This window comes from Ursus americanus, chromosome 10 (genome assembly GCF_024610735.1).
Source record: "Ursus americanus isolate L20-20 chromosome 10, mUrsAme1.1.p, whole genome shotgun sequence".
NCBI classification, from domain to species: domain Eukaryota; kingdom Metazoa; phylum Chordata; class Mammalia; order Carnivora; family Ursidae; genus Ursus; species Ursus americanus.
Window position 1 is genome coordinate 49,723,558 of NC_142136.1, and position 63,610 is coordinate 49,787,167.

The following is a 63,610-nucleotide window of genomic DNA, read 5'->3' on the forward strand; positions in this document are numbered from 1 at the left end:
GGTCTGCCGGGGGCCGGGGCGAACTCAGTTGTGAGGCAGGAACGCGGGTGGGGGCGCCGACCCACGTAGCTCTCTGCTGAGACAGCGGACAGGCCGGCTGAGCTCCCAGCTCGGGCCCGCCGAGAATGGTCGCCGGACAGAAGGGAGTCAGCAGGGCTTGTTTGCAGAGGTGCTGGGCTGGCCACGACAGCCTAGAACAACCACCTTCCTTCCCGCCGTGCCCAGCAAGCATGAGCAACCGAGACCCCGCTCTGGAGACCAACAGTGAATGTGAGGCAGGCAAGAACAGATGGGAGGCTGGATTCTAGAAGGAGCGGCAGTCACCAAGGTCGGGGCGAGCCAGGATGGAGGCCGGTGGGTGTGGAGCACAGGCACAGACGGAGAGCAGCTGCAGAGCCCGCAAGGAGAACGAGGGCAGGGGCAGGGGTGAGTGTGGAAGGGCCTGGGCGTGCCTGCCTGAGGTGAGGAAGGGCTGCGGTGAGGGGGGCGGCGCGCCTGCGTCCCTGCTGCCGCCTCTCCTCTGGTGCCATCCTGAGCGAGCTGCGCCCGACGACGCGCTGTCACAATAACACAGCTGATTTGTGAGCTCTTCCCACACGGCCCGCGGCGCCCCGAACTCTGCACACACTCCCGATCTAACCCTGCCCGAAGCCCTGGGAGGGAAGTGCTGTGATGAGCCCCATTTCCTAGGTACGAAAACCGAGGGCCTCGGGACCTTACCTGAGGACATGTACTTAGGAAATGTTGCAGCTGCGATTCAAACCCAGAAGCTCGAACCCGGAGCCTGGCGCATAATCGCGGGGCTGTGCCGCTCCCCTGAGTTTGCTGACTTGACTGGCCCTGGAAAAGGAGCCATGCAAAGGCAGGGGGTAAACTGTCAAAACCCAATTTGGCCAAATTCGCCAGTAGTGTGTGGAGGTCCGACCCGGGGAGGGGACGGTGGAGAGCAACAGGGACGACCCTGTCACCGGGGCTAGAGGCGCCCTCTGTTCACCTTCCAGAAATGACCCCGCCCACAGAGACCTGGGCTGGGGGGCGGGGGTGGCCGGCGCCGCGGTACTTCTGGGAGAAAGGAATCTTTCTTAGGTGCGAGAAGGTGCTGTTACCATGGCGACCGCAAAAATCTTGGCCCAATCCTAGGGCAGTAGCTTGACTCCTAATTCAGAGAGGCTTGGTTTCCAAGGGGGGGGGGGATGAAATCGAATTAAAAAGAATCAGAGTGTCTCTCCACCACAGCAGCCTTGCACAAAGGGACAGTGTCTTTTGAGCCGGGCTCAAAATCTAAACAGATGAACCGCAAATGCCCGGAGGCCCATGAAAAGCCCCGTGCAGAAGGTGAAGCGCCCTTTCATAGCTGACAGTGTCCCAGCTGGGGCTCAGCGCGGATTTACCAGGGAGGCTGCCAGAATAAATAAGACACCTTTGGGACAGGCTCCGCGTGCCCGTTGTGGGCTTCCTGCAGCAGCCTGCGGTTGGACCCTCACAATGCTAGCTTTTTCCCCGACCCGTCAACCCTCATTGATCGGACCAGAGTACGCCCTGGCAGCTGTGGGTGCTTTCCCACTCGGCCTCGCTCAGTTCTGCCTGCAGCTCAGCATATTGCTAAAAACCTCCAGTTTAAACAGAGGCTGGGTTTGTCATGCCTCTCCAATGATGGCGCACTCATTCTATGAGAATTCTGGGCCAACAGGAGGAATCCAGATGCCACCACCTTGTCCGTAGGGGTACTTGTTCACTGCCCCCCGCCCCCGCCAGGCACACATCCCTGTACTATATACACACCTGGCAGAAAAGCCCCAAGTCCTAGGATCAGCAAACCCACCGCAGGAGCTCCTCTTCCTCATGGGGTTGACCCACCACCAGCACTAGGCTACTCCAGGCCATGGCCTCCCCAGACATTGTATAAACCAGGTCCTGCTTTTCCGTCTTTTACCCCTGCACTGAGGAGCCAACAAAAGTACTTAACGCCTAGAATGGAAAAAACAAAAACAAACACATAAAAAACCCTGCCCAAGTCTTAACGTTTCCTGTACCTCAGAAGGGGTCAAAAATAGTAAAGCCAACTAGTTAGAACCCCAAATAGTAAAGCCAACTAGTTAGAACCCCCTGACAACAGGTTCCATATGCTTGATGTTTCCTTTTATATTTCAGTCATGCAAGAATTATTGAAGCATTAAACGGAATTCTAAATAGGTGCAAGAAAATCTTTATCTCATTTTTGGATCCCAATGCAGTAAACTACTTTCATTTGTCTGCATTCAGCCGCTGTTGTGTTTTCATCTTTCCAGAGAACGTTTATCATCATATCTCATCTGAAGTTTAAGCACACAGAAAGAAGAGAGCAGGCATTATTAACCCCCATTTTAGAAAAGAAGGCTGGATGACCTAATCAAGGTGAGGGGCTCAGCTGTTCTCTCAAGGTCAAGACCAGAGCACAATCTCAGCAAGTCTAGATCTAGGGCTCTGTCCGACTTTCGAGAATCTCATGTACCAGCAGGCTCATGCCCTGGGTTGAACCCAGCCTGAGTGGATTAGGGAGATAAGTTTTCTTTCATAATCTGTAACCGTGATTGCAACTAGGAAGGAGAACAAGGCAGCTGAAGCCACAGGTAAGGGGAAGATTTCCTTTCACTGTTTACCCTTCTGTGCCTTTGAATCATGTAACGTATACGTGACCCAACTACTCAGAAAATAATTAACATTTAATTTTAAATGTTAGTTTAGATGTAATTTAAAATTCAAATGTAATTTTAAATTTCCTTTTAGAAATCAACATTATCTTACCCCCAAATTAATGGAGTTGAAACACACGTTGTGATTATTGTGATCCTTAAGTCTTATGAGAGCCACGCCTGGATGGGCCCACAGCCAAGTTCACAGGGAACAGACTTAGACAAGAGATGCTGGCCACAATCACCCCTCTACACCCAAAGCTGCATCACTCAGTGGAAATAAAATAGCTAGCTTGCAGTTTTCTGTGTTAGTGAAGGTAAGTCATGGGGTAGGTAGGTACTTTAAAATGTGAGTAAAGATTAAAAGTTACATCTAATTTATAGTTCACATTGGAATGTGTTTGCACACTTTGGAATATGGATCTGTTTTATCCCATGAACTTACAACACTGCAAACTAAATAAACCCAAAACACTGAAATATTGGGAAACTGTCCATATTTTCTCTCTGTATCTGTTAGAATGCTTTTGGCTACAAGAAACAAAAATCCTGGCTGAAACTGACTTAGACAATATGGAAGTTTTCTGTCACAAAACTGACGGACCACAGGTCAGGGTCTCAGGGTTTGTCGATCTAGCAGCCCAGCAACGCCATCGAGGTCCCAGGTCCTTCCAATGTTCTGCGTTGCTTGTTCCCAGGACTGGCTTCATCCTCGGCAATATGGCGGCAGGGCTCCAGACATTGTCTCCAGACACGACAGATTCAAGCAAAAAAGAGAGGAACCACTTTGTTTTCATAGAACAAGGAAGCCTCTCAGAATTCTCCCACCTCTACCCCACCCCTAGACATCACTACATGCCTTACTTCATCACCTGCCGTTCTAGAACCAATCATTAGCCTGGGGGTGGGGTGGGGAAGAGGTGGGGAGTAACTGCAAGGCGCTGAGGCTAATCAGAGGGAAGGGAATGGACGTTGACCAAACACAACAGCCACTACATACACCGTCCTTCTCCCAAGAAGCCCCTCCCTGCAGTCACTTGGTGAGAGGTATCACAGGAGAATGCACGGAGGGTTTTGACTAATCGTGAGCATCTGTTTACATAAAGATGCATGACTCCCACCTCCTTCCTTCCAGGTTTACTCCTACTGAGACGTGGTGAGAATCTATGTGTTTTAGTTTCAGGTTCCTTCTACCTGTGTACTCTATGTGATAGAAATAAGTATAAACAAAGATAATACTCACATCACTAAAAGACAACTTAGACTGAGTAAGTGGGAGTTCAATAAGCCATTAAAAGCAAGATTCATCATGAGGGAACACCATAATAGTAAGCAGCCAGCCTATGTTCAAGGTGAATATGTCTATTAACATAGGTATTGCGTTCCTTATTGTCCTTCTCAGAAATCTATGTGAGCCAAAGGCATTTTTCAAGGCTAATGATCAAATGAAGTGTGTAGGGTACAGGTGTCAGGGAAGAGTCTCATTGACTCAAATGTTCCTTGTGCAGAGGTCTCACCCTTGGCTACTGCACCTGCCCCAGCAGCTCAGAAGTGGACACTCAGGGAGTGTTCTCATTAAAGGTATACGAACCCGCAGCGGAAAGGATGGATTGATGTCACTAACTTGCTGCGATAATAACCACCTCGGCTGTACAAAGCCCCAGTTGGAGGTTAAGAAGAGAAATTGCCTACAAGCAATTTACACAGAGCAGCTAAGAAATAAAACAGTGTCAGATGGGCCACTGAAAACCAGCGTGGGAATCTGTTTCTTTTCTTTCTTTTTTTTTTTTTTCTGGAAAGAAACAGAAGGTACAGCCACTGGCTACATTTATTTTTGGAGCAGGGAGAAGGGAAAAAAAGATAAGTAGATAGAAAAAGATGTAGACATATGGACTGATCTGATTCAGCGCTGGAGAAAAACATCCATCTCAGCATGTCAGGGTTACGAAGGGCCATACACTTGTGACATTGCCATCAGAAATGCACAGCTTAATAGCAGAAAGGGCAAGAATGCCAGGATGGGATCATTCTAGAATCAAAAATTGAAAAAAGCAAATGCCTAATTTATCTTACATCTTACACAGCCACACTGCGTTCTGGAGCAGTGTTGCTCAGGCTTCGTGAATCACCTGGGGACCTTGTACAAATGCAGATTCTCACACAGGAGCTCTGGAGTGAGGTCTAAGATTCTGTACTTCTATCAAGCTCCCAGATGATGCCAATACTGCCAATCTGGGGACCACACTTCGAGTAGCCAGTTTCTAAGCTTCTATGACAGAGCATAGGGTTCATTTGAGTTAATGACTGGTATGGCTTTGATGTCGTTTTAAGATGTATAAATGTTGGGTGCAGTCAGAGGACCGTGTGACTTGATCTCAAGGTCATGAATTTGAGCCCCACATTGGGAGTAGAGATTATTTAAATCAAAAGAACTTTTTTAAAAAATGCAAAAAAAGATGCATAAGTGTTACAACAAAAAGGATAACTTAAAAAGATAACAGGAATTAATATCCAGATCATATAAAGAATTCCTACAACTCAACAACAAAAAAAACCCACAATTTTAAAATGGGCAAAACATGAATAGACATTTCTCCAAAGAAGATATATAGATGGCAAATAAGCCTATGAAAAGATGTTCAACATCACTAATCATTAAGGAAATTCAATTAAAACCACAGTGAGATACCACTTCACATCTATTAGGATGGATATTATAAAAAAGAAGTAAATATCAAATGTTGACAAGAATGTGGAGAAATTACTGTGCCTTGCTGTTGGGAATGTAAAATGATACAGCCTCTCTGGAAAACGGAGTATGGCAGTTCCTCAAAAAATTAAACATAAAGAGGATTCTGGGAAGATGGCCGGGTAGGAAGGACCAGGAACTGGTCTCCCCAAGTAGACAACAATTGCACTGGCAGAATCTATCTGATACAACTATTTTGGAAACTCTGGAGTCTATTGAAGGTTTGCAACTTCAGACTTAGATAACAAATGGATGAATTTCAGTCAATTTCAGCTCTTAGGCCAGTAGCAGCTACCCATTCCTCACCCCAGGAATGCAGCAAAAAGCTTTGCGTGTGTTCCTGGAGCAACCTACACACAGCTTGCTGGAGTCAGGGTAGGTGAAAAGAACCCTGTCCTTCAAACATCAACGGCCTGTGCTCTGATTGCTGATTGCTGCTTCTGACCAGAGGGGAGGACAAAGAGGCAGGCCGCCATTGCAGGTGATCCTGCCCTCCTTGCTCCAAGCCCCTCCCCTTCCAACTAAAGTGACTTCCCAGGGATTTCAAGTGTTGACATCCTTCTCCCCCCCTTTATTTTTCTCTTTTTCCCCTCTTGGGAGTCAGACTTTAAAAAATTTAGAGAAAATTATAGAATTACCGTATGATCCAGTAATTCCACTTATGGGTATAGACCCAAAAGAATTGAAAGCAGGGTCTCAAAGAGCTCTTTGTAGACCCATGTTCATAGTGGCATTATTCACAGTGGCTAAAACATGGACGCAAACTCAACTGTCCATTGACAAATGAATGGACAAGCAAAACGTGGTATATACATACGATGAAATATTATTCGGCCTTATAAAGGAAGGGAATCCTGCAATTTGTTACAACATGGATGAACATTGAGGACATTATGCTAAGTGAAATAAGCCAGTCGCAAAAAAGACATACTGCTAATTCTACTCAAATGAAGTACTGGAATAGTCAACTTCACAGAATCAGAAAATAAGATGGTGGTTGCCAGGGACTAGAGGAGTGGTGGAACGGGGAGTTTGTGCTTTATGGGTGTGGAGTTTTAGTGTGGGAAGATGGAAAGTTCTGGAGTTGGATGACGATGATGGTCGCACAACACCGTGAACGTACTTGACACCACTGAACTGTACAGCTAGAAGTAGTTAAAATGGTAGTTCATGCTGGATGTATTGTACCTCGACAGTTTTTTAAAGTCAGCTTAATTTCACCATCTGGTTTCCTAGATGAAGAAGGTAAGACAAAGGATTACTGTGAGAGAACCAGCAGAGGGGCACAGCTGGTTGGTGATGGAGACCAGATGGGACCCCTGAAATTGAACTCCCCATTCCATGTTCCATGACCTTAGAATTCTGACACTGAGCTGATCTGGAACGAGGTACAGATGCAAAATGGTATGGAGAAAAGAGAAGAAGAAACCTAGATTCTAAGCATAATTCTGCCACTCGTGGCTGTGACGCTGTAGATGAATACTTAACTTTCCTAGGATTAGACCTCTTGTCAGTAAAATGCGGAGACTGACAACATTTTCACCAGTAAAATAAAGAAATTGACTCCCCAAATATTTCACTTGCAATACTAGTCTCAAGAGAGATCTGTGGGGGCAGGGGATACGGTTTTGTAGGCGATTATTTGGGAACTGCTGCAGACAGGATGTCCCTCTTAAGTAGTCACAAAGCGCATCAGCATAGTAAAGGCTCTGGAAAGTTCTATAGTAAAGAAATTTGTTCATTTTTTTTGTCTTTACCCAGTTATCTTACTTTGGGCTCTTGAAGCAGAAGCTGAGACAGGATTTGAGTGCAAGTAATTGATTTGGGAAATGAAGGGAAACACAGCAAGGAAATTGGGAAGCAAGACAGAGACGGGAAGGCAGCCTTGAAGAATGCATTAAGATGGCTCCCCACGGGGGCAGCTGGAATGCAGTCCCATGGGAAATTGCAGGAGCCAGTTTGAGCACACGCCTCAGTTATCCCACCTGAGGGGCCAGGCTGCTGGGAGGTTTGTATGCTGACGCTCACTAGTCAGAGATTAAGGGCTGCTTCGGGTGGGTGTCAAGTTCCTGGCACCCGTGGCCCATTATGTGAGGGCAGATCGGCCTTCCATGGTTTCAGGAAGGGCCTTAGACATACAGACAAGAGTTGTGGAGTCTTGTGCTGAAGCGGGACACCAACAGCATCTGCTACATCCAACATTTCTCAATCTTCTGTGGCCATGGAACGCCTCCTCCCTTATTTCTGAACGCCTAAAAATATCCGGCAGAACTTTGGGAAACAATCCCTTCTGGTTCTAATGTTCTAATGTGCTCTGATTTTAAGTTACTTAAAAATTACTTAGGGTGCCTCTTCAGAGCTGAATGGCCATTCTATTTCTGAGCCTTGACCTTACTCTCACAGGCTAGGCAAGGCTGGCCTCCTGCCAGGGCCGGTGGAGAGACAGACTCTGTCCAGGCCTGGCAGGTGGAAATCCCAGAGACTGTCATCCGTCAGATCCATAGGAATCTGTTTCTTAGGCTTTCTTCCCTAAAGTGATGGAGAGCTGGCAATCTCATCTTTAAACACACCCATGCCTTTGAAACACAGAATTCTGGTCTAGGTTCCCAAGTTTGCACATTTGATTTTATTTTTTCCAATAATAAACTGACCACCTAAAATATTTTCTTGGGCATCTGGGTGGCTCAGTCAGTTAAGCGTCTGCCTTTGGCTCAGGTCATGATCTCAGGGTCCTGGGATCAAGCCCGGAATCGCATTGGGCTCCTTGCTCAGCCGGGAGTCTGTTTCTCCCTCTCCTTTCTGCTCCTCCCCCTACTCATGTGCTCTCTCTCTCTCTCTCTCTAAGTAAATAAAATATTTTTTAAAATTAAAATATTTTCTTGTGTTCAAAAGGAGAAATCTGTCTGAACCTATGGAAAGTTTGAGGTCAGAGATTAATCACTCAGGTATAATATCATGACAGTTCGTAATGAAGAAAAGAAAGAAGAACAACTCTTTAACCAAGAAACTCAGCCAACCCCTCCCGACAGATGGATTGTCTTTAAAGAAGCACTCTGACGAGCAGTCCCCCCACCCCAGTACTGCTGTCAGCGTTCTCTCTCCTAGCCAGGCAGTTTGAAGGCTTGCCTTGGGTGGAAAAAATTGCCTTGGCCTTGGTTCAAGTCTCTTCACTCTCTTTCGCTGACAAGTCTTAAAAAGAAATCAAGAACCAGAAAGAATTAGAGGATTGCCTATTTTTTCCCCATTCAGAGGCTTTCCTGCTTCCAGGATTCATCTTGAAGTTCCACTTTTGATCTTTTCCCCTGCGCAAACAAATCAATAGTTGTGCGATTATACACATACCTGAACTGCATTTACAAAATGAGTATTAATACCATTAATAATTAATAATTGATTATTGGCAAATGGTATCAACAGTGTGAATAAATATGTGTAGAAATACATGTGAAAAAATATATAAATATAATTTATAACTATGAACATGTGTTCGTGTGAAACAGAAAATCAGCCTATTTCTAAATACCAAACGCCAGCATGAAATCCATTCACGTCAGTCCAGCCATGAGCCAAGCACCACGCTGAGGCCAAAGCAGACCCAACGCGGTGGATCTGCCGGTTCTGCAGGCAGAATAGGGTCAGATGCTGGCATTTGACTATGATTCAACCTCATACAGAAATGAATGACACAAACCCTGGGTTCAAGAGGTTTAGGGTTCAGGACAAGGACTTAAAAAGGTACAAGCAATGTGTTAAGGGGCTGTTGGGGGTAAGCAGAGAGATGCCCCAAGGAAGTTGAGTTCCAGCCTTTTATAAAAAATAAAATAAAATAGGGGCTCCTCAGTTGGTTAAGCGTCTGACTTGAGCTCAGATCATGATCCTGGGGTTCTGGGGTTGAGCCCCACATTGAGCTCCGTGCTCAGTAGGGAGTCTGCTTCTCCCCTGTCTCTGTCCCTCTCCCCGGGCTCGTGCTCTCTCCCTCTCTCTCTGTCTCAAATAAATAAATAAAATCGTGAAAAAAAAGAAATTAAATTAAATATTACGCAAGTATCAGAAAAATGAAAAACTCCCTCATAGTCCTACCCTCCAAAGATAATTTACATTATCAATAGTTTAGTGTATTTCTAGACTTTCCCTATATGTATGCTTTTATTTCTATTTATTTTTTAAGAAAATTTGTTCATACAACCCATATTGCTTTACAGTCTGGTTTTTTTCCCACTGAACTATGTATCTTGAACATCTTTCTGTGCTGTATCCATCTCATTCTTTTCAAACTGCAGCACGGAGTCTGTTGGGAGGCACTATAATTTATTTCACTCTCCCTCGTGAGTGGACAATCAGGTTGCTTCCACTTCTTGACATTTCGAACACGGTTGCAGTGACCATCTGTGAACTTAGATCTTTGAATCCTTAATATCAGTGTTTTCTAGCTTAAAACCCTAAAAGTGGAATCATTAAATCAAAAGCTACAAACCTTTTCCATCTTACGAACATTGTCAGATTAGAGGAAATGAATTTTATTTTATTTTTTTTTAAAGGTTTTATTTATTTATTCGACAGAGATAGAGACAGCCAGTGAGAGAGGGAACACAGCAGGGGGAGTGGCAGAGGAAGAAGCAGGCTCATAGATGAGGAGCCTGATGTGGGGCCCGATCCCATAACGCTGAGATCACGCCCTGAGCCGTAGGCAGATGCTTAACCGCTGTGCCACCCAGGAGCCCCTGGGAAATGAATTTTAAATTGGCCTTGGGGATCAGGAGGGAAAGGGGACTCTGGTTTTCAGACTGAAGTCAGTGCATGAGAAAGGATGCAGAGCTGTAGGAGTAAACAGCATGGTGATTCCTGTAACCTACAATTAAGGGCAGCGGCAGATGAGGCCAAAATGTAGTTTGGGGGCTGATGGTGTTTGGAAGGACCAGGCAGCCACAGCGCCTCATTACTTCTCAGTTTCCATTCCTGTGATTTTTTTCTCAAACTCACACCCTTCATTGCTGTAGGTGACTGAGCTGTGATTGTGCTGAGGACAATGGCTGTGGCTATGGCCCTGTGTGAAGTAGGGTTTCTCTACTTAAGGGCAAGTCAGGGGGAGGGGGAATTCCCCATCCCTTCAACCAATCCTGAGCCACCTGAGCACTGGCCCTTGGCTGCCCATCCGGACCCAGGTGGCCAGGGCGTGAATCCAGCTCCGATACTCACTCCCAGTGGGGCACCAGGCCAGCCCTCTACCTTCCCTGTGCCTCAACTGATAAGTGAAGATAATAATAGCCTTACACCCTGTCGTGTTGCCATGAGGATAACATGAGGTGGTCCCTACAAAGCCATCAGAAGAGGGCCTGGCACATACAAGAGCTCCAGGACTGTCAGTTCATGGAATGATTATTCTTCTGTGACAGGTCATCTTCAGCCCCTCTCCTCTCCAGCGACAGTGATCTGACACCTCTCATTGTGTGCAGAAGGGAAGAGCATGGGCTTCGCAACCAATGGCCTCAGATGTAAAAGGAAGGTAACACAGTCTACCTTCAGGCTTGTTGTAAGATTCCAGATGAGCAATGTGAGGAACTATGTGAGGAACCTTGCACCCAGCTGCAACTCAATAGCGATTAGGTGGTAATCTTATTACTGCTGATGTCATCAGAAGTACGAATACGCTGGTATGCGCGTGTCTCCTTCGTCGTCAAGGGGCCTTATTAATTCCCTGAGCCTCTCTAAGGTGGTAGACAGAGCCAAAGTCCATATGCGATGTCATTGATCAAGCAATAAAGTAGGAAGTGTTTAAGGTGGACAAGCGCTGTTTGGAAATCATGGAGGCAGTGATAGGAACAGAAGCGATGGGCTGTATTCCATGATGGTTAATTTTATGTGTCAGCTTGACTGGGCTAAAGGATATCCAGATAGCTGACAAACAGATAGCTGTTTCTGGGTGTATCTGTAAGGGTGTCTCCAGAAGAGATGAGCGTTTGAATTAGAACACTGAGTAAAGAGACCACCTTCTCCAACGCAGGTCGGTACCATCCAATCCCAGAGCTTGAACAGAATGAAAAGATGGAAGAAAGGTGATTTTGCTCTCTCTGCTTGAGCTGAGACATCCATCTTCTCCTGCCTTTGGCCACCGGACATTGGCACTTCTGGTTCATCAGACCTTTGGACTCAGACCGGGATTCTTGGATTTGGACTTATACCATCAGCTTTCCTGGTTCTCCAGCTCCCAGAGGGCAGATTGTGGGGACTTCTCAGCCTCCACAATTTCATGAGCCTATTCTTACAATAGATATCCTTTTATAGCTCTCTGTCTGTATATATATCTCCACCATACTGGTGTTGTTTCTCTGGAGACTCCTGACTAATACAATAGACAGTAGAAAATAATACAGTAGACAATAATGAGAGCATTAACAGAGACAGATGGAAGCTTACATTCCTTTGGCTTGGAGGTTGTATAAAGGGTCTTCCCTTAAATCTGAAGGGAGAGAAGGTGTTGAGAGAGAAGGGAATGACCTCAGAAGCACAGACTTTGAGAGACAAAGCATATGTGGAGAGCAGCAACCTTTTAACGAGAGAACCTGAGCCCTGGGGTATACACAGGTATCCAAAGGCTTTCCTGGGCACAGGTGGTTCAGAGGGAATTAAGTTCCACTAGCTCCATTTCCATGCAAAGTCTCTTCTAGAATTAATATTCCTGAGAACATGTCTGTGGCCAAATGTCCTGGAGATTTTCCTTCCCCACCTTTCCTTTAACAAACACCCATCCCCCATTTTTAGCTATTATTTTGTTGTGATTGTTGACCATTCCCTAAGTGCATAGATTTTCTATATTGGGGCATGATTTTGCCCAGAGGGGAGTCTCGTAAGATTCTTATGGGGAGAGCAAGAAAAGGATGGGCTCAGTCAATGTCAAGAAACTGGGAGAGGTGTCCTAACCTCCTGTGTGTGATGAAAGATAGCCAGATCAGAGCTCCCATTACACTCCGTCCAATCCGTGTATCAGAAGGGATCCCAACACACGACGGGCTGTATTCTGTAATCAATGGGAAATTGTCAAAAACAATTTTTTAAATGAATTGCTTAGATGACATTGTGCTTTGAGAAAAAATGGCCCTGTATTCGGGAAAAAAAAAAATCTCATTTTTTAAGAGAGGCAATTGCAGTAGCTAAATATTTGAATGTAGTTAAATATTTATAGATTCACAACGTTAAATATTCAGGTTACCTCTGTAGGCAGATGTTCCATATCATCAGTCATGGCCTCACAGATGCACGTATCTCTCATTACCTGCTTCTTTAGTTATTCTTTTAAGCCCTTTCAAGTCATCTAATTGCCCCAGCAGCCAGGACATTTTTATCAACTCCTGTTAATTAAAAGGCTTAGTTTCCAGTGCTCTGTGCCTAGAGCCAGAACTCATCAGGAATTCTTCAGCTTGGTCCTTGGCCCGCCCCACTCCCTACTTCCACTGCCACCACAGCAGCACCTCCAGCCCCATCCCTCACCTGTCTGCTCCTTGCTCCTTCTAAAGCTCCTACTCTCCCCCCCTCAAGTGGAAAAGAAAGGGGCAGGCTCTCCCTGTGGGTCTGCTTCCTCTGCAGGAAGCAGAGGACACAATTAGGGATTGTCCTATAAATCTTACAGCTTGGGTCAAAAGTAATAGGACAGAGCCCTGTCATCAACTTAATCATCTTCTGTGATCATACGTGACCCAGATGAGTCCGGCCCTTCATCCTTCTCCCCCTCATCCTCCCACCTTTCCTTAAAGTGAACTCCCAGAGAGAAGCAAAATGAGATGCAAATACGGTCTACACAACCCACAGAGCTGCGGATCCCTGTCCCTGAGGTCCTTGGAACCACCCTGGGTAGTTCATCTTCCTCCTCAGTTCTGCAAACCTGTGTCCTTCCAGTAAACCCCTTTTTTGTCTAAGCTGGATTGCGCTGCATTTCTGTTCACACATATAATAATGAACATGCATACAAATATATAATTTCTAATCCCTTATAATCCCATTGGTGGAACATCTAAGGGGCCTCGGTTCTATTTTTCCAGAAAACACTAAAGCTGCTGCCAGGCACTGCGTGCCAGGAATGCACGGACGGATACCAGTCCATTCGCCACAATCAACAGACCTTTTGAGTCCCTGGTAGAAGTCACTGCCCCCATGAGTTTGCTATCCCAAGAGGGCACTCACCACTAATTTTGACGACTATCAGAGAAGTAAGAGAAGGACAAAAGTAAGAGAAGGACAAAACCCTTGCCACGATGGTTCAGGATTGGAGCAGTCACACCCCATCTGGAGACAGGGGAAAGGCTTTGTGAAAGAGGAGCTATCTTCACTGGGTACTGAAGGATAGCGAGAGATCCAGCCGCCAACATCCCGAAAAGGAGCATTCCAGCCAGAGGGCTAGACGTGAAAGCAGAACAGCCACCCAATGCAGGGTGAGCCGATGCAGGTAGGGAAGCTATGGCCACACCGGGTTGGAGCCTGCCTTGTGTGAAGCCAAAACAGCATTCTCTTAATTTGATAAACAACCGGAAGAAGTCACAAAATACTTCTGAGCCAAAGAATGACCCGATCTGAGCTACACTTTAAGAAGATTAATCCGGTGGCATTATGTGGGGTGATTTCAAAGGCAGAGAGAATGCAGGCAAGAAAGGCGAGGAAATCAGCTTAGGCAGCAGATAATGAAGGATTGAATTAGGACAGTGGGAACGGGAAGGAGGGGATTGATGGACGGAAGGCATAAGGCAGAGGTAGAAACTGACAGGATTTGACAACTGTAAGTATGAAATCTTTCACAAAAGTGTGTATCGTTCTTATTTGGTGTAACTTAGGGTAGTCAAGATTGTGGACCATCTGTCATCGATGCTAAGAAGTGAGACAGATTTTATCCCCATCGAAAACAGGTTGTTGGACAGTCAGAGCCCCCGGGCTTACAGGGGGGTGCAGCAGGGAATATCACAGGGCCAGGCATTTCCAGGGCCAGCCACCGACTCAGAACAATGCCAGGGATCACACCAGGCTCCTATACCCCCAACACCTCCCAAAGCAGAACAGCCCCATAGGTAGCTGAACTATCACTGCATTCACGAGCTGTCCAGGGGTCCAGCTGGGCTGCATTGCACTCAGAGACAAGCCTGCTGCACAGCGCCCCTTGGGAGCAGGCCCAGGGCTCAGGACAGGGACAGAGTATATGTAAGTTTTTGAGGACAGTGAGTGATGCTGCCTGTTTCTTCCCGGCACCCCCAGCACCCGGCATACAGCCAGCCTACATATAGATGCCCAATAACTGAATGCATTAGGATTTCCAGAACGTCCAACGCTACTGCGGAGACCCCCACAGCTGCCAGCCCTCTCCGCTGGCAGCCCCCCCTCCTCTTCTGAAGCACCCCAGAAAAACTGAGCTTCCCATGGCTTCAGCCGCAGGCTAAGAGGTGGCAGAGCACGCCCCCCACCACAGCGGGGAGCAGAAGTGGGGAGGAGAGAGGGCTGGGAGAGGACGGGTTTGCAGAGATAGGAATCCAACGCGGCCCACCCCCGCCCATTGGAAGGCCATAACAGGCACTCTCTCGGGAGTAGACAGATCTAGTGAATACATTAAATAATCATTTTTTAATTTGAGTCGGTAAAGCATTTGGGAATAGCAACAGTGTGAACAGCCCTCACAACCCAATAACATTGCAGGCGGCCACCGCAGTGGCTGCTTATCTCAACACTTTCTCCCCCCTTATCTCTCTATTGCTTCAAGCCATGATTTGATGAATCTCGGTGCCAGGATAAAACAAAACTTATTAAAATTATGCTGTCAAACTGTTGTAATTTTCTTTTCTCTTGCTCTCAGCTGTTAAAAAAAACAACTGTTCCCTCCCCAGCCCTGGAGCCCTCAACTTGGAAACAATACCGGTCTCAGGTCCTTCTGTTTCTCTCTTGCACAAACAGCAGGGTCTCGTGTAATAAGGGGGGGTCTACAGAGGTCCAGAGAGAGAAATCACTTGTTGTCTCCCCCCTTCGCTGACTATATGTGGGTTGTCATTACATACGTGTGAGGCATTTTGAAATTGAGAAGTTATAACGATCAGAATTCTGCCCCCCACTCACACTCACACACACACACACACACACACACACACACACACACACATTCAGGCAAAAAGCCTTGACCTCTATTGGGCTGTGGTCATGTCGATGACCATGGCCCTGCAGACGACCTCAATGGAAACTTCTCAGGAACTTCTGAAGCGATCCTGCATTATCTTGGATGGTGGAAAGTAAGGGGCCTGTCACTCTTCTTCGGGTGACAGGGGGCTTCATCAAGGATGCCCTCCCGGGGGATCACGTGGCCAGGGGAGCCTCAGCCTTTTGTGGCCAGTGAATGGGAAACCAAAGAACGAGCTGGTGAAAGCACCTGTGGGAAGTGCTTTCAGCCGCAGGCTGGGCATGAAACAAAAGGTCTGGGGGCCTAGCAAGCAGTAGCAGCCATCCTGGTGGGGGGCAGACCTTTACTGAAACTAAGATAAGGAGTCAACGCTCTGTGATCCCATGCAGCTCCTCAACTCTTGTATTTCTGTGTTGTTTGCTTCATATTCATATTCTATGCCTTTCCTCATAAGATTCTTTTGGGGACAGTCCATCCTCACTTCAGCTGAACAAAGGGAGGAGAGGGTGCCGGCTGCTGGACCAACGTACCTAAGGGCGATCGGGCCACTGCTTAGCCACTTGGAGGAGTGGCGGCCACGGCGGCAGCTGAAGTAGACGCTGGCCGGGTGGGTAGGAAAGAAAAATGAGATGTGGGGGCTGGACGTCAGAGACCCGTCCTCCTGGGGACACCCCTTTCTTCCCCCTTTATCTGCTCTGGTCTCTCACTTCCATCGGCTGTGCTGGAGAGTGTGGCCGAGGCCTGGGGAAAGAGAGGTGTTTAGATTAGGGACTTGCATTTGGACAGAATGGCTCAGCAACTCACTCTCACTCTGCCGGGCTTGGCTGGGGGACCTTGGACGTGATATTGAAAATCTCTAAGACTCAGTGTTTTCATGTGTTAAAAGGGAATAACATTGGTACCTACGTCAGGGCAGTTGCTGGAATTCAGTGAGATGCTCTCTGTAAAAACTGAGCAGAATTTCACGGCCCCGGCAGCCCATCAGCCCCACCTCCCCTGGGAGAAGCACCCCTTCTCCTTCAGGGAACTGTCTTTCCTGACGCCTTCACTCTCTTGGCTACGTGGGAGTTGCCACCTTTAACACGACCTGGACCGCAGTAACGGATGGAGAGGCAACAACTACAGTCATTGGTCCAGAGAGGGCATGTGTCCTTAAGCAAGTCACCCGGACTCTTCAAAAGGAACAGGGAGTACAGATGTTGAAGTCCCTGGCTCCAGCCCCCTGCCCCTCTGTGGTTTAGCTCTGTGCTAATTCAAATCGTGTCAAGGCAACCAAAGAATCCTATAAAAACCAGAAGTGGGATGTATAAAGTGACAGACCCTAAAAAGGGGCACAGGCTGAGTGAAGGTCAGGAGAGTGGTTTTGACATATGTTTGCAAAATCTGTCCCCTCCCCCTTGAAACTGGGCAGGCCTTGGTGACGGCCTCAATGAACAGTGCAGCAGAGAGGACACTATGATTTCTGAGGTTGGGATAGAAACAGCCATGGAGCTTCTGCCAGTTTATCTTGGGACAGTCATCCTGGGAGCCTCCAACTGCCATGTATGGAGTCCAGAGCCCTGAGGCTGCCAGATGGACACACCTCGAGGAGAGAGAGTTGCCTGAGGAGGCCAGCCATCGGAGGCTTCCCAGCCAGGCAAACTTTGTGGGATGAAGAAGGCTTTGAGAGGCCCCCAGCCCCAGCTGCTGTCTTAGACCATGACTGAGAATTACCCGGCTGAACCCAGGCAACCTCCAGAACCGTGAGCAGAATAAATGATTGTTACTGTTGTCACCGTCGGAAACGGTGGTTTGCTGTGCAGCAACAGATAACCAGAGCAGCAAATGCAAGGCAGTCAGGATCCCCGGACGCTGATAGAGATCTTCTGTAAGAGTCAGTCAAGCTGTTTGCTACACGAGTGCCTGCCAGGTCTGGGGACTCGGCCCACTGAGACCAGAGCTCTAGGGGCTTGGGTAAGTTGAGAAAGATTAACTGTTCATATTGCCTGTAAGTTTCAGAATCATAAGAAGCTACATCTAGGGCACCTGGGAGGCTCAGTCGGTTGAACATCTGACTCTTTGAGTTCGGCTCAGGTCATGATCTCAGGATCTTGAGATTGAGACCCGCATCGGGCTGCCAGCTCAGCAGGGAGTCTGTTTGTCTCCCTCCCCTTTCTGCCCCTCCTCCCGCTCCTGCTCACTTTCTCTCCTCACTAAAATAAATAAATCTTAAAAAAAAAAAAAAGCTACTTCTAGAGCTAATGAATAGGAATGATGCATAGGCGGGGACATAACTTTGGAACATTTCAGAATGCTAAGGAAAAAAGCATGTTTGTGGTTTTGCACAGATGGATGCATTTTGTGGTTTTGCACAGATCGTGCACATGCACGCCCAGCCTTGAATAGCCAAGGGCGTTAATACCCGACTTCACTATCATGATGGATTAGGAGGTAAAACCTGGCCCAGGCTAGTCACCCCAAGGCCGTCCCCAGCATTGTTCGTACTTGAGCTAGGATGAGAATAGTGGGGGTGAGGGAAAGACCCTTCCTCTCTCGTCTTGAATCTGTAGACAGAAGATCAAATCTGACCGTGGAGATGGTTCTAGCCTCATGAAGAATGAAGCCAGCACACAGAGAAAAGAATTGGTGCAAGATTGGGGAAGCCCATCTGGTGTTTAACTACCTGCTTTTTCCATCATTATTTGTATTGGCCAAAAATTCACTGCCAAAGCTGTTTAATTCAATCATCTGCAACCAAAAGGATCTTTAACACAATTCCAGGGACATAGAAAGCACCTAATAAACACTTTTCACATGTAGCTGCTCCCCATTGCTGTGCTTCTAGTGAGAAGGATAGAAGTCAACTATGCATGAGGAATGTGGTCAAAGCCACACCCCATTGGGGCTCAGAGGGCCATGAAGTCAGCTCACCTCATCACCCTACTGGGAGCCCCTAAAATACAGGAATGCCCAGATCCCACCCTACACCCCTTAATGAGAATCTTTAGGGATGGGGCCTCGGTGTCTGTATATCGTTAAAATTCCATTATCGGACTCCTGATTAAATAAACACAGGTGTTTATCTCTACTTCCTCCCAAAACCTAATAAAATGACAGCAAAAGAATTAAAGAGCTAAAAATATACAAACAAACAACAGACAGGAGAAGACTAAACAGATGAGAAATGTCAATAACATTTTGTAACATGGAAACTGTATGGGAAAGGCAACAAAGAAAGCCGAATCCAAGTGCCTGCAGGGGAAGGAAACAAGAGGCAAACCTGTTTATACCCCAGGACCCCAAAAAGCTCAGGAATTCATAATACTAGGTTCCCCTGAAGACAGGCACAAAGCAAGGCTGAAAAGACGAGGGCTGATAGGTCCACATGAGGAGGCCTGTGTCCCAGGTGCCTGCCCCACCTACGTAGCCAGGCACCAGCCCTTACCCTGCCAGGCAGAAGAGGAGGTTCACTCGGAGAGGACCAGTAATCCAGGTGCTAGAGTCTGGGGCTTAGGCATCGGTGAGAGCAAGATGAGCTGCATCCAAGAAAAGAATTAAAGGAGCACGGGGCACCTGGGTGGCTCAGTCAGTTAAGCATCTGTCTTCGGCTCAGGTCATGATCCCAGGGTCCTGGGATCGAGTCCCCCATCGGGCTCCCGGCCCAGCAGGGAGTCTGTTTCTCCCTCTGCCCCTCCCCCTGCTCATGCACTCTCTCTCTCTCAAATAAATAAATAAATAAAATCTTAAAAAATAAACAAAGAAAGTACTGCACAGGATCATAGATGCGGAGAACAAACTGGTGGTTGTCAGAGGGCAGGGGGTGGGGGAGGGGCAAAGAAGGTGAAGGGGATTAAGAGGCACAATCTTCCAGTTATAATATAAATAAGACGTGGGGATGTAATGCACGACATGGGGAACAGAGTCACCAATACTGTAAAAATTACATCTGGTGATGAATGTTAATGGGGCTTACCATGGTGATCATTTCTATGTTTTATACCCGAAACTAAAATAATATTGTATGTCAATTATACTGCAATAAAAATTAAAATAGGATTGCCTGGGTGGCCCAGTCAGCTGAGCATTCCACTCTTGGTTTCCACTTGGGTCGTGATCTCAGCATCGTGGGATACAGACCCGACCTCACCCCATACTCAGTGTGGAGTCTGCTTGAGATTCTCTCTCCCCCTCTTCCTCTGCCTGCCCCTCACAACGCCCCCAACTCTCACGTTCTCCCTCTCTAAAAAAATAAATAAAATTAAAATTAAAAACAAAGAAAATACTAAAGGCTGAATGGAGAAGCTTCTGCCCTCTTCTCTTCTTGCTCCTAGAACTTAATTGGAACTCTGAAGACAGAGTAGATAGAGAGTTCCTATCTGAGAAAACTGCTTGGATTCAGGGAAGGACCCACGGGGAAAAAAATTGCATATCCCCAACAAAAAGCCAAGTCCCCATCTGTTGACCATACCAGTTCGCAGTCCTGCCCACGCATACGGAGCTTTCATGTGGCTTTTCAGGGCCTCACACTTAAGTATCGATGATGGCCAAGGATCCCAGACAAGTGAGGAAAACCACTACAGGGAAAGAGAGACCAGAAGCGATACACAAGACAAGGAAACCTGGAGGAAATAAAGACAATGCCGGGAGTAGAAGAAAGCTTCTGCAGTATTTAGAAGCGCGCATGTGCACGTACACGCACGTGCACTCGCACGCGGAGATCTTTGCCTGTGCCATCCCTTCCTCTCAATTCTTGGGTAGCTGCTAACAAGTTTTACTATCTGCCTTTTTTTTTTTTTTTGGTTGTTATTTTACTTTTCAGAAAGACTTAGTCCTTTCTGCCACTTCACAGTCTCAATTTTCTAATAAATTGGCCATTTTCTGCTTTTCATTTGGGAGCTTTGCACACAGAAAATAGGTCAGTCCTTGAGTCTGCCATACCCACTCATATGGCCCTTTAACCTCCTGTCATTCTCTGGAAGTCAAAATCCCCTAGAAGAGAAATATCGTCTTTTGTCCCTGTTCGACTAGGTACGGACCTGCTCGGGAGGGCTCTGCGGGGATACAGACAAGCACAAACGCTCTGTGAAATGCGAAGACCAGCTTGGGAGCCAATATTGATAGATCTTGGGATAGGAACAAGACTGCCTTTCACCAAGGAATGTTTTATTTGAAATTGCAAAGATAACGCCAACAGTGCCTGTCTTTGGGCTTTTTCTGAGCCAACCCTCTCCGAATAAAGGCAATGACAGAAACTTTCAAGACACGTTGGCTCTTAGGCGAACAGTGTCTATCACACAGTGGCACTGAAAAGCCTCAGAAAGCACTCGTAAAACGCCTCAAAGGGTACAATGTTGCCGCTCAGCAAGAAGAGGATTTTCTTCAAAAGAGGCAGATTGATGCGATTTCTTAAGTTCTATCTGTCCATCTACGAGTCCTCAACATGTCGGTTTCCATAGTGTCTCAGTCTCCCCTCCCACTCTGCAGAGGTCCTGTACAATGAATGCCCAACTTCTAGCAGAGATCACCTCTTCCAGAAGAGCAATGAGGGGATGAGGGTTGGCTCCAGCCCGATGTGTGCCACTTGTATGTCGCTGAAGCAGACAATAGAGAGATCAGGAAGCAGGGGGACATAACTACCCAAAGGAGAAAAGACGGGTACAAAGATGGGCCAGCATTCGTGAGGCAGTTGTCCTGGGAAGTAGTTGAAAACAACCCCGTGATAACATGAGAACAATATTTTCTCAAGCCACCAAATTGTATTTATGCCATAAACCACCTGAGAGATTATTAGAATTTTGGAAACCACCTGTAGATCAAAAGAAACCAACGGCAACATTCAACAGGCAATAGAAATCATTAAGTCATCCCAAAGTGGGCAACACTCAAGGCATTTCACTTGAATATGTTGAAATTAATTGTTTTAAATTGCAAAAATAACAAGGTCTTTTGCTATATGCCTTGTTTTTCTCACATCGTTTCATTTTGAGCTTTACAGTACCTTTAGGGAGTGAATAAGGCCTGCCATTACCCTTCCCAGTTTACAAAGAAGGAAACTAAGGCTCAGGAAAGCTAAGACATTGTCCAGGGTCCCACAATTAGCAGGACTAATGCCTGACTCAGTACAGTACTTTGTAAGACACAAAGCACCTTCGAAAACATCAGACGCCATGGAAGCCTCCCAACGGTCCTGTGAGAATAATGTTCCTCGAAGGCTCATTTCTCAAGCAAACGGAGGCTCTGAGAGGCGAGAAAGTGTTCACGGGTGCCAACATTGTCCATACAAGACCCAGATCCCAAATCCCAATCTCACCCTCTTCCCACTTGAACTCAAAGCCAGGTCTATTGACCACAGGGCAGTTGCACTTTCCGGTAAGTCATCTGCCCTTGAAGAAGATAAAGGAATAAATCCTCCTCCTCCTTGACCAGGAATTGTTGAGCCAGGTGCTCTGAAAGCCTTAGTGTCCTTGGGCCCTATGTTGATTCTTTCAGCAACAGTCTACCCGACAGTCAATGTAAACTGACCTACAAATAGAGGATTCCTGAGAACCTGTCGAAGCCTTAGCATGTCCATGGATAGCACAATATTTGGCATTTTAGATCCAGCCAAGAAAGGCCATGGCTTTAGAAGAGCTAAGTGTATCTTGGCGAGCCATCACCAAGCCCTGAACCAAGGCAATGCACTAGAAAAAGCATAGGTGAGGTAATAATATCAAACCACGCTATAGGCAGTGGCCACCTACAAAATGTCCATCTGTCTGTGTGCCCCAGACACCCCCTCCCTTCACAGTAATCTCTGTCAGTGTCCATGTGGGAGACAAGAGTGGGTCTACTAGCAAAGCCCAAAGGTTATTAGTCTTCACTTGGCATTTGCTTACTTTTCTTACTTTTTCATTCAAAGCTAAACTTAATTTGGCACTGATCCGGGTGTCTAACATATTTTCATTTTTCAAGCAATATTTAAAGACTGCCATTTCTACACTCCTCGTACCCAGTGAGAAACAGCTTTGGTGACAACTTTTTTATGAAAGTTCCTCATGACCAAACAATAGTGCTTCATTCATCTGAGTTGAAAGGCAAGGTTGTCAGAAAATCTGTAAGCTGTTTCTACACAAATCCCCGAGTGCTGTGAATAGTATGTCTGTCCGGCTCCAGCTTCAGCGCGAGACTTGGCTCAGTGGATTTCATCAAACCAGTCTTCAGATGCCATAAATGCCCAGTGGGTTTTGTGTTGACTCTGAAAATACCATACACTGTATTTAATCTTTCCACGCGACGCGCTCATTACTTTCGTTTCCGCATTCCTGAAGTACTAGAAATTTCTTGTATGTTCAGGGCGCACTTTTGAGAAATCAAAAAGCCTTATTACCTTTTAAGTTTTGTATAAATACTAAGCACTCCTCCTTTCAACATTTTTACTTTCCTAAACAAAGTGAAGGCAAAAATAAAGAAAAACTCAATACTGGTTTGCAAGAGTCTAAAGGTTTTCTGTTTTAGTTTTTCTAATTCTGATGTAACTAGGGAAGTAGTCTTTGAATTAATACTGAGTCTTAATGTCAGTGGAAATCCTGGTCCCAAGAGAATTGCTGGGGCTTTAAAACAGAAAAGAGTTCACATGATACGTGTAGCTGGCATACATCTGAGAAGCCAGCGCATTAGGGAAGCTTCTCTCTGAATGCAGCATGAAGGCTGATCTAGTTCAGAGAGGGATCTTGACTTCGGGCAGAGATGGTAGAGCAAGTGCCTATGGTGATTCTCAGATTATGCATTTGATTTTTTTTTTTTTGCAATTAAATCAAAATGTAGGAGCCTCTTGATTGCTCACGTTTGCTTCTGTTACAGCTGCTCCCTGGAGAAACGGTATTTTCGCCATCTGTAAATTGGCAGTAACTCCCAGCTCTTCTTTACGCTACAGCATATGTTATCAACAGTTTTCTGTTTCCCATGCCCTGGATCTGCTCCTTTAAATCCTCACTTAAAACGCACTTTTCCTGTGCTTCCGCGTGCCAAGGCCCACCAGCTTGCTTCAGTCTGCCCCTATCGTGTGTCTCCAGTTCCTTCCCATTTAATTCAACACCTACTACGTGCCCGCTCATCTCCCGGCTCTCCACAAGCTTCGGGGATAGGTTCTGATGTCCCGATTCTACAGATGACCAAACTGAGGTCCAGAGAGATAACAAGTCACTCATCTACAGTCAGAGAGCTTATCGGTGGGGAAAGTGGGATTCGACCCTGGGGCTATGGACTGCAGAGCCTGGCCTGTGCATTCCTATATTTCAAATGATGTGTTGCATCATTCCTGGAGCAGGAAACAGCACATGAACATCTAAGAGCCGCAACAAGGTGTATGGAAAGGGCACACCGATCACGGGTGAGGCTCATAGAAGGAGCTCAGAAGCTCCTCGAGATCATCCGGTTCAAGCTTCTACCCCAATCAGCAAACCCCTCTGCCACAGTCCAGGTAAATGGTTTCCCAGCCTCGTGCTTGAGTTGTTTTTAAATGGAAAAAAAGGGGGGGGGAGGGGGAGAATTGCTGTGGATATGAGCGCATTCATATATCAAGATTCATCCAGTGGTTGAGTTTCCGCAGCAACGTTGTGCCCGGGAACAATTGTGCAAACAGCCGTGCTCAGGGTGGATCTGAGTATTCCCACCAGCAGAGCCAGGCACCCAGGAGACACCCCCCCGCAGTGAGGCGCGATCAGGAATTGCAGTCCTTGTCGCTGTGTATGTGCCTTCCCGGGACCGACCCTCTGGAAAGTGGTCCCCGAAAGGGCTAAACAGCATCCTTTCGAAATGGCACAAATGACGTGAGAAACACCAACTCCAAAAGATGAGGAATCCCTCACAATCCCACCAGCCGAAGTAATCTGTGTTCATTCTTCTTGCTTCCTGCCAGTCCTTGCCCACATGTAAACATGATGTTTAGAGTTGTAATCAAGTATACGTGCAATTTGCTCTTCTGCTTTGCGTGCTTGACATTATATCATAGGCATTTTTCTGTTGCTACACAGTCTGGGTAATTATAATTTTTAGTGACTGTACGATAGTCCATCAAATTGGCACAACATCATTTACTTAACTACTCTTGTTTTAGGTTTTCTTTATTATAAATTACTCCACGATGATCATCTTGATTTTTATTGACTTCCCCCCTTCTTTTGGATTATTTCCTTGGAATCAAAAATTAGCATACTCTTTAAAAAATAAAGCCAGTGCGAATGGCCTCTGTTTTGAATTTCGTGACATGCAAAAGATCCCCCATCCTTAGTAGAACTAACATGAGGTTGGCTGTTCTTTCATGTACTAATATTTAGGTGTCTAACAACCTTGTGCCATAAATAGATAAAATTCTCCACTGCACTCCATGACCGTACTTTCTAAAAGAAAATAAAAAGAGAACTTTTTAAAGAAGAGCAAAATGATTTTCAAGTCCTCCCCCCAAAGAAAGTTTTTCTTAAGATTGTTGTTATTTGCCCTTTTTAAGTTGGCCACAGTCGCCTCTTATGCTCTTCAAACGGGTTTTTCAGCAGGAGGTGGGGTCATTGGATTTGTTATTCAAGCAGATCGCTTTGTCCCCAGCATGGGAGGTGGCCTAGACCGAGTAGAGGCATAGCTGGGGTCCGGGTGGGAAACCCCAGCAGTAGGCCAGGCAGGATGGTGTGAGGCTGCAAGGTAGGCATGGCAGGTGGAGTGGGGATGGCCAGAGATGGGCAAACGCAAGTGACACTTCTTAGAATGGTCAGGACTTGAAGATCAACTAGGTGCGTAAGTTGGACAAGTGCACCTGTTGGCCAGCTCTCTGGAGCTTTTCAGAAGGATGACCCTGCCCCAGGCCCAGGTGGAGGAAAGATAGATCCCTGCCAGCTCGGAGTCATCTGAAGCACTCCAGAATATCTGAGCTCACCTGCCCAAAACACCTCCCGAGAGAGTCGTTCGTTGAAGATGACATCGTGCCTCTCCATCAGCCTCCAGTTACAAGGCCACCTGCTCCTGAATGAATGACGCCCTGTGACATTTTCCACAATGTGGTGCTGAGGACGGGACACTGGGCTAGGGAGTCAGAGAACTGAGTCCTAGTCCTTGGTGTGTGGTCATGGTAAGTCAGTTGATCTGGCGAAGGCTCAGTTTACTTAGCTGTAAAATGGGGATAATGAGGACTGTCCTCCCTGTTTCACGAGTTGTTTTGAGCATCATGTGAAATCACGTATGTGAGTCCCTTTGTAAACGCCGACGTACTGCACAGATGTTGGATGGGTTGGGGAGTAGAAAGGCGAGGCAGGAAGTTCGTCACATCCCCAGCTGTTGCTCACTGGTAGAAAGCAAAGCCTTAAAAGAATGGGACATGGAACAAGTAAATTTTGGTGAGTGTGCCTGAAGGGTTGTCTTCGTCTGCTTGCACATAGACTAGGTGGTTTAAACAGCAGACCTTTATTTCTGGAAGTTCTAGAGGCTGGCAAATCCAAGATCAAGTTGCTGGCAGATGCAGTTCCTGGTGAGGGTCCGGTCTCTTCCTTGCAGACAGCGCCTCTTGCTGAGTCCTCATAAGGTGGAGAGAGTGAGCTTTGACGTCTCTTCCTCTTCTTACAAGGGCACTAATCCCAACACGGGAGCCCCACCCTCATGACTTTATCCAAACCTAATTACCTCCCCAAACCCCTACTTCCAAATGCCATTCCCCTGGGGGTGAGGGGGACACCACATTCAGTCCATAACACGGGAGATCACAGCACTGACAGGAACAGACCTACACAGGAGGCCGATGGAACTCGGAGCACCCAGAACTCGAGGATGCCTGAGGGCGGGGAATGAGGCTGTGAGTCCCGGCTCTGTCCCTTTCTAGAGCTCCACGACATGGACAGGTTACTAACTTTGTCACACCTCAACCGCCTCATCTAAAACGAAGACTCGTTCCTTCACCAAATATTTTATTGAGCAGCTACTATGCGCCAGCCCCTGCTCTAGGTGCTGAGGATTAAAAGGTGAACAAGACAGGCCACGTCCCTGCCCTTGTGAAACGCCCATCACCACGGGGGTGGGGGTGCTCTGAGGTCCTGTGGGGGTTCTGTGGGGGTCCCGTGGGGGTGCTCTGAGGAGTGCCTGCTGTAACCTACATGGCACGGCGTTGTGCAGAGTAAGTGCTCTAGAATCGTTAGCTTCCATTATCACGGTTCATCATTTTTCCTGGGGCTGGTCCTGCGAAGACGCCGTATGTATAGAACAAATGAATAGAAATCAGGGGCATTAACCCAGAGGTCCATTCCTGTACTCCGCTCTGTTTGTATTTGCTGTCGTGGACAGAACTTGCAGGGTCACCCCCACACCGCTCATTCCACCGGGTAGCCAATATCTGGGCTGCTTCACCATCCACCCTCTGGGCTCCCTTCTCCACTGAGTCCAGAAGGGCATTGCTTATTTAGGAAATGACATGTTCTGAGTTATTAATACATTCCAAATATTAAAATTTCAGTAGAAGCACTGGGAAAATCATGGCAGGATCATAATTTAGGAAGGCCAGGTGGCTAATGAATGCTTGGTGCCCAGGAATATCTTGATTCCTCTGCCCCTCTCTCCCAATTAACAAAGGCACTGATGATCTCGGGGCTGCTTCTGGCCAGCTGGGATAAATCAGCCTGCTGGCAGCTGCCCAAATGATGTATTTTAAGGGCACGGGCCATGTGGCTCTCTATTGCAAAGCAATTGGGGTCACTGTGTTTGCATATGGATTAACTTGCCGTGCAGGGATCCTACCCACTTACTGTGCCCGCTGTGGGTTGACACGCAATAGCTATTCAGCAATGATAAAGAGGAGGCAGACCAATGACCCTTCAGAATACCCCATCTTCATTTCTCTCCATTCCGGTTTTTATGACTTTCAGCAAAGAGAATGCAATTGGCCTTCCCTATTTTCTCAGCCCCTATTCTTAGAAAGAATTTCCCACTATTGACAGAAAAAGGTATCTGGATGAGTACGGATGGAGGAAAAAAAAAACCCATAAAGATCCATACAGATGGGACTTGAAAAATATCAGCTTGGCCCATATTCCTTAGTGATTCCAAGGCAAGATACGCTAAAGTTATGATCACGTTGAATAAACTGCTAATTGGATGAGCGGTTCTCTGGGGGGACCCCAGGGCAAATCCCAGTGGGCACAAGTGGTAATTGCTCTGTTGTGAACAGTCTAGAAGTTCCTGAATATTTTGTCTCCATTCCCCTGAGCAATCATGTGTGACACAGGGGAGATGACTAACTTAGTCCTTACTTAGCCATTCAATAAACTTTTATCAATGACCTGCTGTGTCCAACACACCATACTAAACATTGGAAGGGTCCAAAGATGTATGAGACAGTCCCTAGCAAGCCAGAAACTTGCTGTCTTAGAAAAGTGATTTGGAATTCACACAATAACCACCACACAAGGTCATACACTTCATGTGCCAACTTTTCTGTGATTCTGGAGACCTGTGATCACAGGTCCCAGATTTTCTGGGCCAGTTCTGATAGTTCATGTTCTATGCCATTATCCCCCTAAATCTTTGAGGTACTCCAAAAGTCAGAACCCAAGCTACATTTCTCAGACTGCCTCTTCTATCTGGAAGCAAGGCAAAAATCCTCTGATTTCTAGCTAAAAATGATGGTCACCGAACACACGAGTAGCTTATGCCGTAGGTGACTGACCATTCACAGTTCTGCAACAAGAAATCAAGGAGGGGCGTGAGGCTTTCAGCAAGGGTTTCTGAACCGAGACTTGGCAAATGTTTCCGGCGGCCCTTGCCTGTTTTTCTTTTCATTTAGTAATTAACCATGTATCTGTCGAATCAACAGCGGTGAATAAAACATAGTCCTGACCTCTCAGAAGCTTACGTGACAGTCTAGCGAAGAAAACAGACCAAAGCAAAACAGGCAACGATGCCCCTGGGGAAATGGCCAGAGCGTCACCCATGCATTCAAGGAGTTTAGACTTGACTCTGATGGCACTGCCAGCCGCTGTGGGGTCGTCCTAAGCAGCAGTGTGAAGGGAGAGGAGTCGCACTTTAGAAGAGCTGATCTCGAGGGGCGCCTGGGTGGCACAGCGGTTAAGCGTCTGCCTTTGGCTCAGGGCGTGATCCAGGCGTTATGGGATCGAGCCCCACATCAGGCTCCTCCGCTATGAGCCTGCTTCTTCCTCTCCCGCTCCCCCTGCTTGTGTTCCCTCTCTCGCTGGCTGTCTCTATCTCTGTCAAATAAATAAATAAAATCTTTAAAAAATAAAAAAATAAAATAAAATAAAAAAAAAAGAAGAGCTGATCTCGCGATGGTACCAAGAGATGGAGGGGGGCAGGGTCGGAGGGAGGCAGGCGGACAGGGAGGACGTTCTCTTGTCCTTCCGGGGATGACTGCCATATAAAGCCCCATTGAGCGGGATTTCCGCTCATGAGAGCGCAAGGCTGAGGTGGAGCCAACAAGCCAGGAAAGAGCCCCTTGGCGGGAGGCAGGGGCACCTGTCGCTCTGGTTATTTCTACACAGTGCAGTATCTCCGTGCTCTGTGCACTTTCTCTACACTTCGGCATGTAGCTGAGGAGACGGAGGCAGCAGCATAGGGAAGAGCAGTTAAAGATAACTCGAAAATTAACCTGTCTATGTGCACTGACACAAATTTGGAAGGCTCAAAATCGGCTGAGCTAAAGGGAAGGAACCCTGCTTTGATAATCCCCAAGGGCAAATAATCCCTGGTATTATGCATTGCAAGACGACATTCTTTTTTCTGCAGTGCATCTACCATCAATGCAATGTCCTTTATTATGCCAACAAGGAAATATTTGCTATATTAACTCCAAACTGGCCGGAGAGCAGAAAAATGAGAAAGGAGAAGCGAATAGGACCCGCGAGCCCATCAGTTCATGAGCACAGGGATGCAGGGACTCTGGAATAATGCTCAACAGGTAATTGTCCATAATAGCTTTGCCTCAACGTCCTCTTCATCTCCCTAAGTTGGGGACTGTCATCGTCAGAAAATTCCAGAGAAACTCCTGCTGCCTGTGCAGTAATTCTGCGTGAGTGGCTCTGCGGGATCCCCTCTTCTGTCTTTGACGACTTGTCCCTAAGCTGCCTCTCTTCTCCTCCTAAATGCCAGCGAGCACAGAAAGAAGTCGTGGCAGAATGAGAAGGTATGATGCTGAGCGAAATAAGTGGGAGAAATACAGTTATCATATGATCTCACTCGTATGTGGAATTTAAGAAACAAAACAGAGGCCTATAGTGGAAGAGAGGAAAAAGTAAAACAAGATGAAATCAGAGAGGGAGATAAACCATAAGACAGTCTTAATCTTAGGAAACAAACTGAGGGTTGCTGGGGCGGGGGCTGGAGGGATCGGTCACTGGGGATGGACATTGGGGAGGGCATGTGATGTGATGAGCACTGGGTGTTAGATAAGACTGATGAATCACAGGCCTGTACCTCCGAAACCAATAATACACTATATGTTAATTAATTGAATTTAAATTAAAAAAAAAAAGTAGTGGCAGAAAGCGGTGTGTAAGAGCAGCTACAGTAATAGTCCTGATGTTGGAGCTCTGCCGCTCTCCATGCCTCTCCTGGAAGAGGGAGGCTCTGAGGCCTCCATAACCCGCCGCCGACGGCCGTTGCTGGTTCTCCACTGTCCTTTCCAGGACTTCATCTCACCGTGTTCTTGGCACAGTCTTTTCTCCTGAAATTCCTGTCACGCCCTCACCTCTGGCAGGGGAGCGCCATGTGGGACGTTCTCCTATTCTCCTTAACCACCTCTGCAATTCCCTCGCAGTTTTCCTTTGCCACGTCCCTACTGGGCCTACTTGCAACCTCAAAACCCACCCTGACTCTGATGCCCTGACCTCAGCAGCCTCAAATCCTGGAAGCCCTCACCCCCACCATGCTTCGTCACCAGGCCCACACGTTAGACCGTGTTCCCATGCAGAACCGGTCTACCTGTAAGATCTCGAAGCCTTCTCCCTCTCTGGTTATCTCTGGAGCTCTTCCTTCTCCTGCCCCTTCACCTCCGTCATGCGAGTTCTCCCCTCTCCTCCCAGTTCATCAGCCTGTCCCTACTTCACCCACCTCCCCTCTCAGCCACACCCTACGATCGGCCAGGCCCTGACCTTCTGCCCTTCCGAAAACCATCTTCGACGCCCAATGTGATGGCTGGGGTTTTTTTTTTTTTCAGCTTTACTGAGGTATAGTGGACATATAAAACCATAGAATATTTAAAGTGTACGATGTGAAAAATAAATAAAAAATAAAGCGTATCTTGTGGTGATTTAATACACGTATACATTGTGAAAGGATCCCCCCCATCTAGTTCATTAACACGTTGTGATGGATAATTTAATACGTCACCTTGACTGAGCTTAGGGAGGCCCAAAGGACTGGTAAACATTTCTGCCAGTGTCCGTGAGGGCATTCACATAAGAGATTAGCATTTGAATGGGTAGACTGAGTAAAGAACTACCCTCACCAACGTGGGTGGGCGTCATCCAATCTGTTGAGGCCCAAATAGAACAAACAGGTGGATGGAACTTGATCCAAGACACCCATCTTCTCCCGCCCTTGGACATCTGCGCTCGGGGCTCTACCCCTGCTTCCCTTGGGCCACCAGTTTATAGACAGAAGATGGAGGCACTTCTCAGCCTCCATAATTGTGTGAACCAATTCCTCGTAATGAACTCTTTCGGTATATCTATAGGTATCTTATTGATTCTGTTTCTCTGGAGAACCCTGGCTAACATACCCAATTTCCCCCAACATCATCCATCAACCTCTCTCTTGCTCTGAGTTTGTTCGGTGCCAATGGAGAGTCATGTTCTCCAGCCCCAAAGTATCATTGCTTTTGTAAACTCCGATTGTATCTCTCATATGCTATCAATTTCTCCCACACTTTGTAAGGCCTGCTCGGTCCCCCACTTTCCATCTCAGCAGATGGCCCTCTCTGCCTCTTCACTGACACTAAGTACAACATCTGCCCTTGAATTTTCACGGCTCTCAAACGTAATGGGCCCCAAACTTAGCCAATGTCTCTTACATCTACCTAGTTGTTTGTGCCTGAAACGTGAGGGTCATCTTGACATCTCCCTCTCCCATGCACCCCACACTCATCAATCTCCAGAGTGGGTGGATTCTGCCTATTGAACAAATCTCAAGTCTGTTCTCCCCGACTCCATCATTTACGACTGTGTTAGTTCCGGCCACCATCATCTCACCTGGATGCCCAAATGATGTTTTTGAAATGCAAACCTGGGCACCTGGGTGGTGCAGTCAGTGAAGTGTCTGCCTTCGGCTCAGGTCATGATCTCAGGGTCCTGGGATCGAGCCCCATGTCGCACTCCCTGCTTGGCAGGGAGCCTGCTTCTTCCTCTCTCTCTTTCAATCTCAATCTTTCTCTGTCAAGTAAATAAATAAAATCTTAAAAAACAAAACAACTCTCTCCCTGTCTGCCCCTGCTCCTCTCAAAAATGAATAAATAAATCTTTTAAAAAATGACTTCTCAATACTAAGAGGAAAACATTCAAAATCCTTAACATGCCCTAGCAGACCACATTTGCTCTCTGGAGCCTGCCATTCTTTCATTCTCTACAATCCTTACTTCTTTTCTTCCCAATGGCAAACTCTTCACCACCTCATGGTAACACGCTGTCTCTCCACATTTCCCACATCCCTACACCCATCTCCACCTGGAAAATTCCTATTTGTCTTTCAGTTCTCAGCTTAAATGTCACTTCCTCAGATGCTGCCTGCCTTCCTCACCCAGTGTCAGTTAGATGTTGTTTTGTCTTAGCTGCCCTGCGCTTTTCTCTCACATTGTTTATCCCAAATGCAATGACACCATTATTTTGCGATTACCTGCTTAATGACTGCCTTTTCCGTGCCCCTAGAAGCAACTCAAGAGCTGGGACCGTGTCTCGTTTGCTCATTGCTTTGTCCCCAGACCTGGCACAGGGCCTGGCAGAGAACAGACTTGGGTTTTCATCTCCAAGAAACGATGAATCAGGTCCATCAGGAGAGGGGCGGAGGGGAGCGAGTCTATGAAAAGGGCACCCCTTTGCTCCCCTTCTCCACAGGCCTCCCGCTGTGCTGCTCCTTCTCATCTTTTCATCACTGTGGACCATCTTCATGTAAACATATTACTTTAAAATTGTTGAAAATACGCCACTTTCACGGAATGTGCTCAGAGGATGCCACGGGTCTCCCTGCCTGCCGCTGACTCCCATTTGTTGTATGAATGAGACAGAAACCTGCATTTCTCCCCCACTCCTCACCCTTCCCTCAGTGTGCCTCTCCTCAGAGCCCATGTGTCCCCAGAGCCTCCCTACCGTCCTTCCCCATCTTTCTGTCATCTCTGCCCCTTTCCCTGCGGCCTTCAAAGGTCTTTCGAGCCTCCACCTCCCTTGATCTAGCCTCCTTCCTTTCCTCTTCCCCTCAGTTCTTGAAAGTTCTTGAAAGAACAGTCTCCATGAGCTGCATGCACTTCCTCCCCACCTCACTGTTATTTACTATTTAATTCGCTCATTTTTTGACGTTAATAAGTGTTCGCAATACAGAATTCAAAACATTCCAGAAGGCACACGGTGAAGTATCTTCCTTCCATGGTGTCCCCACGCCACACGGCTCTCCTCAGAGGCAACCCCGCTGTCAGTATCTTGTGTATCTTGCCAGAGAGCATATGCGTACATATATTCTTGTTTGCATTTTTTTATACAAATGAAGGCATTTATGCACATTTCCCATCCTTTGCTTTTTTCACGTAAAATATGTTAGGGAGTGTTCTACATCAGGAAATCCAAAGCAGCTCCCTTCTTTTAAATAGCTGCCAAGAGCCCTCTAGGAGGAGGTACCATAAATTCTCTGCTGTGGACACCGGAGATGGTTCGGGTCCTTTGTTCTAATGACCATGCTGCAAGAATCCCCTTGCAACTAGAGGATTTTTCCACCCTTATGAGGGCATCCGTGGGATAAATCCACAGAAATGAAATCGTATTTTGCATTTTGGAGTTAAATTACTTTCCATAAGGGTCGTACCAGTTCACCCACCCACAGCAATAGATGGGAGGCCCTCCGTCTCCCCAGCCCAGCAGCTGCCAAGTCCTACAGATTCTTCTGTGGGCGCCCATTCCATTCTTGCCTCGTTTCCTGGCCCCACGGCGCCATGCCTGTCACACGTCCTCCCTCTCCAGCATCCCAGAATGGAACACTTCCTCCCGCTGCCGCCCTGCCTGTCCCATCTGCCTTCACTCAGGAAACCGGGCTCCTCCCGTGGACCCCCCCACACACACACACAGTTACTCCCCAGCAGAGGTCTCCGCATGAAACAGGGCGCAGTATGAATTAGTGAAGCCCGGCTCCAAACGAGGTCCTATGTCATCCTAGTGCTGGCAGATGGCATTCGTAAAAGTGAAAAAGTACTTTCCCCAGTCTGCTTTTTAAAAAAATATATCTGTTAGGTATTCCTTTGGACATAATGTTTTTGAGGTGTGTGAGTGGTGCCATTGTTGATTTGTTTGTTTAACTCACTCAGTCAACCAAACAGAATGCACTCTTATTCTGGTCTCCCCAACTCCTTCCCTCCAGCCCCCTCTGCCTGGCTTTCACTTTTGCTGGCACTCTACCCTCCTCCTAGACCTTCTAGAGACATGGGTGGCAAGGGCCATCTCCAGGCCCTGCTCCATGCTCTAGTCCCAGGGGCCTTCCAGCAATGCCAGACTCTGCTCTCCATTCTGTCCTGTTCCACCAGCTTCCAACACAAAGTCAGCAAATGGGCCCCAGCCAGGTGTCACGGCACAGTCCACGGCACAAGCATGAATGACATTTGAAAGGATCCCTGGATGGTAGAAAGAGTTCTGGCACTTTCACATTTTGGGGATCGCAGGACTCAGCATCCTCGGTCCATCCATCCCTCCCCATCTCCATTCCCACCGTGACACACTCAGGGGCGGGGGGGGGGGGGCAGTAGACAGGAGAGGGCGGGAAGAGGGAGCGTCCGGACTGCAGGACGATCTCACAGGGCTGATGGGGCGGGAGAGGGAAGGGAGGAGAGAGGTGAGGCGCTGGAAGGGGTGGGGACCGCTGGGCTGGCCCGGGCGGGACGGGGCACTGTGTGTGCACGCGCGTGCGAGGCGTTGAAATGCCCGGCACGTCGGGGCAGCAGGACAGAGCCCAGGGCGCGCGCGGAGCCTCCCAGTGTCTCGCTCCCCCGGCCACGGCCATGACAGAAAACTCCGACAAAGTTCCCATCGCCTTGGTGGGGCCTGACGACGTCGAGTTTTGCAGTCCCCCGGTGAGTAGGGCTCGGGGATCCCCCGTCCCGCGGCCGGGTCAGTCGACACGCAGGACCCGGCCTTTGCGCGGGTGTCTGAATCCACTGCCGGGAGTCAGTGATCTGCGCCACCGAATGTGGCAGGCAGGTGCCCAAACCTGTGCGTGTGCAGGGGGCTCGGGACCCCAGACGGGCGTGCAGGGGAGGGCGGGACGGGACTCAGGAGGGGGCGTCCTGTGGCGGCGGACACAGCCGCGGGGCCGAGGTCCTGCTCCGCCAAAAGTTTGCTTATCACACATCCACGCCTGAGTAAAGGGACCTCCGGGAGGGAGCGCAGCGAAAGGGGACGCGCCGTTTCCCACCCCCACCGGGGGTGCCGGGCTGCGTGCGGCGCAGACGTGACCGGTCCCCCCTCCCCGGCCCTCCCCGCCCCCGGCCCGCAGGCCTACGCCACGGTGACCGTGAAGCCCTCCAGCCCCGCGCGGCTGCTCAAGGTCGGAGCTGTGGTCCTCATTTCGGGGGCGGTGCTGCTGCTCTTCGGGGCCATCGGGGCCTTCTACTTCTGGAAGGGGAGCGACAATCACGTAAGTCCGGAGGGCGGCGCGCGGGGCGCAGACCCGAGTCTGGGTGCGCAGGGCGGGGAGGTGCGCGGGGCTGAGAGGCGCGCGGGGCGGCGGGGTCCTCACTGTCACCCGCATGTCCCCCTCTAGGTGGAGCCAGAGCGCTGGGCCGCAGGGTCGGCTCGCAGTGGCCCTCGGGCCCTCTCGCGCCGGCGACGCTTTCCACTAGGTCCCCTGGGGCACCTTCTCCCTTCTTGCATCCAACACCACCACGCTGCTTTCTGCTCTTGGCAACTTTGTAGAAAAGCAAGTCAGAGTTTTAAGGGAGGATATTAAAACGTAGGGTAGCGGGAGAACGCAGTGGACAGTTCCAGTAATGCCCTTTTCTGCGGATCTCAGCCTGGCGCTTGCAGCCAGCAGTTGTGAGACTGGGTGAGGCACCTCACCTGTCTGGCCTCAGCCTTGGGGAAGAAATGGAGCTAAATCATCTCTAAAGCCTTTCCCAGTCGAGAAAGCCTGCGAATTTAAGAACCTAGGACAAAGATAGTCCTAGGGAATATTCAGACCCAGTATTGGGGATGAATTTGAACTTTCAGGAGGTTTTTGTTATTTTTATTGCGTGTGACCTGTCCATGAATGCTCCCTTCTGTCTTGCCCTGAGGAAAAGAAATGGGCTAACTTCGTTAAAGGTGGCAAATCTCTTTAAAAATCAATTCTGGCCTAGTCACGTGTGATTTAATGGTAAATGTTTCACTAACTGCTGTCCTAATTTCTTTGTATGTAACTATTTATTCTAAAGCTCCACCAGCTCTCAAAGAGTATGAAAAGCTCTTCTGACTTGACTGGGCAGGATTCCAGGATGTCTCTAAGTACTCTGAATTTTGTTCACCTATGTAAAGGGGGCATTTTATCTTGATGACCATTGCCAGGCCTGGTATAAGCTTATTTCGACTAATGGAAAAGAATTCCATCTCCAGCTTGCGCACAAAGGGCTTTTTCTTAATCACTACCCTCAGAGGATCTGTGACTGTTTGTCCCCCCCTCTCTCCCACCATGAAATTCAAAGCATGAACGAATTCCAGTACTTAGAGAAAATGGTGCTGAAAGCAATTCAACCATTTTACACATCACATCTTCTGCAGTCACTGCATAATTTGTATTTTTAACTCAAATGCCTACTGTAGATAATCATGCCATTTAGCACTGAGTCTGTTTTAGAGACTATATCAAATTTACAAGCATCGATTTGTAAGATCAGAATTGCACAGTATTTTGTGTATATTTGAAAAGTGCCTTAATGTATTTGTATTTTAAATATAGAAGTTAGGCCAGATGCTCGTGTCTGAAAGCAGCAAATCTGAACAGGAGAACAATTTCAAGATCTACATCTCCATTAATAGAGGGGTTGAGATCGGCATCCCTTGGGAAATTGTATGGTATTCGAATGTAAATGCTATCTTTTAGATGACAAAACCTCAGTGGTATAGGTCATTTGGAGATAAAAATAGCTTTGCTCTTTTGGGGGGAGGGTAGAGATTTTAGACATGATATGTATTAAAATGAATATCATTTGGCATTTAATTATTCAAGGCAAACACAACTAACTGACAAGCTTCTAAAAGGAGAGACTGAATGATCGTCCTAAGTGGGGCTCCCTCTTTTCATCTTGTCCTTCACCACAAGAGTCTGGTTCAAGAGAGCGGTATTAAATTCTTAGACTACAGAGGAATAGTGAATCACGTTTTATTGCCAACAAAGTTATTTCTATTTCCTGTACAAGCAGAAGAAGGACGAAAATCATGGTATTTTTTTTTAACTCCCAAAATACTTGGTGCTGCTCTAGATTACTTAAGTCTGAAAAACAAATCACAAAATACTAAATAGGGTCCGTTTGGCACCATCTCTGCAGAGCACACGCACAGGTGTGCTTCCCCTGAAGTATAAATAGCCCAAACAAAACGTAAATCCAAAAAGGTAAGGCTCTGTCAAACAAAAAGACATCCCCCACCAAAAGGACTCCCCACTCTTCGGGAAGGATCCAAGCTCTCCTCCTCTACATTAGTTTATAGAGGAGAACCAGCTGTCATTCCCCTCCTGTCCCTTTCATATGGGGACATCCCCCCAGGACAGGTTTACTCAAGTCAGCTGGGGGACTAGGAAGCATCAGCGTGCTCATAATTGGGTGACGAGGGAGGGCCTGGGCTCAAATATTGAGGCCATGTCTCATCCACGTGACTGTAAATGGAACAGGCATTGAAATATGGGGAAAGTCCCACCAATAAGAGAGAGCGGGCAACCCTGCCCGGTGGGAGGAGGGGATGAGATCGGTGCTTGAGGCCTTTATTCTCAGACTGATTTTTCTAGAGTGTCCCAAACATTATGTCATCAATCTTATAGAACCCAGGCTTCATTAGAAACTCATTAGCAAATAATCCTGGCTGTAAAAGGCACCGTACTGAGAGGAATTTTGGCAAATAATAAACTTCATTGTATTTAGAGAATCGCCCGAGGTGCCAACAGCCCCACTGGCTCCGCAGACAGGAGATTACAGCTCCCCCAGCCCAGCCTCCCGAGCCCAGGGCCCAGTCCTGGGGCAGAGCTCTGCCCTGTGAGTCTCCCACCGTTCGCTTCAGGAGGGCACAGAGCTCTCACGGCCGCCCCGAGCTCCGTGCGCTCCTTCCACGGGATGGGCTACAGCCACATTACAAATGACACCACTCCCGTGCCTGGTCAGGGAGCTTCTGTGGGTGCAAAGGTGGTGGGGGCGGTGGTGGAGGACAGCAGAACGAGGACCACGAACCACTCTTCTAGTGTTATGACCTTGTCTCCTTAAGACCCGCTAAGAATTTAGAAACTGTTTCTGAAATTTTGCCTTGTTTACTAGTAAAAGCCATGTGCCACGCTTTCTCTCTCTCTCTCACACACACACACACACTCACACACACACACACACACACAGCCTCTTACTGCATGAGCGAAGGACGCGGGTGCCAGCAGGGACTCACACAAATGCTGTCTGCCGTGCTCCTTTCCACGGTCCTACTGAGCCCACGGGAACAGTGGCCGCTCAGAGAGCCCAGGGACCGAACAGAGCCCGCTTTCTAAGCCTCACCTGCGGAAAGCACGGGCTCGGCCAAAGAAAACAGGTTTCCCAAACTGGGCTGATCATGAGGACCACCTGAGCTGCAAAGTGAAAACAGCCCGGCGGGCTCGGCTCGGCTCCAGTTCGGCTAAATCAGGGCCGCTAGAAGTGGGGGCAAGCGTGGGGGACAGCGTACCGCAGGGACCCAAGCGCAGGAGGGAAGGAAGGGCACCGAGAGACGGTGCCAGCATTTTCTGTGCCACTGAATGAAGGCTGTTGCCCGGAAGGGGACTGGCTCACAAAGCCATTTCTACATCTCTGCTGATAAAATAAAACTGTGCTCCGTGGGTCTCGTGATAATGAGTTTTCTAGAAGTAATGATCTGGTAATAACAGATACTTCTTCCAGTGTCTGTCTTGTAGCCGTCTTTCTTCATAATGAGGGAGAAAATCGGACTTGAATTGAACCTGAGCTATTTGCAGTTCTGACCTACTGACCTGACACTAAGTAGCAAGTGTCTCTCATCAGTTCTCAGTCCTTCCTCTTTAGAGATTTTATATAAGATATATAGAGATACACACACATGCATATGCTTCTAAGTCAGAAAAAGAAGAGAAGACCCACCTACTACCCCCCAACACAGAGAAAGTTCTAGTAGGGCAGCACACACTGAGCAGGAGCAGTGTGCACATTATTTTGTAAGTCAGTATACTAACAAGATGTCTAAACTAAGAGAGCCCTTTGGATCATCTAATTTAGTGGTAAACTGGAAAACAAGTATTTCAAGGAGTTATTTTTCTAAAGATTTTACTTGTAAATCCAACACGTAACACAGATAAGAGGCAGAGCTGCTCTGGCTGAACTGTAGGTGGACAGGAGAGAAAAGACGACCGTCACAGTCCCACCTGCTCTGCCACCCTCACCTCTGGGCCACCTCTGTGAAACCTCAGAGCTCGAAGGCCATAAATGAAAACCATCTATGAAGCCAAGCTTCTTCATTTTACACCCAAGGCAACTCCTAAGACCCAGGGCTAAGGGGTGTGGCCACTCGTCTTTGATTCGTGATCCGGTGCTCTTCTCTGATGCCAAGTCTCCCTCCCTTCTTCCCCCGCACGTCTCATAACAAGATGCTCTACAACACCATATGCCTGTCCCATAGTCATTAAAATGACTAACTCCCACTTTGCGCTGAAACAGATGTGCACATTGACCTTGCTCTCTGCGTGCTGCTCGGTATCAGGCATAACCCAGCCTGAGGGTCCTCACTGGATACCATACCCCGAGCCGAATCTTAACCAGAGGATTTTTTAAAAACCTTTCAAATGGAGGTGCCACCGCAGGCTTGTTTAGTTAACAACCCAGTTAACCATTTATCCATTGATGGCTCTCAACTCCGACTGCAAAGTAGAACTGACCTAGGAAAATAAAGATCCACGTCCAAGCCCCATCCCCACAGGGTCTGATTTGAGTCAGCCAGGCGGGACACGCATGCACAGTAGCAGGAGCTTCTACTCCGGTACTTCTATGCACAGCCAGGATTCAAACCACTGAGCTATTTGAATAAGTATCGGAGACTACCAAAGCTTTTACTCTTAAGGTATTTTTAAAGAAATCATTGTATTAAGTGATTGGTGTATGGATGAAGTCCTCATATATAAATATATTACTATTAACAATGATGCCGTGTATCTCTAACAGATGTGAAAGCTACCTCAGGTACCGCAGGTCTAAAGATAAGCCCTGAATTGCTCTAAAAGGAAAGCATCACTGACTCCTGTGTTCACTTCCAGATTTACAATGTCCATTATACTATGAGTATCAATGGGAAATTACAAGATGGGTCAATGGAAATAGATACCGGGAACAACCTGGAGACCTTTAAAATGGGAAGTGGAGCTGAAGAAGCAATTGAAGTTAATGATTTCCAGAATGTAAGTATATTTCATGCATTTAGAGAGTTTAACCAGGCAAGCCTGGAAGGCTTTCCTAATCCAGGGAGAAGCAACATCTCTCACACACAACCAAATGGTAACTGTTCTTTATGGCGGTCATGGTGCCATACTAATTCACATACGTTATGCAGCACATTCTGTCTGAGAAAGGACCACTCTTTGTCCTTTATATTTTCAAAATGAAAAAACAACACCTTGGCACTGAAAAGAACAGGTACTTGGAACTATATAAAGTCTTGGCAGAAGGACTCGAAAGAGCTATTTCTTTCCAAGCAGCTTTCTGTAACACAGTGAGTAAAATGCTTAAAGCAACTCAGAATGTTCCAAGGTCTAAAATGTGAACCTGCAGAGAGGAGGGAAATTGTAATGACCTAACAATCTCATCAACAACAGGTGGGATCTACTTACATACTTTTCTCCATTCTTCAGATTTCCCATTTAATCCAGAAAATTGGAATGGAAATTCCCCTATCATAGTCCTATGTTTTCTGACCATGGCCAATTACAGATAAAACATCCGAGTCTCCTTTGAAAGGAGCAAACATGTTTGTTTTCAAAAGTTCAATTTATAGGCAATTGACCTCACGCTCTGCGACAGTGCTTGGGTGCATGTCTGCAACACAGTGGCACTTGGGGCCCTCTCCTGCTGGCCCATGTAAATATCTTATTCTCTTCATGTTCAAAGATGAGGAAAAGGCATCACTGTTTGTGTTTTCCTGTTAAATCTGTACATGGAGTAGGTGAGACTTGATAATGAAAAAAGGCACTTGAAAATAATGTCTCTTTTGATAGTTTATTGGCCTACAAACATCTCATCGACCCGCCTTGCTCCAATTGATGAGAAAAACTAGAGATGCTTTTCATTTGAATGAAAGAACTCCCCCTTGCTGATGCCAAAACGCATTTCACAAGTCCTGTTGAATACCAAACAGATGCTAACCCTCGAGACACACACTCCCCCCCCCCCCCCCCCCGGGATGGGTGATGTTCGGTATTCCTTGCTGATGACAAGGACTGGCTGTGTTCAGAGTGGGCTCTGCCTGGGGGTGGGAGGGAGGAGGAGGGGCAGGCTGTGCAGCCCTGGACCGGACCGTTTAGTCAGAGCTTTGCAAATGGTTCTGGTCAGTGCACAAAGATAATTTCTCTGGACCTATTAAAGGCTTTTACTGCTAGACCCAGGACAAGGTAAAAGCATTTTTTCTTTGTACTGCTCAATGAAAGATGACAAAATGTGGCTCCCCCACACATCATTCAATCCAGAACAGAACTGAATACCTATGATGTGTCACAAGATCAAGATATGCAAAGGGAGCTACACAGATGAATAAGAAAAGATCCATCTCTCTCAAATGTGCATGAATCAAGAATACAGTTTTAAAATATTTTAATCCCAAACCTATATTTCTGTTTTATAATCCTTCGGTTCTAATAATGGTATTGATTGTGCTTTGTTCTCATAGGCCAACAGGACCACAAATATTTTATAAACTGATCAATTCTCTTTGATAGCTTCCACATTTCTCTAAGTCAGAACTGGTGAGTAGGACATTTTTTTGATGGATAGAACCTGTTAGGGGTTTAAACAAGCCTGGACTTTTGAAAACACATGAATAAGTCACTACGGTACCCGCACTATTAACTTTCTCCTATATTTTAAACCATCCGTCAAATTCAAGAGGTGTTTATCAAGGCCTACTGTGTGCAAGGGACAGTGCTGAGCGCGGGGGATGCAAAGACGGCTGACACTTGGGCCCTCCCTCAAAGACCTTACAGTCTAGGCCGGGAGGCAGACATGCCACGCAGAAGTGACTTCAGGTCCGCTTGGGAAACATGCTGTGACAGAGCTGTGAACAGAGTTCTGTAGAACACACTGGGGGTGGGGGCAGCTGCTGGCAATTAGGGGGCTGGAGCAGGTTTTACAGAGGGGATGACAGTTGAGTCAGGTCTTGAAGAATGATTAGGATTTCAACCAGCAAAGAAGTAGGGGCAGGGCTTTCCAGACCCAGGGAGGAATCCTGAACACAAATACACAGACCCACTCTTCAGTTCTTTTTTTTTTTTTTTTTAAGATTTTATTTATTTATTCGACAGAGATAGAGACAGCCAGCGAGAGAGGGAACACAAGCAAGGGGAGTGGGAGAGGAAGAAGCAGACTCCTAGCGGAGGAGCCCGATGTGGGGCTCGATCCCATAACGCCGGGATCACACCCTGAGCCGAAGGCAGATGCTTAACCGCTGTGCCACCCAGGCGCCCCCCACTCTTGAGTTCTAAGTAGCGCCAGGTGGTGGAAGGTGGGCAAAGGGGGAAGAGGGGCGGGGCCAGATTAGGGAAGGCTCCTAACTGTGAACAGTGAACAGTTTCCCCTGCTAACCTAGGACCCCACCAGATTTTAGTAGAGCCAGTGGGAAAGAAAAAACAAAAAACAAAAAAACCCTCCTGAGAGGGAATAGCACTGAACACAGGGCTCTGGGCTCTATGCTGTGAAAGAAAAAATTATTCAGGCCACTTGTTATGAAAGGGAAAGCAGACCATAGTCAAAGAAATCTAGTACAGTGGGGTTTTACAGAGAGATTGGGTTCAACTCTGAATACCATAAGGAAAGGTGAGGATTTATAGCCAAGGAGTAGGGTGGGGGTATTGGTGGAGAGAAAATTACTAAGACATAGAGTAGTTTTTTTACTAAACGAGAACCAACAGGGTTTTTGCTACAGGCAAGCCAGGGTGGTCAGATATCAAGAGTGATCAGACCAAGGCCAACTCAGCAGGATTCCTGCTAAAACTGGAATAAACTGGCCAAGGCAGAGCGTATGGTTGGGGCCTAGTCAAAAGGAGGACTCAGAGCAGCCTGACTAGAGGTGGGTCAGGGAGTGTCTTTGTCAGTGCCCCAAGGAATACAAAAAGGGGTTTGTTCAGAATGTATGAGCTATATTCTAGAAAGTTTTACCCTCAGAAGCATCAATGCTGTTGGTTTAAGCCAACCCTTTCTGGGCTAATTACTCATTTCTGTAACTTAAACCCCAGTTAGAAATTATATGGTGGGTATATGCAAGTGTTCACTACCCAGTTCTTTTAACTTCGTGTATATTTGAAAATTTTAATTTAAAAAGCTGGAGGAAAAATAAAAGAACAGCGTAATCTACCTGGTAGATAGGTTAGTGATTTCAAAAATCAATATAACCCTTCCTCAAAAAATTAAAAATAGAAATACCATATGGTGCAATAATTCCAGTACTAGGTTACCCAAAGAATATGGAAACATTAATTCGAAAAGATATATACACCCCTATGTTTATTGCAGCATTATTTACAATAGCCAAGATATGGAAGCAACCCAAGTGTCCATCGACTGATGAATAAAGAAGACGTGGTATATATAAATATATATATGTGTAAATATAGTTATGTAGTGGAATATTACTCAGCCATAAAAAAGATGAGATCTTGCTATTTGCAGCAACATAGATGGACCTAGACGGAATTATGCTAAGTGAAATAAGAGAAAGACAAATACCGTATGATTTCACTTACATGTAGAATCTAAAAAACAAATGAATAAACAAACCCAAAAAAACCCAAAAAGCAGCATCAGACCTACAAATACAAAGAAGAAACTGATGGTTACCAAAGGGCAGAGGGATGAGGATATGGGCAAAATGGATGAAGGAGAGAGGGAGATACAGGCCTCCAGGTATGGAATGAATAAGTCACGAAGGTGAAAGGCACAGCACAAGAAATATATTGTATATGTAACCGGTTGTATGGAGCCAGATGGTAGCTACCCTCGTGGTGAGCACAGCGTAACGTACAGATTTGTTGAATCACTGTCTTGTACACCCGAAACTAAGGGAACACTGTGTGTCAGCTATACTCAAAACAAAGTTTACAAAAATCAATATGGCCCCAACTATGACATCAAAGAAAAATAAGACAGAAGTAATTTATACTATAACTTGGACTTCAGTGTGCGCACGCTCAGCCTGATGTACTCAGAAACGTCGTGACGTCGTGCTCTTGCTCCGATAGACGCGTCACTGCAGGTGCCACAGCCGAAAATGCAGCCTGATTTAAGCGTGTGTTGGCAAATTAAATACCAGGCTCTTCTTCTCAAACGGTGAACAAACTACCGTTTTCCCTCCATTTTCTCAGGAATTGCATTCCTTACAATGCCATCGTGCGTGGAGACTGTAGCGGAGGTCACGCTGTGCTGATAAGTCCAAGAGTGTTAGATTCTAGGCACAGATACTCGCAACCAGGTTTTCCACCAGGCCCCCAGGGCACTCAGCTCTTCCTACTTCCCCTGGCTCTGTGGGATCCAGCCCCCCGGACCCTGCCCACGGAAGGTCAGGGGAGCCCCAGTCTTTGTGACAACCAAAAACTCCCTGGAAGATTTCTAAAGTGCCCTCTTGGGGGAAGGACCCCTTTTTGGAATCCTGGTCTAAGCCACAGAAACCCATGAGATCCTCTAGACAGAAAAAACACGCGGCTAAAATGAGATCGCCTGACTCTTATTTAAAAAAAAAAAAAAATGCTAGAGCATTGGACTCGGCACTCATTATCTTTGGTAGCAAATTTCTTCATTATCGCCAGCTTCTAAGGCCTTGTTTGTTTGCAGAAACAGGTGGTTTGGTTGGCTTTCCTGTGCTTTCCCATTCCTCTGTTTAATCTCTTAATATATCTGGCTGCTTGATATGGATTTGTAGCCATAATATGTGCGAATTTCTTCCCACAGGACCCATCCCTGTGGGGTTTCAGTTCTCTTTGCAGCATGTAGACCGTCAGAACTAACTCAATACTAGATTCACACTCGGGGCTGTGAATCCTTCGATAAAATCGGCTCTGTCCTTTGGGGATATAGTAATGGTGATATGGTGTTTCCTCCCTTGCAACTCACATTCAGAGGATATGAGAGTTGCAAGGGAAGAGAATATATTGCATGGAGGCGGCAGTCATCTCCCCCCACTGCCTTCTGTTTCTCAAGCCATGAGCCCTGGATTTACATGCAGAATAAGAGCAGCAGGCCTTCAGGAGAGAGCAGGGACCAATGGTTCTCAAATGTGTTCCCTGGGCCACCAGAGGCAGCAGCACCTAAGAGCTTGTTGGAAATGCAAAGGGTCGCCCGCATTCAGACCTCCCGCATCAGAAACTCTGGGGGTCGGGCCCAACACTTTTATTTATCAAGTCCTCCAGGGGATTCTGATGCGAGGGAAAATTTGTGAGCCGCTGGTACAGAAGAAACTTGGATTCAAAGGCTGTGTCTTAGCCCATTCAAGCTGCTGTAATGAATTCCCAGAGCCTGGGTGATTTCTGAACCCCAGACATCTCTCACTGTTCTGAGACCTGGCAGTCCGAGATTAAGGCATCAGTGGATGAGTGTCTCTTGAAGGCCTGCTTTCTGGTTCATAGTTGGCGCACCTGTGTCCTCATGTGGCGGGAGGCGTGAGGGAGCTCTGTGGGGTCCCTTTTAGGAGGGTACTAATCCCACTCGCCAGGGCTCTGCCGTTATGACCCAATCACCTCCCAAAGCTCCTCCCTCAAATACCATCACATTGGGGGTTAGGTTTCAACACAGGAATTTGGGTGAGGGGACAAAAACATTCAGTCTGTAGCGGCTATTTCAGTCATTTAAAAACTTTGTTGCCCTGCATAAGTTCTCTTCTCCCTCAACTGGTGGTCCTTCACCCTGGCTATACCTTATAACCGCGTGGGGAGCTTTGAAGCACGCCGCTGTCTGGGCACTGCCCCAGGCCAATGAAATGGGAATCTCTGTGGAGAGTCCCAGGCATTGATGGTTTTAAATTCAGTGGTTTTAAAATCTGGTTCGGGGAGTCCCTCCTCCTGGAGAGGGCAAGGATATTGCTAACCCTCTCTGGGTGAGATGTGATGCTAGGACACACGTGTCACATATGTGAACATGGCCCATTAGGCTGCAACGCAGAGCACGAGGAGCTTTAGGCAGAACGAGCCTTTCCTTCTCTGAGCTCCGGCACGTCGCCCCTCAGCCATTGTAGGGCTGCTGGCTCTCAGATTACATATGGTGGAACTTGCCATGAATGTCCTCTGTTCTTCACGGAAGAGGGCTGAGTCCTGAGCCAGGACCCTGAGATTTCTGAATGCTCTTCCTCCCCCCACTCTGCAGCATTGACGCTGGAGCAAGTCCAGATCTTCCTGACATTTGTCTCAACTGAACGGAAGATTAGCAAATTGAGATGTTTGGATTTCTGTGGGTGTCTGCTGTTATGGCATAAGATTTGAAGGCCTTTGCCACTGCTTTTGGCCACTCAGTCACCATGAAATCCACCAGCTTTCCACCAGAGTGGAAGTACACACTCTTGGGACAGAACGTACTGCCAGTCCTCATGCACCCGCTGTGGCATCGGGACTGCGCCGTCGGCCAAGCCTGGAGCCCTGCGGCTGATGTTGCCCTCGAGGCTGGTCCCTAGGCTGACAGGGAGGAGACACTGTTTGTGTCTCACAAGGGACAAGAACAAAGCATCCAGGCCCTCTGGTAAGGTCTAGGAACAAAGGTCAGCTCCCGGTGTTGTAGGAAGCTTTACTATTTCCCTGGCTCAGTGACTTAGGAAAAATCTGCATTCATGGAATTAATGAATGTAGCCCACATCTTTCGAGAACCTTTGTGGGATCACAAAAAAGAAAAAGGTTCAGATACTTATGTCAAAAGTCTTATAACTGAGTGGGGACAGAACCTTGACAAGGAGCGGTCACTCGGGCACGGAGAACTAAGTGCTAGATGAGGGAATGAAGGCTGGGGGGCTTGCAGATGTTAGAGGAGGGGGACCTGCTCCGCCTGGAGTGGTGGAGAAAGCTGCGCGGACAAGGCAGCATTTCGTCTGAGCATGGCAGGGCTGATGGAGCAACTAACAGACTCTGTCTCAGCTCACATGCCCCTGGCAGGGGTCTTCCCGACCACACCGTCAAAGGTACTATCCTCTGTCGTTCCTGCCTCACACTCTGCTTTATTTTTCTCCATGGCACGCACCACCACCTGACTTGACCTTTTTTTTTTTTTTTGTAAATAACGCTATAAGGTCAGCTCCATGAGTGCAGTCATTCCGTCTATTCTGTTCATCCCTATACTTGGTGCCTGGAACAGTGCCCGGTTTGCAGTAGACACTCAATACACTGAATAACTGAACGAATGGATAGATGGATAAACTTATCTTTCCTAGGGCATCACTGGAATCCGTTTTGCTGGAGGAGAAAAGTGCTACATCAAAGCACAGGTGAAGGCTCGCGTTCCTGAGGTGGGCACTGTGACCAAACAGAGCATCTCCTCCGAACTGGTGGGTACCTCGGCATGCTTGACAGCAAGAGGGTCTGGCAGACATCGTTTGACCACATGGCCCTTTCTGTCTCTCGTTCCTGGATAGCTTCGTGACCAGAAGTTCTATTCCTTCTCTGCTGAAGAAATTGAAACTATTTTAGTCCTACTTGTTGATCCCCAGAGTTCATACTTATATGACGTAGTGTACTTAAAGGTTTTGGTAAAATGCATAAAAGGGCTTGGTCTTCACATGGCCCTTGTTTGCCTAATATTAGGGAGGGAACTGTCTGATTAGTGATGAAAACAATATAAAGCGCTTCTCATGACAAAATCTTCTTTAAAGGGGCTTCAGGAGCTTTCTAGCCTCAGTTCCACTCAGTGTGGGAATTCCTCCTGAAAATCTCAATTGGCTGATCAAGCAGAGACAGGGCTCCCTTCCCTGGGCACCAGACAACTTTCGGGTGTGGGGCGGAGGGTGGAGTTCAAACCATTGTGCCCTACTCTGAGTTGAGCTGGCTCCCCCTACAGTTTCTTCCCCTTGGCTCGAGTTCAGCCCAACGAAGCTCCTTAACGTGTATTCATTCCTTTCCTATGTGTCAGATTCGTGAGGTTTTTTAAGCATAATTCTTTCATTTATTATTAACAATTTGCCTTTGAGCTCGATTTTATAAAGATTTACTTTAAGAATTGCACGGAATTCTAAAGACAATCTAATACCTCCCATTTATTTGATGCTTTGGGTCTTATGAAGCGGTCACATGCATTACCGTCCTCCATTTGAGTTGTGGCAGGGTATAGTGGGGAGAAAATAGGCTTTGAAGTTAGAAAAATGTGGGTTCAAATCCCAGCCCTGACACTTGCTATGGATGTGGCTTCAATTCTTTGAGCCTCGGTTTTGTCATCTACAAACTAAGGGTCTGCATCCTGTCCCCATGGCCCTAGAACCCACTGGATAATGACTACACACTGCTGCTATAAATTACCAATTCCATTATGATCAGCTCTGGTCCTTCCTGTATCCCTGAGAGGAAGGTAAAGCAAGCCTCAGCTCCCTTAAGGCAAAGGAAGAAAAATAAGGGTAAGCAAAGGTGCCTGGAAACTGCCTAACTGTTTGCTGTCATAGCAGCAGCAGCAGCTGTCTCAAAATAAAACAAAACAACACAAAACAAAAGCTACAACAAACCTATGAGTTTTTAAAGCTGGCCGTTACAGTGCAGATTATAAAAATGACACCCAGCCCTCCTTTGTTCCGAGCCTTGTGCTTTTCTTACTGCATTACCATTTTGTTGCGGTCCTATCACTCCATTTCTGTAATGCAGAATCCTTTACATGTTCTCCGTAAATGGACATAGAAGTCGTTTTCCTCTCCTGCCTTCCGAAAGAGCCAGCTCTCCAGCCAGCTGACTGAGATCTAATCATAAGTTTGCAGGACATTCCTGAGGCTTTTGAAGAACAAGTGGGGTTTTTTTCACCCCTGATTTTTAAAAACATACTTGGTAATTGTAGAAAATTTGGGACATACATAGAAGAATAGAGAAGAAAATCACCCACAATTGCTTAATCCACAGATGTTTAGGTTAATACTAACGTTAATGTCTTGGTGAATTATTTTCATGTGCGGGTGTGCTATTCTTTTCAGACTTGAAGCTATATAGCTCTACATTCTTATTATCTTCACTTAACTTTAGTTCTTCTACAATGCACATTATAATGGATATATTATGTCCTCGGATGGTTATAATTTGAAAGTCTTTTGTTCTTGAATACTTCAGCCATCTTCAGTTTTTCCACTATTTCAAATAACAATTCAAAATGATTATTTGAATACAGAAATAATTCACGGTGATGAACAGTTTAGCATTTTCAAGCTTTGTCTGCATCTGATTCTTTTCTTAGATCGTAGAGGCGAATTATTTTTCCTGTGCTTTAGTTCTTTCTATTGTGCTTGGTGGATTCTCTGGTGGGCAAAGCCAAATTCAGGCAACATGTTTGTGTGAATTAGGAATGTGTCCAGCTGTCGGTAGCAGAAAACTACACTCAGAGTGACTTAAATACAAAAGGATTTGTTTTTCTCCATAGTAGGCAATGTTTGGAGGGGGCTGCCGGCGTTGGCTGCCAGCGTTGCGGGGCGGGGGGCGGGGGCAGCATTGCTGATGTTTTTGGCCTTGCCTTCCCAGCTCCAACCATCAACCATGCATTCAAGGAAGGAAGTCAGGAAGAGGTTGAGCAGTGCCAACCATGTCTTCCCTTTCATCAGGAAGAGTAGAAGCCTTCTCAGCCCTCCAGTATACTCCAGTGTGAACTGCAGAGTCTAGAACCGGTCACGCGGGCACCCCCAGCTGCTGGACAGTCTGAGAAAACGAGCAGCCAGCGTCTCTCCTGGGGGCGGGGGCACTGCTGCCTCACATAAAAGCAGGACTGCGTGGCAGGGTCAGGGAGAGGCGAGGCAGGGTGGGCAGCTGAGACTACACTGCAAGTAGATTGCACACTGCTAGCGTGTAAGATGCATAGGTGTGCATTACCGCTACCACCCCGCTCTTTCCCTGCACACTTTAGGTTATGATGGGCTGGATTTATGCACCACTTGCTCTTATAAATTTTTCATCAGTTTTGTATAACTTTAAAAAGCTGCTATACCCAAAGAGCATTCATTTCCTGGATGGAGCCATTTAATTTAAGGTAAATAACTGGATTACCTGAGTGTTAGCTTCCTCCAATAACTTTAAGTTGTTTTAATGCAATCATAAGCCTGGGGGACAAAGTATAAATGAAGTGCTGCTTTTAGCTAAAAATACGGAGAAAACATTTTAATTTCTCCAACCTATTGCAAACTAATAAATATATGAAAGGAACAACCTGGCAAAATAAATTTGTCTCCTGGGTTATCAGACGGTTCTCGGCATCTCGCTGTAGAAGAAAATCCAGGGTTTAGCTCTGAAATCTCAGTGGTGTGCCTGATGAGAGGAACATTGGAAATGTGTTTTGTTAGAGCTGGGAAATGTAGAAACGGTTTATGTTAAATCATACTTTGAACTGAAGACATTAAAGAACCAATCACTTGCTTTTCCCATTGTTGTTCAGAAGCTGCAGAACAAAACCCCAAAGGATTTTCACTTCAAATGAAGGGCTCCTCTGTCCTTTATAGGATTTCAGAGTCCGTTCAATTGCTTTTCCTCAAAAAATCTTTGATCAAAAACATCAGATTAACCTAAGTCTCAAAGTTGGTATCAAGTAATTTTCACTTCCACTCAGGACACTCAATATTCACACATTTCAGTTATCCAAAGGCAGGGGGACAAGAGGGGCAAAGACAACATTGTGAAGAGAGTTACAAAGACAAGACACACACCACACCACACCTCCGCCCCCCCACTACACACCACACACACACCACATACACATCCCACAACCCCACACATACTCCCCTACACTTATACACCCCACACCCCCTACATACCCCTCCACATACACCACACCCCCCACACCACACCCCAAATGTCCACACCCCCACAACCCCAAACATACCCCCTACACATACACAGCCCACATCCACCCCACACACACACCCACACCACATACACACCCCATAACCCCACACATACCCCCTACACATAACACCCCCACCCCACACACCCTACATATCCCCCCAAGTACACCACACCCTCCACCACACACCCCAAATCCCCACACTCACACCACACACATGCTGCATCCCCACACCATACACACACCACATACGCACCCACAACCGCACACATATGCCCCTACACATACACACCCCCACCCCACACACCCTACATACCCCCCATACACACCACAAATCCCCACACCACACCCCACACACACATCACACACACCCACAACCCCACACATGCCCTATATACCCCACACAGTTCTCATTAAGGTTTTATTAGGTGAAATAATCCACCAGCACGTGACTCTTAATACACAGCATGTTTCATTGTCCTCTTTGCTCAATGCATTTCATTTTTACTTACTTGCAGGAAGGCAAGATCATGCCAGTTAAATACGAAGAAAATTCTCTTATCTGGGTGGCTGTAGACCAGCCTGTGAAGGACAACAGCTTCTTGAGTTCTAAGGTCTTAGAACTCTGTGGCGACCTTCCTATTTTCTGGCTTAAGCCAACGTATCCAAAAGGTAACATTTTAAATTCTCTTAATGCTGCTGGGAATTCTCCCTGTTTGTGTGAGTTTCCTGTGAGCCCTTCCACAGGCCTGAGCCTGTAACAAGGAAGATGCATCAGGATGCGTGCCACAGTGTCTCAGTAATTGGCAAGAGAGATCAAAGAGAAGGAAGGTGACAGCCATGAATGTTTTAGGGAAGGGACTGAGTAGCAGGGTTAGCAGGAAGTGGATCAGGCAGACAGAATACCACTGCATTATCTGCCATTTTTATTTATGACACTCCCCCCTTCTTTCTGCTCTGCCCCTTAATCTAAGTTGTTTGCACTTTCCCATTTTACATTTTTTTATTCCTACGGCAGAGAATCAAGGGACTAAGAAGCTGTCATACTGCTGAATCTTTATTATGTTCAAACCTAGAATTATGGGACGGCCAAAAGCTGCTATGGGTATAGGTTGAGATTCTTCAAGTTCAAGGCTTGAGCATCGGCTTCCAAGTCCGTTCAAAAGAAATGAAGGGCCCCTGGGGTTCAGAGCTAGCTTGGAACACACCTTTGAGCTATCTATCCGTGGGTGGTGAAGGGCAGGTGGGCCCTGAGGGCCAACTCTTTCCCGAGTTTCTCTGTCCCCAGGGGTCCTTTCACTCCTCACCACCAGTCTTCCCACTGGCCCCCCCAAAGGCCTACTTTGTAGCTGTGGCTCAAGTGTAAAAGAAAGGCCTCTCTCCCAGCTCAGCTGAGATATACTCTGTCTTCTGAAAGATTTTATCGGGCACAGAGAGAGCAGCACGGAAATAAAATACAGGCATTAAAACCACCGAGCTTAGGAGGGGCAACCGGCAGTGACTATGAAAAGGGTGCAGTTACAGTTTTACAAGATGAAAGTAGTTATGCAGATAGATGGTTGCACGGCAATGTGAACGCACGTAACACCCTCGGCTGTACAATTAAAAATGGTTACAATGGTAAATGTTATATTTTACCACAGATTAAAAAAAATCTCACCAGGCTTAGAAAGTCCAGGCTTCTGATTGTGTCACTGCTAATTTATTCCTACAGGTCACAAGTCTCATTATGTCCCAAAGCTTGGATAAGATGGTTACTTTCTGGCCCAGGCAAAGCAAATAGGATCCAATTTATAAGCCACTCACTAGCTGTGGCTTCCTGGAAGAGTGACTCGAGAAGGATCCTGAGGCCACATGCAGGCTTAGTAAGGAGTAGCATGAGCAGTGTCTGTCACCACTGGAGGGGCTGGAGAGGGCTGCCAAGTGGGACTTTCACTTTTGCTGTCCCTGCTCTTGCTCCAGTGGGTGCTTGCAACTCACAATTCTGTGGCCTTTTGCCAAGTGCTGGCTTTTGACTCCTCACCTGCCTCCACATGGAACGGGTCTTCTTGCTTTCCACCTCCCAGGAACTACTTCTCCAGTACTTGTCACCTTGTCCACTCAAGGACAAAAAAAGCCTCTGACTCTGCTACTACGTAGAGCTCTCTCTAATCACTTTGTTTGAGGACAAGCCTCTACCCAGTTCATTCATTCGTTTATTCAGCACATACTTTTTTGAAGGCTTATTACATGCCATTGACTTGCTCTGGGTAGTTGGGATGCACGGTGCAGAACAGACAAGAATCCCTGCCCACAGGGAGTCTACGCTGAAGCAAGGGGAAAGAGCAAACAAACACTAAATTAAAATAAGAAAACCATATGGTAGGGATCCAAGGTGCTATGGAAAAATAACAGAGCAGGGCAAAGAAGGTGGGGGTGGGGACGTGAAGGTGTCGCTGGTCTGACTGATAGGATGAGTACCTTCACCCCCTGGCAAAGAGTGCGCTCCCTACTTCCGAGATGTAGCTTGGCCCCGCACCGCCCGCAGCATGACCACATCTTAAGTATTCAATCATTACATATTCCCACCCCAGAATTACATGTTACGTATGACACCAGAAAAGTGGAAACCACCTAAATGCCCCCAGAGTTGGAAAGGGTTAAATAACTGCTGGGGTAGCCATAGGGTGGAATATTACACATATTAAAGATGAAGGATTTTTTTTTTCCCAGTCTCTCATAAACGCAGTCACATTTAACGATAAATCAAGAAAATAAAACCCCCTCTGAGGATGCCTGGTCCCGAACACCTGATTCTAATAAAAGCTCCCCAACTCCAGGGTCCGGCAGCCTCTGCCCTTGGATCCTTAAGCTGGCAGGTCCCCAGCATCACGCAGCTGTATTATCAGACAGTGGAGACTGCACAAGGTCAGAGGGCAGGGTGAGAGCTGGCAGCCGCTGAGCCCTGGCTGTGTGCCAGCTGCCAGCCACTGTGCTAGAGCTTTAGGTGTTGTCCTTGGTCACTCTTTACCAGCAACTGTCCAGGGAACTACAAATGTTCCCATTTTACAGATGAAGAAACCAAGGTTCACAGAGATTTAATAACTCGCCTGAGGACATTCCATTAGTTAAAAGAAGTGGTGTTGAGATCTGAATCGGGCTCCCTGATCCTCTCCAACCATGAACTCAGAAACTTAGAAGCTACCTGTGGAAGCCCCCCGTGGCTGTAAAGCCCATCTAAGTTCTCAGAAATAACACAGCATGATAGAATCATCACCACCTAACATTTGAGTGCTTATTATATGCCAAATGCTGTGCTAAAACCCTTGGACACAGCTCTATCCTCTATCACTACTCTGTGAATTGGATACGTTATCCCCATTTTGCAGATAAAGAAAGTGAGACTCAGACACCAAAGCCAAAGCTGTGTGGTACTTTCCATGTGCGTTATTTGGCAGCCTCGGGTCATGCTGCAGGCCCCCTGTGGTAGTGTGGTGAACTAGAACACTGGGCTAGGAGCCAGAGAGATTCATGTTTGGCTCCTGTCTCTGCCACCCATTCTGCGATCTTGGCCAAGTCTCTTGGTCTTTCTGAGCCTTGATGGCCTCATAAACGTTGCTTCTTCTATCCTGCCCATAGGATTTTTAAAAGAATCAACCAAGATAACCAATCTCCTGAAAATTATAAAGCTTCATACTGTCAATCCATTAAGAATGCACAGGGCTGGGGTGCCTCATTGGCTCAGCTAGTAAAGCATGTGACTCTTGATCTCAGGGTTGTGAGTTCAAGCCCCATGTTGGGTGTGGAGCCTACTATAAAACAAACAAGAATGCTCAGGCCTGCAACTAACAGAATACCTGATCAACAGTGGTTTCAATAAATAGTTTGGTTCTTTTCAAATAGTCAGAAGGCTGGAGGTCGGTTTCTGGCATTAGCAGCTACTCAGCAACATCAGGGCACTTTTCCTAGCTGACTGTTTCGCTGCCTACGCCATATTGGTTTATCATCTTTGGGCCTATCCCTTCTGGTCACAGATTGGCTCTCATAACCCAGATACATCTATATTCAAGAAAAGAAGACAAGACAGAGAAAGCTGTTTCGGCCCTCTTTTACCAAGAAAGCAAAAGCTTTCCCAGAAACTGCACCAATATATTTTGCTTACATCTCACTGGCCAGAAATGTTCCATCTGGTCTCTCTTAATTGGAAGGGAGGCTAGGGAAACAAGTGGTATTTTACTCCCTCAGCTCCTATTGTAGAGGCAGGTAAGGAAACAAAGAACTGAGAATGGATTTTTGTCGGCTGTCTCACGATATCTGCCTCAGGACTATGAAACCAAATCATGGTTATCTGTATGTTAAACTACTAACCTAAGACTCTGAAACATGCTTTATTATTTAAAAAGTCCTCAACACAAATTTCAATAATTAGACAAGAATCTGTTTTGATGCCCTTTTATGCTTTTACCCTGATAAACATCAATTATTTACTTCCTTGGTTATCCAAATAAATGAACTTAAAGCAATTTTTTTTTTTAAAGAAATCCAGAGAGAAAGAAGAGAATTGGTAAGAAAAATTGCTACAACTACCACAAGAAGACCACACAGTGGACCACGGAGCAACCCAGGCCCTGGAGGACCAAATAATGAAACCAGACCCAGTGTTCAAGAGGATTCAGAACCCTTCAATCCAGACAACCCTTACCATGTACGTACTGATGTTTTCATGACTGCTCAGATGAATCCCTTGAACATAACATTGAAGTGGTGGTTATTTCTACTTGAGGTTTCAAATGAGCACTTAATATTCAACGTAGATTTTTACTCAATTATTTAAAAAAATACACCTGAATTTGTGTCACGAAGTTTATAAAATGAGGGTAAGACACTTAAGCGTGGTCTCTGGTGTGAAATCCAGTTTGGTCGTAACCCTTATTCAAAGTTGTTTTCTGTGCTCTCCCTTTATTGAGTCACAGGCAAATCCGTAAAGACACATTCATATCAGGAATTTGATTATTCAAAAAATGTTTCCAAGAATGTGCCCTGGGGCCAACACACAGAATGAAAGTATTCTCTTTCCCCCTTTATATCCACTTGATTCATCCATTCAACAGACATTTGCTGAGAACCTGCTCTTTTCCAGGCCCTGTGCACACAGACAGGAGTTAAATTCTGCCCTCAGGGGCTCTCCGTCCAGGCGGGAGATAAAACACTTCAGACTGAAATGCTGGGAACTAGTGTTTATAAGGATGGCACTAATGTGCTAAAAACTTTTCAAATCTTCAAAAAATATTATTGACCATTACTATAAGTGAAGGGAGCAAAAGAATAGTAATTAAATTTTTGTAACTAGTGTTTTAAATGAAAAAATAGTACATGCCTATGTTTTTTTAAAGTAGAAAAGGGTATATCTACAATGAAATGTGTTTCCTGTCCGCCTCTGACACCTTCCCCAGGGCAATATATTAACAATAGCTATTTGCCCACTTTTCAAGAAAGTGTACCACGCAAACACACACATTTTTAACACAAAAGAGCATATAACACTTCTATACCTTACTTTCTTTCCAGTTACAGTATTTTGAAGATTGTTCTGTATTTCTACAAACATCTACCTCATTCATTTTAATGGCCACATCATATTCCACTGTGCGGGCAGATGTACAGAAATTTAACTAGTTCTACTTTGACATGTAGATTATTGCCCTATCTTTTGCTCTTATAAAATACTGTTAGTAGTATACAACATTGTACATGCCCCACAGTCACGGGAAGGAGTAAATAAGATAATGCAGGCAAAGCTCTTAGCACAATGATTGGCACATAGTAGGCATTACCTTGCTCAGTGTTAACTAGTAGTCTTATTATACCTCTTGTACACGTGTGGGAATGTTTTTCAGCATAAATACAGATGTATGGGTCTACTGGGTCAAAGGAGATGGAATTTTACATTATTTAATGGAAGATGCCAAACTGTCTCCCAAGGAATTACACCAGCTACATGTCTTCAATGGTAATGAAAGGGACTCATTTATTATCAAACTTTAAAAAAATCTTTACCAGTCTCTCGGATGTGTTTTTTCTCATTGTTTCATCTTGCCCGTCTCTAATTATGTGTAAGGTTGAGCATCTTTTCATAGACAGATCAATTCATTTACATATTTTTTCCTGTGTAGCCTTTTCAGTCCTATACTGTTTCATGTGTTGCAAATTTATTTTCTAGTTTATCATTTAGACTAACATATTTTAGAAAGATTAGAGCAAAAAGTATTTTTTAAATGACCCGAGGCTTATTGGACAATTCAGAACGCCACAGTACTTCATTCCCTAAAGCTCAAATAGTAAAAGGAAAGAAAGAAAGAAAGAAAGAAAGAAAGAAAGAAAGAAAGAAAGAAAGAAAGAAAGAAAGAAAGAAAGAAAGAAAAGAAAAGAAATCTGAATAGGCAAACAAAATTTAATATAGTTTACTCCCCCAGGTAGCTGGGCTAGCTAATCTGGTTCAAGGGAGGGGGCATCAGGCCCTTCACAGAGGGGCAGGATGTAACTTTGTCTGCCTTGCTTCCAGACTTGAATGATCCATTTTCCTTGAAAAACTCCAATTCTATCAGTTTTTCCTTTATTTCATGCTCAGCTTTAAGAAGAAGCATCTCCCCATGATCTCAGTCCTTCACATGTTCCTTTAAGGAAATATCCTGGGGCAACAACCTGAGATTTCCTCCCAACTTTCAAATCCCAACAAACCTTTGTTGAACCCTCAGATGAGGAAATGCCTCAACGGACAGGCTTCTGACTCCCCCTGCCCTGGAAGAGTCAGTCAGCTACAATCAATCAATGAAGTGGTTTTCTTTTTGCTGTCCCAGATTAACTTAGTTCAAGAGATAAGGGGGAAAAAAATGGAAAGAGTCTGAAGAATAAGAAAAAAATGGTTTAAGAGAGTAAGGCAAATATTTTGACGATAAAATGTGAACATAAGCTCTATCAGATGGTGTTAAGGAATGGTCAGTTTCGTTAGGTATGATGATGGCACCATAGCTGTGTAGGCAAAATACTGCTTTAGAGGTGCACTCTAATGTCTTTTTGGGTGAAATGTTGCAATACCTTCAATGTCTTTAAAGTCACTTCAAAATTTAAAATACTTCAGAAAAGAAAATGTCAAGCAAATTTGACAAAAGGTAAGCAACTGTCGAAACTAGATGATGTTCAGTACACAATTTTCTCCACTTCCAGTATGTTGATATTCCTAATAATAAAAAGGCCCTCTCCCCCAAAAAACTTAAGACTTGTTTGTATACCAGAAAAGGTGATAGGGTTGCGAGGTTCACTTTGCTCAAGCCTAACCTACGTCTGGTGCTGCATCTCCCCAGGTTCAAGTCCCTCAAGGAAAGAGACTTCAAGTGAATGAAGAGTACACATTAAAGGCTTCTTGGCAATGTAACTCAGTAACATATTCACGAGAATGCAGAATCTAAACCCCTAGGGACCTACGAAAAGGAAAAACAGATACATAGATTTGGCAGAGGGCAACTTCCTTCCAGTTCTGTGATACCTCCAGCAGTGAAAATGGGGATTGTGTAGGTGATTTTTACTCCATCCATGATTTTGCTTATATAATAATAATGGCACATAGAAACTAGAAAATCAAGTTTAAGGTCTTGAATTTTTAGACATTACATGGTGCCTTTTCCTGAGTATTATAGACCCCTTAAGGTTGAAATGAAGGCAGAATCTAAATGATGTCAGTGTCCTCAGCCAGTGCAATTGTAATAGCAATCTGTTAGCCTAGGTCAGTGAGTTTCAAAAGGTGCTCCAAGAGCCCTGGAGGCCATTCGTACAAAATGGCACCAGTGTTCCACTGACTTTAGTTAGCAGTGGCAGAAATGCTACTTCTGAATACTTCCTTTTTGTTTGCCTAACTTAAAACAGTCACTACTGAGTGGGAGTCATGACTCATTAAAGGCATGGAGAAACTCCGTAATATTAAAAACAAAAAAACCAACAGTCCTGCCAGTGACAGATGGAGGTTCCTTGATGTTTTAGAATGAATTCTGAATTATAAGGTTATAATAAGACTGAAAACTTCTTAACAGAAAATTATGCTGATTTCTTGTACCAGTGCAACATTCAGGATCTTATTTTAAAATAATGTGCATGCTACAGAATTCCCATTATGAAGAAAACACAAATAATTACCTTTTATTTCCCAGCAGCAGGAAGGGGAAGGCATGACATTTGACCCTAGACTGGATCACGAAGGAATCTGCTGTATAGAATGCAGACGGAGCTACACTCATTGCCAGAAGATCTGTGAACCCCTGGGGGGCTACTACCCATGGCCTTACAATTATCAAGGTTGCCGTTCGGCCTGCAGAGTTGTCATGCCGTGTAGCTGGTGGGTGGCCCGCATCTTGGGCATGGTGTGAAATCCCTTCATATACCAGGTGCTTGTATCATAAAAACTAACTCAAGAGACAACCAGAGTATGAGGCATCTTGATGCTGAAGGGACTACAAAGTATTTTATACTCAATTTGAGCAATGTTATTCGATACTTTTAACAGAAGCTCTCAGTTGCTTTACAGAACTTTATCCACAATGTGCAAATGTACTGAAAGGGTAGTTTAATTCTAAGAGGCCATAACAATCCTTTTATTACTTGCTATTTTTTATTTGCTTTGCTCTGCCAATAAGGCCTACTCATAAGACTAACTTCCTAAGCTACTTTGAAATAAACATGAAAAATCACTTACAATGTCAAAGATCTCAGTTGTACACTTGAGTTCTTTTTAATCGAGTCATTGAAGTAATTGTTTTTGGTTGTTATTTATACAGAATTCCTCCACTGTTCTTAACTTTTATTTTTCTTCCCAGTGCTGCAAATGTACTCCAAAGTTCCCACATAAAAACACAAACAAAAAAGTAAAACGGGACATATAATGGAATTTACCTGAGAGCAAGCATTATAAACTTCAAGATGGTAGCTCACAGGAAATCTTTAATTTATAGTTTGTGCTGGCATGTGATTAACAGGTGGTTGCCCTGTGTTAGGAGTCACCCCATGGAAAAGAGCATTAGGATTAAGGGGGAAAATGAAGTCGAAGATAAATCTGACTTGTGGGAAAGGACTTTGACATTCTGAGAAGCAGGTCTTCACACCCTTTTCAATCTGTTCAGTACATGGTCACTGGGCATGAAGAAGCAGAGTGATATCTACCTTTGTAGTACAGATCAGGCTGGTGATGTAGTCCAATTACCAGTAAGTTACTCTCATAGTCATAGGACTAACAGTGCTGCTTGGCAGATCTGGCTGAGAGGAATGGCTTATTTATTTATAATGACATAAAGTCTCTTAGGAACAAGGACTGTCTTTAGAAACTGAAATATTAGATCAGGAAAATGAGCAGGTATTTCATATTTTTGACATTTTAGTTTTGAATCCCACAGTCTGAGAGACAAAGAACTTTCTTAAGGAAAAAAAAAAGTTTTCCAAAACAGTACAATGATTCAGAGAGATGACAGAAAGGTCTTGATACCATCTCACTACAGTCCCATATTCTAAATAAACCTTATTACTGTACCTCTAGTGTTTGCCAATTTAAGTTGGTAAAATCTTACAGTTTCTTAAACCTGGTTATCAGATGAACATTCGTATGTCTGCATTTACTGGAATATACAGTAAGTTAGGTCTCTGCATGAAAAAGATATGAAGGAAAGAGACATGCAGAATTATACGTTGAATGGTCACACTGTTCTCAGGCAGCAGCTACTTCTGGCACAGATAGGAATTTTACATGTTTAGTCTTTAAAATAGTTGTTACTCTATTAACTAAGCAAATACGTGTCAATGGCTCTGCCTACCATCTCCAACCTCACTATGCAGCAACCTGTACTTAATTCTACAATTAAAAAAAAAGGAAAAAAAAAAAAACACCGAAAAGACTCAGTGATCCCAGCCCAGAAGAGCTTCTGGTCTCATGACAGACAAAGATAATCAGGACTCAGTACACAAAACGCCTTGACAAAGATGGGCACATTGGGCTTCTTGGAGGCAGAGAATGCCTTTGCTAGGTCTTCAAGGATGAACAGGAGTTAGCCAGGTAAAGGTGACAGAGGAAGGGCATTCCAAGCAGATGGAGGAGTTCAGTAAAGTCAGGGGTGTGAAGATGCACGATATAATCAGGCAAACAGAGCATTCTGGTTGAGGTAGAACATATTAAGATGGAAATGTAAATAGAAAGTATCTTATATTGCATGTTAACTTTGAATGTATTTATTTGGACGATAAGGAATAGGAAACCAGTGAAAGGTTGCTGGCACGGAGGGAGCTGGTTAAGTCTCCATTTTTAGATGGACCAACCCTGGTAGCTTTCCTCGAGAGAACGGAGCAGGTGCCAGACTTTGTAAGGAGCAAAGTGTGTCTTGGGAAGGAAGGCTGTCTCTTGAAAAGGTGCTCCTTTTTCAAAGTACCATAATTAAACAGAAATGTGGGAAGTGAATAATTCCCTTCATAATTAATAATAGAGTTATGTTGTGTTATAAGTCACAAAATACCCAAGGAAGTCAATTTAATAGAAAAAAATATTGATGTTTTAAGGGCAAAGGGGAGATTCAAGGTTGGGTTAAGGGTAGAAATGACAGACTCAAATTATGTTCAAGGAAGAAAACTAAAGGCCTATTTTGAAAGAGAAGAATCAAGTGTACAAAGGAAGGACATTTAGTAAAAGAAGACACTGCAGAATATAAACTTTTCACAAATTGGTACTAATACCCGGGTTACCTTTAACCAGGCCAATCTAAAATGTAGCCCAGTTTGCTGTGCTGAATCTTAACTGTGTGTGTGTACTGTGTATGTATATATTATATATGTGAGATATTTTTTTATTTTACGGGTACTCATGTAATTTTCAGCAATTCTATAAACCAATCCTATGGACATCACAGGTTAATTTTCAAAGTCCTCATCTGACTCAGACTGGAAGGGCTCCTATACAGCCTTAGATGTGATAGTTGCTGCTGCAAAAGCACAAAGAAAATGAAGAATGGTCATGCCGGGTTCCAGTAGTTTCTATGTTATATTAACATATCTCACTAAAATATGCCAACATACGTCCACTGCCATTTTAAAAACTTGTCAAAACCTCATCCTTATACCTCCTTCCACCACCACCTCAAATAAATGACACTAGAAAAGTAAATACATTCAGAATAATCACTTAACCCACTCAACAGTTTATTTCTTACACCAGATTTTATTGCACTCTGAAATACAAGCTGCATTCTTACAAAATAGAAATTCCTTGTGTGGAGGTGATAAATTAATTTCTGTATAAGCTGAATATGCTGGATGTTTTACGAACATTTTATAGAAAGGGTCACAATATTTTTTAGATTTAACTGCCTTATTGAGGGGGGAAGAGGGAGCTGACAAAAGTCTACATGCATAGATAGTCCTAGTAGCATATCTGAAACATGAAGGTGTAAATTTGAGTCAATGATGCAAACGTTAGCAAAAACATTTTACAGGCACAGTTGAGACTTGGTGTTTATAGAAGGAAGGTGAACTCCTTCTGAAGGGCTTTTGTACATATATGCATGCTCACACCTATATGCATATATAGGTTACACGTTGAAAAAGCCCAATATAATATTCAGAATCAAATTTACGAACAGGTTAAGTTAGTGTTGCCTGATTTTTAACAATAAAAGGAATCACTACAGATTTTATTTAAACTGTTACATTCAAAAGTAATCAATTTCCATACAGTTTTTAGGTACTTACCTCGTAAAGGTAAGTACATTTATATATACATTTATTGCATGGATAACCTAAACCTAGCAAATAGCTGGTTTTAGGCTTACTGAATCTTTTTCATGTCTTAATAGTTCTTAAAATCAAATATATAGGAGTCAGTCATTATTAGGGTACACGTTATCACCAGAGTGATAAAAAATCAGTAATGGGACTGGAAATAGTATACCCACGAAGCTATAACTAAGTCCTTAGATTAAAACACCAAATTTACTATAAACTGTTTAAGAGGTATTCCCCACTAAATTCTCTGTATAAGCTTAGTAAGAACTTTACAGATGTTCTTGTCATAGTCCTGTTCTCTGTGCCTGCTCCTTTACAAAAATTCTCTTCACATCAAATTCCTACAATTGAATTAGAAACCCAGAAAATTCAACCTTTTTTCTCAGATGGCTACAAAAATCTGAATAACAATGAGACAGCTTGAAATAACCTCTATCTACTTTTTTAAAACTAGAACTGTATTTGTAAATTTACTTCCAAATACTTAAAAAAACAAAAAACAAACCCACAAAAAAACCCAAACATGATTTTGGTGGCTTTCTGTCTTTCAGAGTTCCAAGGTGTGGATTATTTCATTGCAAGAAGTTCTCTTTTCAACTGTTATATATTCCATTAACCTAGACTATTATCCATTTTTATATAAAGAGTCCACTTTATACTGA

General features: G+C 45.7%; 1 protein-coding gene across 2 annotated transcripts; it reads left to right on the plus strand.

Annotated features, from left to right (window-relative positions):
* Positions 1–34,670: 34,670 nt before the first annotated feature.
* CNMD (chondromodulin) lies at positions 34,671–59,884 on the plus strand. Of its 2 annotated transcripts, none has more exons than XM_045811006.2 (7): positions 34,671–34,823; positions 35,246–35,386; positions 40,235–40,375; positions 47,584–47,697; positions 51,683–51,836; positions 55,682–55,848; positions 59,345–59,884. In XM_045811006.2, the coding sequence occupies exons 1-7, from the start codon at positions 34,671–34,673 to the stop codon at positions 59,558–59,560; spliced, it is 1,086 nt and encodes a 361-aa protein (XP_045666962.2). In that variant the 3' UTR covers positions 59,561–59,884. The 2 variants fall into 2 exon arrangements, with proteins under 2 accessions (XP_045666962.2, XP_087721241.1); XM_087865115.1 differs by having other exon boundaries at positions 34,698–34,823; positions 59,348–59,884.
* Positions 59,885–63,610: the final 3,726 nt, after the last annotated feature.

Bases quoted from the DNA above. Each gene is read 5' to 3' on its own strand.
- CNMD (XM_045811006.2), top strand. From the start codon at position 34,671: ATGCCCGGCACGTCGGGGCAGCAGGACAGAGCCCAGGGCGCGCGCGGA. The intron at 47,698-51,682 runs GTGGGTACCTCG...ACTTACTTGCAG, and splicing joins AGAGCATCTCCTCCGAACTG to GAAGGCAAGATCATGCCAGT. The intron at 51,837-55,681 runs GTAACATTTTAA...TTTTTTTTAAAG, and splicing joins TAAGCCAACGTATCCAAAAG to AAATCCAGAGAGAAAGAAGA.